The 60,948-nt window shown below is 47.6% G+C and overlaps 1 protein-coding gene across 2 annotated transcripts; it reads right to left on the bottom strand.

The window, feature by feature from the left end:
- Window positions 1–234: 234 nt before the first annotated feature.
- Window positions 235–44,924, bottom strand: KCNJ15 (potassium inwardly rectifying channel subfamily J member 15; the record flags this gene model as incomplete). Of its 2 annotated transcripts, XM_081087717.1 has the most annotated exons (3): window positions 235–8,555; window positions 10,774–10,862; window positions 44,770–44,924. In XM_081087717.1, the coding sequence occupies 2 exons, from the start codon at window positions 10,844–10,846 to the stop codon at window positions 7,429–7,431; spliced, it is 1,200 nt and encodes a 399-aa protein (XP_080943843.1). In that variant the 3' UTR covers window positions 235–7,428. The 2 variants fall into 2 exon arrangements, with proteins under 2 accessions (XP_080943843.1, XP_080943842.1); XM_081087716.1 differs by lacking the exons at window positions 10,774–10,862; window positions 44,770–44,924 and adding an exon at window positions 9,558–9,633.
- Between the last annotated feature and the right edge of the window lie 16,024 nt (window positions 44,925–60,948).

Genomic DNA, 60,948 nt, shown 5'->3' with positions numbered 1-60,948 from the left:
GGGTATCTCACAAACTCAACAGAGACAGACCAAGAATGACAGCGAGGGCGGTCCTTGGGGCTGGAAAACACATTTGGGACATTCAACTATCCCACGTGCTGAGCAGTATCATGGACGTGTTACATTCAAATAAAGGGGTAGAAAACTTGAAAAATATTCAGTTTTGGGGAAGAAGAGGGACTTCTGCATGAAAATTTAACCATTAAGCTTGTTTGTTTGACATTTTTTATGACAGGTGAACAAAGTCAAGGACTTCTGAGAGGAGGGCCATGGCTGCCAGGATGCCGTGTTCCCAGCCCAGAACCCAATGCTGCTGTGACAATTCCCATAGTCATGGCCCCATCGCCATGGTGTGGTGAAGGCAAAGTTGTCTTATGTCTTGGACATGGAGGGTCAGTTCCCAGCCAAAGTCACCCCATAAGGCAAGCAGATGCTTGAGGCAAGAGTAGAAATAACATGTGTCTGGGAAATTCCTTGCAGATTAAAATGAATAAAGCGTGTCCTGCAGACGCGCTTCGTCGCTGTATTCCAGGTTACTACACACTTTCTGGAAAGCGTCTTAGTAATTTTTTCCCCCAAACAGCATCCACAAAGTTGACTTCCTGCTCTATGACCAGCCTTTCTTATTTCCAGCTGTCAACATGCTTACTCAAAAAACAGTCTTGCCACCACTGAGAATGGTGCAGCCAATGAGCCAACGTTCAAAGAGCAGGCTCCCAAAGAGACACTAGAAGCTTGGAGCTGTGGCAGCCACATGCCCATCTGTGCTCCTGTGGCAGCCACGTGCCTGCGGGTGCTCCTGTGGCAGCCACGTGTCTATGTGTAATCCTGTGGAAGCCACGTGCCTGCGGGTGCTCCTGTGACAGCCACGTGTCTATGTGTAATCCTGTGGCAGCCACGTGTCTGCGTGTGCTCCTGTGTGTTTCCCCAGGCAAGTGCTTCCAGGATGACAGCTGTCCCTGGGTGCTTATCTCTGCCATGTGGATGTTGAATAGCTGTGTTGCTTTACATTGTCACCCACACTGGTGTCTTTAAGGCTTATATAATTATGTTTTCTTTCTTTTAATCCATCAAAGTAAACGAGCTATGGGATGTAAGGGACTTTGGTAGGCAGTAAGGTGCTGAAAGGTTGCTGTGAAATAATGACTTGATCTTTAATCGTTTGCTAGAATGAAATGATCAATAGAGCGTCAAGGCCAAAATTTTTTAAAAAATAGAGGTGAGGCAGGGATTTCAGTTTTTTTCTTTGATGAGAAAGGAAGCAAAATGCAGACCTTTAGGCACTGATGGAAACTAACGTTGTAAGTTCTTAGGAGGGAGCCATCCACAAATGACTGTCGTTGCAACCATTGGAAACAGCTGTTTTGAGTGAGTTTACCTCTGAGCCCTCTCAGGAAATATTAGCTTCGTCTCCGCAGGGCACCACAACAGCACCGGCACCACTCGGATGAAATAAACAGATTCGAGACTATGGAATTGGCTTTATTACATTTGTATTTCCTATTGTTTCACAGATTAGAGTGATTCCACGTATTAACAAAGAAAGGTGATGGAGATCGTATGCAAACAAGAAATGGTTTGACAAATAGAGGTATGGATTTGTAGACCATGAGAGCACATCATTAAAGCTGATGCGGGATGCTTCGGCTCAGCGGTGACAGGGTGTACATATCGGTTAGTGTGAGATTTCCAACTCACACCCCATAGCAGCTCAACCGTGAGGAACATGAGTCACTGTTCTGCTAAAGGCAAATCCAAGTTTAAGACCATGTTAAGATCAGAGGAAAGCAAAGACACTTGCGTGTCACGGTATAGCGATCAGACATAGAGCGATATATGGCAGGAGACCGAGGCATGATCCAGACGCTGGTTAGAGCACACCGCCAGGCTTTGCCAGGTGTGGGACTGTTCGCTTGCAAAATCCACGTGTGACTTGGGATTTTAATCTTCCTAACAGTCCCTTGAATTCCAGTAAGTGGTATTTTGGAGTGGGTCCTTTTGGAATCCAGCAGTCTGTTTACCAAAACGTTCTTTTTTGTAACTTACAATTCCATGACACCCTACAGAAATAATTCTTCAAAAATAGATCCAAGTTGGCCGTTACCCTGCCTTCCTCTCCTGGCTGCTATTTTACACTCTGGCGGCGCACAAACACAGCTTCCTCTTGTGATCTGGAAGTTTGTTTTTGTAAAAAGTCCCTGGTACAGTCATACTTCCTGCAGCGATTTGTTTTAATACAACATCCTTACTCTTAAGATTTGATTGCAGATGAAAAATATAGTTAAATTACAGTGAATGAAAAACAAAAGCATTTCTTTGAACTCCTCTCCAAACACCTTCTTGGAAGCTCTTTACTTTGTAAACAATATGAAGGACATTTGCAATAGTGGCAATAGTAGTTACAATAAGCCAAAGAGATCACATTTCTTAGCTCAGAGTCAACAACTTCTGACTTTTTTTAGGAAATAGGTACTCTATAATCAATTGTAATAGCTCCATTGGAGTCTAATTTTGAGGGGCTTCTACCCTTAACTTGAGTATTTTTGGATATCTTAAGGGAGTGGGAAGGCATGATACTAGATAAGATTTGACCTCAGATAAAGATCACAGTGAAGCACTACATCATGAAATGAGAGTTGCTAAGCAACAACCTTGGTGATGGACTTTCAGGGTGATTCCTTCATCTTTGACTTTGCCCATCCACTGCTGGTCAGGACCACAAAACCCTTGGCTTGGCCTGATTCTCCAGCAGGGGGTTGGGAATGAGGGCTCCGTTATACCACGTGGAGGAGGGCTCTGAGCCCAACACTAGAGGCTTCTCCTTGATGGACGGGCTCAAATAGCGGCCTGCTCTATGCTGCACAGACTGTATCAAAGGCCCCCAGTGATTGGTTGACATTTATTTTACTAATTGAGCAAGCCAAGAAAATTTTCTTTTGGAATAGCTGTATGAAAACTAGCTTCTAAAGGAAGGGACATTTCTTCTTTGCTCTTCTAGAGAAGGGCATAGTTTGGGATTCTGTCAATACTTTCTGTAAGGTTGGCAGCATTAGCAAATAAGTATACAAGACATCCAGTTACATGTGAAGGTTTATTTTCTAACTACCTATGCAATTTTGTAATTTATTGATAAAAATGAAGATAGGACATTTAGAACATGTCAATAAAGTCCATCAGAATGCAGTACAGGACGTGCCCTGCATACACAGCAAGCCTGGCATTCCTAATTCTGGGATTATAGTCAGAGTTATATGGCATTTACATACATATATGACATCTTTGGCTTCTATAAGCATGTATCAAAAATGATGTCCTGCCCGGCTAGTGTGGCTCAGTGGTTGAATGTCGACCTATGAACCAGAAGATCACGGTTCAATTCCCAGTCAGGGCACAGGCCCAGGTTATGGGCTCAATCCCTAGTGTGGGGCGTGCAGGAGGCAACTGATCAATGATTCTCTCTTATCATTGATGTTTCTACCTCTCCGTCCCTCCCACTTCCTCTCTGAGATCAATAAAAATATATTTTAAAAAATGACGTCCTTATCTTACACAATCAATTCTTGTAATTTTATTAGGAATTACCCATCACTTCTAATCAAGAGCTTTTTCTTGGTCTTCTATGTTTATACACCAGCAACATAGCAATTGGAAAAGAAAAATTCCTATCTCCAGTTTTTGGGCATCTACCGTAATCGTCCAAGGATTATGATTTTGGATTGATTATTTTGAACCCACAGGATTATCTGACTTGATGGAATGGACAGCCAGGATGGAACAGCCAACCCCCACAGATCAAGCTGAGGGGACACCAAGTCCCCAGGAGACGGACAGAGGATGAGAACAAAGGGAAAGGGCTGAAGCTTTATTTCTGCCTCGTGCCAGTCAGCATTTAGTGGAAAAACTTTGGGGGGGAATTGGACTTAATCCGTCAGTGTTTCTGAAAGACTGGGAAAACTGGTCCTCCTGGGAAGCCAGAGGCATAATGACAGTCAGTTGTAATGTAAGATGAGGCCTAGCTTTGCCTGCAAAGAAGTTCTTGTCCGCTGGGAGAAGGGCTTACGTGAGAGGTGCTCAGTCAACCCCTAGCTTTCAATTTTTATACTGTTCTCAGTGCCTTCCTTACTGGAAAAGCGAAGATTTTGTTTTAGGTTCTTTAAAAAAATCAGAACAACATGACAAGAAAAACAGTTTACTGACAAATACCAATGCCTCAAGAAGTTAACTCTTTTGTTCTTTAAAATCTCAATTAGGTTCTCACATATCATTTCATTGCACATTCTAACTGTGCAGAGTCTCGGCTCTGCTCCTAGACCCTTCAGGCTGAGAACCAACACCCACCACTCACTGTGGCCCACAGGCCAGAGGTTTGGTTGATTGGCCGGTCATTCTGATTAAAGATAAACTGAAACTCACAAAGGGCAACATGTGCGCAGTTAATCCATTAGAAGTGAAATGTTAAGCTTTGGACCTTCAAGTGTACATCTTCCCAGGGGAAGAACATCAATTGTGCCTAGGATCTACCCAGGGTCAAGTGCGGGAAGTTGGGTGCTCACTCAGAGCTTGGAAACCAAGACTGCAAATGTTGATGCCTCTCACTAAAGAGTCCCGTCCCACGGAGCTATGATGAGATAACCTGGATTCAAAACTAGTTGTTTCAAAGAGCGGAGATTGAGAGACTGGAAGTCTTCCTCATGTCACGTGATCAAATGTCTTAGACCATAGTGACAAGGTAGTGAATGAAGGCCGAGGATGAGATGATCTTTACTGAGCTACCAGTGCAAAGGCCCTGCGCCTTCTTTGCCTTGCTTTTCTATTTCCTCCTTCCTCCAGGTGATATAAGAGGACTGAGGACCTAAGCAAGGGAGAAAGGACCATCCTGTAATAGAAGCGTCACATGTCTCTACACCTTACTTTACATTTCAGTGATAGCGAAATCACAGTCAATTAAAAATTGAAAATTTAACTCAATGTGTTGTGTAAATGCCTCTAAACATCTGGTCCGCTCACTGATGGCATCTCCCCACTTTGAACCAGCTATTTCAATTTCTGGTCTCCTCTCTGAGCGGTAACATCCCCATGAGTGGCGAAGGGCACCCCTGGATGCCTCCACCCCCATCCCAACGGCAGCCCACTGTGAGTGCCAATGAATGAAACGTTGCTATGCTTCTGGGACCACTGGGTACCATGTAAGTATAACTAACATCTTATTTCTGAAATAAGACATGGATTTGTGGTTTCTCTGATGGAACATGGCATTTTTGAATGGTCTCACTGAGAAGGCCTGGTGCATTGGAAATCCTTCAAAACACAAAAGCCTTTTTGGGTCAAAAACACTCCATTAGTTTGACTTCTTCTTAGTTGGAGGGTCAAGCATGCATCTCTTTCAGTCAGAAGACTGTTCACATAGAATCAGTTGGCCATCCGAATCCTTTTTTGTTAGCATGTCAACATTAGAGTGTTTTGTAGAAAGTAATAATAAACATTACTGGAAAATGCTAAGTTTCAAACCAGCCACGACTTTAGACCTACGTATGAAAAACTACACTGTAATATCACTTATTGACTTCCACGAGTATTGGCTTTTAAGACACTGCATGTTTATTCTGCGTTTAGTGCGAAAGATCACGTGATCACGTCTTGCACATTTGGCTGAAGTAGATTGCTAAGTGAACATAAAAGAGATTTTTCAATCTTGTGCTACATCATTGTACCATATACAATATAAGCAGGTAAGACCCCTAACCTTGATCGCATTCCAAGTGACATTGATGGCAATACTGTGAGAAGAATTTACTTGTGCAACGGAAAATCTGTAAACATGCCCCTGGGATTATTCTTCTGCCAATTAGACCACAATATACAATAAAAAAATCACACATCACAATAAAAGGGGTCATATCTAACTACATGTAATGTTTTTAAGATCGAAGACAATCTGCCATAAAATTATAACAGAAACAGAAGAAAACTTCCTGAATAATAAGACAAAAGCTCTTGTGCATTGAGATTGTTCTTTGAACCTTTACGACTTTAGCCCCATTATCCTGGCCCTGCGTTCGCTGGGCTGCTCCAGGTCAGTGGCGTCAGCCACATTTTCTGTTAAAGGACATTTGAAATCTGGGAACATCAAGAGACGACCACACTTGCCATTGGTGACATCCACATCACCATTTCACCGACAATCTGAATCCCACCACTTTCCCCATTTCCTCCAAGTCCCAGTGCTCCCCATCTTAGAGAACAAAATTTTAACTGCAAATGTCTTTCATTGATAATTTCCACCATCATGCTTCAAGAGCTAGGGTGTGCGTCCCTGTGTGTGTGTGTGTGTGTGTGTGCTTGCGTGTGCGTACACGTGCGCACGTGTGTGGCGTATCGTGTGCGTGTGTGTACTTAGTGTGAATGAGGCGACCATTACTTGCAAGAGTTTGATTTGGCTCTCGGACTGTCAGTGACGCTTCCCCTGTGGACAAGGTGTTTCACTAGATCAGGAAAGAAGTGGCTGAAAGGAAGCTTGGTGCAGTGAAGAACCGAAGGAAGGACAGATCTGGAGGCCACGTGGACAGGGGACCCTCACTGTCCCGCAGCTTCCGAGGTTACTCTGAATGCACTGCCCAGAGAGGAGCTTTTCAAACTCAAGTGTGCGTGAGTCCCATGGGGGTGCGGAGACATACAGACTCTGGTTCTCTAAGTGGGGCAGGGCCTGGGCCTCTATGTGGCTAATAAGTTCTCAAGGGGCTGATGCTGCCGGCCAGGGAGCCACATGTTGAATAGGAAGAGGCTAGTACATTCCAGCAAAAATTAGTGTTGACAACAGCCTCAGTTCCATCCGTACATGTTTTCACAACTGTTAATTCCTGATGGACCAATTTCACGCTGCACAATTAAATCCACTGGGAAAGGGCAGAAATGGAATTATTATATTTTGTGAGTACAGACTCCCCCTGCTCCATTTGTTGTATTAACAGATAGCCTCCAGAACATATACCATTTTCTCTGCTCGAAAAGAGTTTAAACCATGGTGTGAGTGAACACTGAACCACATTTCAAGGCCACAATGCCTTTGATATTGGATTGCATAAATACCTTATATTACAGCTGATAGCCTTATAGAGAAATGCCTTCCCTTCACTCTCAGCATGCTGACTGTCTGTCCATCCTGCAGGACATGTTTGCAATCGCCCTACCAAGTCCTGCCAAATGTAGCCCCATCTTAGAAAATCTGAACTTTGGGAGTTTGCTTCAGACAAAGCATTTAAACAAGGAACCGTCTCGAAGGTGGAGATTCTTGTTGAGCCACCAGATCAAAGGAGAAGATGGATTTAGCACATCTGTGCAGTGATTTTAGAAATGCATCCACACGTTTTTGTTCGAAGGAACTCGGATGTGGAAATGGCCGCAGAGTCAACTGAGGCCAGGGCACCGCCATCAGACATTGCTCTGTTGTAACAGGAGAGTCCGAAGTTCTCTCTCCCGCTGGTCCTCCTGCCTGTACTTCTCCTCCAGCTTCTGCTTCTCGGAATCCGCGCAGTAAAACGTGCAATCGGAGCTCTTCCGGATCTGCTCGAACTGACTGAAGTCAGCCACGTACTTGCCGTTCTTGGAGAGAGAAACCACGGGCACGAACTCAAAGCCCCAGTAGATCTCCTCTGGGATGTAAGACGTGCGGCTCTGGCAGACGGCGCTGGTGGACTCCACGGTGGCATTGAGGAGCACCACGAGCTCAAAGTCCTTCTCCTTCAGGTTCTGGGGGGTGAGATCTCTCAGGGGGCTGGTCTCATCCAGCACGTGGTAGAAGGTCAAGGGCAAAATGAGGAAGGGGCTCTCGGAAGAGGAGTCCACGTGGAATTTGACGGAGGCCTGGTTGAGGAGGATCCGCTCGCCCTCCTTGGTGACGTGGGTCTGCAGGAGCTTGCCGGAGAGCTGGCACTGGATCAGGAGGCTCTTGCGCATGTTGGCCACCTGGATCACCAGGCACAGCTTCCCGTTCTGTTTGGTGATGACCGCGCAGTGGCTGAACTTGATGGTCTCCGCCCGCTTCTTGGGTCTGGCGATTTTGGCCAGGAAGGTGCCCGTGATGAAGATCTCAATCAAGGTGGTGATGACCAGCTGAGCGACCAGCAGGAAGATGGCGTGAGGGCACTCCTCCGTGATGGAGCGGACGCCGTAGCCGATGGTGGTCTGGGACTCCAGGGAGAAGAGGAACGCCCCCGTGAGGGAGTCCACCTTCATGATGCAGGGGGTGTGGTTAGAAATGGGCTCGCCGGGTTCTAGGTCCCCGTGAATGAACGCGATGGCATAGTAGATCACCCCGAAAAGGAACCAGGTCATGACGAACGTGGCCGCGAACAGGGTGAGTTTGTATCTCCACTTCATGTCGATCACGGTCGTCCACAGGTCTTGAAGGTAGAGTAAGTATATGCCATCCACCTTGTCGATTCTCACGTTGCTGTGCCCGCTCTTGGACATGACGCGGGGCCTGTCCGAGTGCCTCACCAGGGGTGCACTGGACATGCTGAGGTGCACTGGGTCCATGCTCAGCCTCTTGGGACCACCTGAGGAAGCGACAAAGAGACACTTTATCACTGTCACAGTGGCAGACTGCCCAGAAGATGGAACCAGGGTAAACATGTGACATGAGTATGAAAGCATGTGGATGGGCAGAAGGAAGGAAACTTCTGCAGGCAAGACTAACCCACTTGGACTTGAGGAAGGCAGTGGGGTGAGGTGAGGAGCCCTGGAGACAAGCAAACCTGGGTTAAATGCGGACTCTCCCAGTTATCCGCTGTGTGAGCCGGGATAAGTTACTAACCTCTCTGGACCTCAGCTCTCTGATCTGTAAAATGAGAATAAAGCCTAGTCTTTAGGGTTTTGTGATGGTTAAATGAGATAGTGCTATAAAGAACCAAAACCGAGCCCTTCTCCAAGCCCCCCCGCCCCGCCCCGCCGTTTAAAATACGATGCTAATCGTCCCTTTGCAATACCATACGTGCATGCATCTACCCCACAGAGTGTTAGGAATGCTTATGTATATCCAGCTACCATAATATCCAATTGTAGAGAATTTAAAAATAAGTTGACTAAGCATAGGGTCAGTATAGATATAACTAAAATCTACCATCCACAGATAGTTCTTGATAAGCGATGGAGAATACGAATACACATTTTTAAAACTTGTAATAAAAATATTTAAAATTTACCCTTTTGCATGATATTTCCTATAATAGCCATTTATTCCCCCCCCCCCGCCGCAATCTAATGAATACTTTAGAATCCATGACCTCCCCTAGTCTTGATTACATGAGAAAAGACTAAGTTATCACCAACCCCAAACAAACACATAGTGAATAATTAAGCTTGACGAATAGCTTAATCGATATGCTGGTTAATCTTAGCAGTGCTATCAATATCCCATATCAGGTATGGCATTCCGGGGTGGCACGCACATTCTGCCTTACTTCTTTAGAACTAAGCGGAACCAGCGCAGGCATGCACTTTAAAGAGTTAAAGAACAAGTAAACACGCGCAGGATGGAACAGTGGGGCCAGCAGACCTGCCAGGAAGAAAGCTGGGCTCCCACGCTGCGTGCTGGTTCACAGACAGGGACACGCTGGGTGTGAGGCCACCCAGCATCTTATAGTACCTGCCTGGTGACTGAGATGAGTCACCCCTACATTCCTTGAAAAGATAATGGGAGTGATTAGGGGGAACTCTACCTGGTTGGCATGTTTATTTTTCCCACCCCAAATGGCATTTTTTAAAAAATTCTAAAAATCCCCGTGATAAAAAGGAACTGGTATGCAGCGGTCTGTGATTCATGCAATAATCTTGCTTTAGAGCAGCAGGACCTCAATAGGGGGTTTGAAAATAATCCTCCACAAATCCCTCCAAGGAAAGTGAAACTGTACCCATCCCAGGCAGACACGTGGGGATGCAGGGGACTGTGGGCTCTTAATGTTCCTGTTCCTTTAGCAAGAGGGTGTCATTTACTGAATGTCCCCTGGAATGATCTTTCTTTTTTCTTGGAAAGGAAAGTCATTTTCTCTTTTTTCCATTGCAAAGAAGGGCCTTGAGCTACTCAGAAGTTATTTTACCCACCGAAGCCTATTCCACTTATTGGGGATCCATTTAAAAGAAACGCACGAGGTCTAATGGATGAGCCTGGGTCTAGGGGGCCCGCCAGCCACACGTCTCCGTGGCCACCGGGAACGGGACCAGGGGGAATGTTTGGAAGTGAGGCCATGCTGGGTGCCCAAGTGCACAGTCAAGCTCAGAACTCCCGCTTCGCAGAGACAAGTAACTGCATGCACTTAAAAAAAACAAAAAACAAACAAAAAAAAACCTGCCCGGGAAAGTGCATGCCATCCCAGCACTGCAATCAAAACGGAGGCTGCAGTTTTGGAGCATGAGTGATACACAGGGTCCTGCGGGCACAAGCAGCTACTGGAAAAGTTGGCTGGGTGTGTGAAGGCTGTGCCACGAAACTCCTGCCTTAACCTCTCCCACAGGGGCCGCGGGCCAGCCTGGGAAGAGCTGCATCCGCTTCCTCTGCCCTGTTCCTGCAGGCCTGGGTCAGCGCTCATGACCCCAGCAGCGCCTCCTAGCAGAGCCGGGGAGCATGGCCTGGGGAGGAAGACCCAGAGCCTCTGGGTCTTGGCTTTAGCATCTCTCCGTGGAAAAGAGCAGCTGGTGGACAGTACTCAAAGGGAGGCGCTTTCTGCCTCCCTCGCTGCACCCCGTGCCCCCAGAGCTGCTTGCTGCCTGGTCACTTACTCAGCAGGTCAGAAGCCGTCTTCTTCAAGGCGGGCGCACCGTCCTGGCTCCCCTTCGCCCACCTGGCTACCATGGGGTGCTGCTCCTGCCTGGAAGAGAGAGGGACACGTGGGGTTCACAGGTGTTTACAAAGAAACTGACCCTTAACAACCCCCCTCCCCGCTCCTCCCTCCCCAAGGGCTGGGGCCTAGGATTCATCTCCAACCCCTGGCCGTCTGGCATGGTGCCAGGGCACAGGCTCAGGAGTGTTTAAGGATTAAATTGCAGCCCCAAGCCCAGCCCTCAGGAGGGAATTCTCACCCTCCGGAGGGAGTTTCACCGTAAAGCCCCCTGGAAAGAGGGTGAACTGGCCCCCATTGAGGCCCACTGTCCACTGGCCCGCGGGCAGGAGGCAGGAAGGGGAAGTGCGGAGGAAGTAAACACTGCGGACTGAAGGGAAGAGTCTAGAATATTTTTACCGCCTGTGGAAACGCATTCTTATTGTTGAGTCACAGGCCATCAGAGTTGAAAGGACTGTCAAAACCTAGGCATCTGACACCCATTTTGCAAGCGAGGCGGCTGAGACCTGGGAGGTGGGACACACCCGCCTTCCTCACACGGACGGTTCACGGTTCACGGTTCACGGCAGGAAGAATGAGGCCGGAGTTCTTAAGCCTCAGCTGCCAGCGTTGAACGTGATCAGTTTCAATTCAACAGGTTCTGTTACCTCCTGCTTTTCTGAAATGCCTCTTCCTGAGCCACGCACACACACACACACACACACACACACACACACACACTCGCACACACTTCTTATCCGTCTTACACAAAGAAAGGTACATACACTTCATGCTTCCTTTCTAATCCACCCTGATTGTAAATAATTGCAATCGTTGCTCTTTTAGCATTAAGAGGTCCCAGCTACCAGCCTGTGTAGCCTCTTCTACCCGCAGCTCTCCCGGGTGTTTTCTCCGTCATCCCTCTGTGGGGATCCAGCAGCAACCTCACTCACATGCCTGCTTTATCACTTACACTTTATCAGATGCGTTTTTAAAAAGAAAAATAGATTTTCATTGATTTCAGAGAGGAAGGAAGAGGGAGAGATAGAAACGGCTGCCTCCTGCACGCCCCCTGCTGGGAATCGAGCCTGCAACTCAGGCATGTGTCTTGACGGGGAATCAAGCCTTGACCTCCTGGTTCAAAGGCCAACGCTCAACCACTGAGCCATGCCAGCGGGCATCATATGCTCTTAATTTACAGTATTTTATTCCTTCTCCGGAGGAGGGAACTGAGGCACAAGCAGGCTAAGTGAATCACCCAAATTCTCCGCAGCTGTCCGGCGACAGCCCATGCTGGCCACTACCTGACACAGGTGCTCAAGCTTAGCGGCCTCAGAACCGCCTGCAAGGCTTGGAGTTTCTGATTCAGTAAGTCTGGGTGGAGCCCAAGAATTTGCATGTCTGACACATGGCTCCGGGAACACAGGTGGAGAACCTCCAGGCCGTGACATACAGGTTAAGTGCTACCCTCCGCTCCCCCCACCCCCACCGCCTCTTGGCATTCTCAGGTAAGACTATCGCACACAGGCAAGGCACGCACCTGTTGATTAGTTTCCAGAATGTCCAATCTATACCATCTTTCTAGGTGAATGCCAGCTACTCAGTGGACCAGTGCTAGGTATTAACTTTTTAGAGGATTAATGTGTTTTTTTGTCCTAGTTGGTGCAACACTGAGACCTTCTAAAAACCTAGAGCCCTGTTGAGTCCAAGTTTGGAAGTTTTCCACTTGCCCGTGCTGGGAAAACTTCTGTGTTCTGGTGGGGGGCCAACTAGGCCTTTGATCCTGCAGAAACATGACCAAATGAAAGTTGGGGAGGCAGCAGGTTCCCAAATCTGGACTTTCTCCTGCCTCAGAGAGTCCTTCTCTGTCCCTTCAGTGAGGTGGTGGGTACAGCTCGAACTGTAACTTTGGCTTTAAGCAAAATTTGTAAGAAAAGTTGCTCAAAAACTCAAAAAACTTTCTTGGATGTTAAATATTATTGACAAAACAATTTTTTGGTGATCTCTTTCTTTTTCCTTTTTTTTTTTTGCTATGAATCCAAAATACCTGGATTAAATTTCGCTTTAAAGGCACACAGGTTTAAATATTCAGTAGGCAAAGAAATGCTTGACAGGGGGCTCACTGGACTCAGAAGGTTTAAAAGTAATTGACAATAAAATCAGTGAGGCTTAGCTATCCTCCCTTTGGATCCTGGGACCGTGGCCGCACGGCACACGGGACCTCTGGCACTGGCCTCCTGCCGTGGTCCCCTGCTCCTCCCCGCCGCCCAGGACACGCTTCAGTGGCTGGTCTGACTGTTCTGAGTCCACTTCTCGATTCCGCCCATCTCCGCCGAGGACACGGATGGCTGTGCCCAGGTGGCCTTGGAAATGAACATACTCAGTAAGAAAGGATGAGGTGGCCCCAAGTTGACTCTCAGCGAATTCCCAAGGGCGGCCTCTGGTCCTTGTCTGCAGGGAAATGACTCTCTCCTCCTGGAGCCCCATTCCCTCCCTCGGGGCCCGGCGGACTGAGGGTGGCCGGCCGGAAGGGTGGCAGCTCCTGGGCGGCTGGGGAATCGGCCATGGTTCCTCAGAGAATCACACTGCCACTGGGGGAAGAACTAGCTGAGATTGTGGCACATTCACAGCCCCATTTCCTCTGCCCTAATGACCTTGGCCTTGAAGATATGAACTGGGATCTAACCCCAGAGCTGCGTTCATTGCTGTCATTGCTCTTTGTTTGTTGCTGCCAGTTATTGGCCACCAGCATTTGTCCACAGAATCCCTCCCTGGGCTTGTCCCTGCAGGGAGTGTGTTTTTACCCCTGTGTCCCATGTGGGAAGGTGACCACTTTGGTCAATGGAGTGTGAGGCGGGGTGACTGGGGCCACACCTGGACAGAGGGACGTAGCACGGTCTTAGATGAGGCTCGAGTTGGGCTGTACCTTCTATGGGGACCAGGAGGAGGGGACACTTGGAGCCAAGCTATAGCTGAACCAAAGCTGACTCATAAGATGGTGAGAAAAACTTCTGTTGCCACGAGCCATTGAATTCTTGGAATTGTCATTGAGACAAAACCCAGTGACTGCCTGGTTACAGACACCCTTTCTACAGATTTTGTGCTGTAGGGTGATGGGCTTGACCTACAAGGTGCTGTGCTTAAAGAAACATGTAAAGCCTTCGGCTATCCTTAATGTAAACTCTAAATCTCGGTCTGTGACAAAACATGAAATAGAAAAAATCCAAATGAACAAGATTCCAACTGGAAGAAGGAGAACAGAGGAAAGGAATGAAAAGTTGAATACCTTTTCTCATTAAATACTTCTCAATCAATATTTAAATGTATCTGTATCTTGACCAGACAACTTTTCAGGGCAAGGAATAGGGCCTTAGATACCATGACTCGAATGTTCTGTGGAGCAGGAAGCCCTTGGTTGGGGACGTGGTGGCCTGGCAGTCTGTAAGGACAGACACACTGGGCAGTGAGGGGGCCATCATCATTAGGTCGCTGCTGGCTTTTGCTGAGAAGGGGGCAACAGATACTTCTCAAAGCAGCTTCAGCCGAAACCGGTTTGGCTCAGTGGATAGAGCGTCGGCCTGGGGACTGAAGGGTCCTGGGTTCGATTCCGGTCAAGGGCATGTACCTGGGTTGCGGGCACATCCCCAGTGGGAGATGTGCAGGAGGCAGCTGATCGATGTTTCTCTCTCATCGATGTTTCTAACTCTCTATCTCTCTCCCTTCCTCTCTGTGAAGAATCAATAAAATATATTTAAAAAAAAAAAAAAAAAAAAAAGCAGCTTCGGGCAGTGTTCTAGCTAACCCTCCTCTCTACCTGGAAACAAAGTATTTTCTCAATGTTCTAAATGAGGACGCTAAGCTTAGATTAAATAATTCGATCTCGTTCATAAAGTTAATCCATGGAGGGCCATGTTGGCCTACCAGATCTGTCTGTCTCCGCAGCTGTGCTCCCATCTACCCACTGTCCTCAGATTCACTCACAGAGGGCACCTCTTCGCACATGCACTGCAACACAGTGTACCTTCATTTCTGCTCATTCTGAGTATCTGTTCTAGATAAAGAGCTGTGATTGATTGGTTGTTCATCCTGTGCCCGTTCTTACAAAGGCGCCATGTAGTAATTGAGTTCTCATGCACTTCTGAAAGACAGACTGCGATCATTCCTGTATTCCAGGTGAGGCAACTGGTGTAGAGCACAGGGTCTGGGCCTGAGTCCATGCTCCTCACCTCTGCACCCCTGGTTCTCCAAGTTCAGAAGCATTCGGATGACCTGGAGGTCTTGACCCACACTTGGCTGGGCACCACCATGAGTTTGTGACCCAGCAGGTCTAGAGAGGGGCCTGGGATCTGCATTTCTAATAAGTCCCTGGAGCTCCCCAGTTCTGAGACTGAACTGTGAGAGTGGGCGCTACACTTTTCGCCGCTCAATGAATTATGTAGATGGCATGGAAAATTCACAAGCACATACACTGGGTTGTCTGCAAGTTCAGACTCACTATCTTGAAACAAAGGAGTAGAAACAGAAAGTCCATGGGATGAAATAAACAAATATGGTAGCTGCTGGGCAAGTCTCGGGGGATCCAGGAGAAATGCCCCAGGGGACAGAAGTTCAGGCACACTGGCTTATTCTAGGATGGTGGGTACCATTCCAGAGAACATGGGAGGCCTGAGGAGGGAACCTGGATTCTGGGGCCATGAGAGCTGTAGCCAGAAGGACCTTAGCCGGCCTCCTGCTCAGCCTCCTCCTGTGCGTGGTGATTACAGGTGTTCCCAAAGAAAGTGAGGTGGTCAGATGACCGGGACGCTTTACCTACCAAACCTCTAAACACCCCACTGTCTGCACCCATTGGAGAATCATACCACGTGTTTGTACAGTAGAGGCTCTGAGAAGTCCTGCAGCAAAGACACCTGCCTAACTGGCATTTATCTGACATTTCCAGGACTTTGAAGAGTTCCAATCTGGTCTAAACTGTACTTTATGTCTGGGGGGAAGGGGGAGAGAATAAAAAAGAGAGTGATTTGTTCCAGGTCACTGAGCCAATGGCAAGGCTAATCCATTCTATAGGCAGACACCTCTCTTGGTTGTCATGAAATATCCTAAGATCCGTGGTCAGCAAACTGCGGCTCGCGAGCCACATCCGGCTTTTTGGCCCCTTGAGTGTGGCTCTTCCTAAGCCTTAGGAGTACCCTAATTAAGTTAATAACAGTGTACCTACCTATATAGTTTAAGTTTAAAAAATTTGGCTCTCAAAAGAACTTTCAATCGTTGTACTGTTGATATTTGGCTCTGTTGACTAATGAGTTTGCCGACCACTGCCTAAAATGAGTGGTCCATCTCACTGGACACTGAAGGTAGGTCAGCATAGAGTAGGGGGACTCCCAAGGGCAGCATGGCATCACTTGGGGTTCATTAGAAATGCCAGTTCTCGGCCCATACTTGACCTTCTGAATCACAATCTCTCAGTGCTGCCCAGGAACATGTCTTACAAGGAACACAGCCCCCCAGAGGCTCCCATGGCTGGTTTGCCTGTGATGATGGCCTGTGACTTGGCCAGCTCTTTCTTTTGTCCTATTATCCACTGGAAAATCAACAAGTGCGCCTTTCAAAACAAACCCCACATTTTGCATTGCATGGGAGCGTCTAATGATCCAATTTGCCTCTGTGGTCAAATATTTAGCCTTTTCCCTGTGTTTCCATTCCATTATTATTGTTTTGAATTCCATAAGTCCTAAAAAGTCCCTTTCCATCTCTAAATGCGGTTTGCATAGTTATACCCTTTCCTCCTCAACGCAGAGTCTTTTTTTAGTTGTGTCTTTTTTTTTTTTTCATTCCATAGAACATCAACCTTTCTCCACTCGGCAAAGACAAGTTTCAACAGATACTGGGTTCAACGGGAGGCGCATTTTCCATTTTCCATAATCCAAGCACCGGAATCAGTCAGAGGTATCGTTTGCCGAAAGTGTTTGTAAAGACAGTTTAATTTCAGGCCCTTTATTTGCGAGAGAGCTGGCTAACCCAAATAAAACATTATCCATCTGTCTGCTGTTACGAGTGACCAACTTCAGCTGCACGTTATTACTTAATAGCAGCTAACTTTCCTATATAGAGCAAGCCTGCGCAGCAGCCGAAGGGAGAATGGAAATTTCCTTTGGTCTACCACCCTGGCCTCGCCATGCTCTGACATGTGAAGAGCTTGGTAATCAGCAGTCTCCCTGTAATCACAGCAGGGCTCGGATGTGCATTGTTGTGAGATGACTGGGGAAACAGGGAAAAGTGTGTCTGAGGGTGGGGAGGAAGCCCAAGGCGGACCGACGGTGTTAGCCTTCCGGAGCCGCTGCCCCCACCTTCTCAGCAGAGAAGAGGCTCCTGGGATCTTGTCTGCGTTAGTTCAAAGGCAGCACAGAGAAGACAGCCCCGTTCCCATAAGGAGCACGTTGAGCGTTCCGCAGAGCTTTGGAGTCCTTCTGGTGCGACCTGAAGTAAGTGAGAGTGGAAGGCATCTGCTTTGGCAGACAGCACTGGTGGAAAAAGATTTTTTTTTAAATATATTTTTATTGATATCAGAGAGGAAGGGAGAGGGAGAGAGAGAAACATCAATGATGAGAGAGAATCATGGATCGGCTGCCTGCTGCACGCCCCACACTGGGGATGGAGCCCACAACCCAGACATGTGCCCCAACTGGGTATGGAACCATGACCTCCTGGTTCATAGGTCGACGCTCACCACTGAGCCACACCGGCCGGGCCTGGTAGAGAAGGATTTCATTCAGTGTATTCCACTTCAGGAAACCTCCAACTGGTCTCAGTGGGAGCATGAGAAAAGGGAGAAAAGAGCGGGGAGCAGGCACAGGTGCCGCTTCCTCTCACCCTCATGGTTGTCCTGGGAAGTGGCTCAGGACAGATTCCGGAGTGTTTATGAGGCGTCCTTGCAGAACTTGCAATGTCTCAAGGTGATTTTCCCCTAAGCGAACCTCTCACTCACTACGGCAGTGAATGCACCACCTTCAGCCACTCAGGTCTGTCTCTGTCTCGCATTTATAATATTTTCACGACGTGAAGGCATGGAGATATAGAAAGAGAATCACATTATGAATGCACACACTGACTTCAGGCCGGCTTGGTTTCCTGGCTGCATTCTGACCGCTTTTCCTTCTGTTTAACATGACTTTGGAACTGCTGGTCTCTGGCGGATGATTAGTGGACGTGGGTGTGACTCACCTGCGTACGAGGGTGGAATTCTTCTCCGTGGTGATTTCTATGCTCATTACTATCGTGATTAGAATCTCGTCCCGGAAAAAGGCAAGTGTGACTTTTGCTTGATTTGGAACCGAGTTACTTAACAAAGGGAGGAGTGTTCTGGAGGTTCTGAAATTCACTCACTGTCAGTCTAATCGTTGACCGCGTTGCTCTGATATGGAAACTGGATAGCACAGTGTCTCCCGGGAACACAGCTAACACCAACATTCTTGGATTGCGGTCCATTTACTTTAGGAACTGGCAGTATTTCCGAATCATCTGCTTGTCCCAAAGTTGAAAACATAGACGCTGTGAGCAGTGAGTGATAATAAGGAAATTTCACATGTCAACATACTTCCCTTCACATTCCGTCAGAGTCTGAGCCCTCTAAGTAAAGCAATACCCATCTGTCAACAGTGTGAGAAAACATGTTCTAACCATCGGTGGTTAATCAGCTTGAGTACTGTTGGTTCAATTTTGGTGTTTTTAGGGTCATCAGGTAAAATACAAGATGTCCAGTTAAAACTAAATTTCAGATGGACAACAACTAATTGTTTAGTACCAGTAAGCCCTGTGCAATAGGGGATATAAACGTATACTAAACATTATGCATTGTCTGTCTGAAATCCATCCATAGGTTCTCTCTAGATACAGTACAAAGGAGCTTAGGCCAGAGCCATGCCGGGAAGGGCTCAGTGAGCTCCCTGAGGACCACTGATCCTAGGAAAAGAAGCATCTCAGGGTTTCAATCACAGAAGAGAGAGGCTCAGACTTGCTTTTATTGTTTGTTTTGTTCATTCTCACCTGAGGGTATTTTCCATTGATTTTTAGAGAGTGGAAGAGAGAGGGAAAGAGAGAGAGAAACATTGATGTGAAAGAGACACATCGATTGATTTAGCCTCCTGCATGTACCCCAACCAAGGTCAGGGATCGAGCCTGCAACCAAGGTATATGCCCTTGATTGGAATCAAACCCAGGACCCATCAGTCCACAGGCAGTGCTCTATCCACTGGGCAACACAGGCCAGGCCAGACTTGCTTTTTAAAGTCATCACTTTGACCCAGCATGGGGAGTGGGTTGGAAAGACACAAGCATGGATGCTGAGAGTCTGGTGAACTGGTGCTTTCAGGAACCCAAGCCTAAAATGCTGCTGCCTGGACAAGGGGGTGCCAGCAGATCGAGAGAAGTGAGGACCCCATTCCAGGTGGACTCACAGGGCAACTCTATCAGGTGGGGGTTGCGGTGAGGGTGGACAGGCAGACGAGGTCCCAAAGCTGAGTCCTGACATCCCTGCCTGGAAATAAGGTGACCAGGGTGGTGGGAGTTTACTGGCTCCAGTGACGCTGGACCTTCCTCTGTAATTCAAAAAGCATTCCTAGGTTGTCAGGTAGCCGGTCGTCCCAATGGTTTGCTATCCTATGGGATTGGAGCTCCCTCGGTACTTTCCTTTTAAAAAAATATTTTTATTGATTTCAGAGAGGAAGGGAGAGGGAGAGAGATAGAACCATCAGTGATGAGAGAGAACCATCATCGGCTGCCCCCTGCACACCCCACACTGGGGATGGAGCCCGCAACCCAGGCATGTGCCCTAACTGGAATCGAATTGTGACTTCCTGGTTCATAGGTCAATGCTCAACCATTCAGCCACACCAGCCGGGTCTCACTCAGTACTTAATGTCACTACAGGAGGATCAGCCTGGGGTGAGGTTTGAGGGGGTGCACGGGGTTGCCTGGGACACCTAAGCAGAGATGAGATCCGGGTCTATGTGTCTGATGTTCAAGGAAGGGCCGGCCAACAAGACTGCCTTTCACGTCTAAGTCTACAAATGGAGTTTGAGACATGTAAACAGATGAATTCTCCTAGACAGAGAGTGTGGGAGAAGCAGTCCACACTGAGCAGGCAGCTCCGGGGCCGGTGAAGCAGGGCCATGGGTCCAAGAAACACAGCTAGTCACTGATCACAGGTTTTAAAAACCATGTCAGCATTCCTCACGGACAAGCCTATGGAGATGAATGGCTCTGTACATGGCTTCCAATGGAGTGATTTGGCGTCGCTTTTCCTGGCGGCGATTTGACAAGGTTTACTCAAAGTTCACAATGATTTCTACTCTTTGACCCAGTAAATGTATGTCTAAGAATGAATAAGAAATGTCAGGATTATATGTAAGCATGTTCTCTGCATTAGTTATACTATTAAAATATTCAAGCCCACCTGGGTCGCCCATAATATAGGATAGGTTTTACATTTATAAATATTGATACACTGAAATATTAGGTAGTCTTTAAAAATCATGGCAAAGCTAGGCAGGTGAAGTTAGAGAGAGGCGTAGGTAAAGCTGAGTGCACGGTGCGATCGCTCTCATGGTCGCTCTAAGCGGGATTAAAACGCAATGCCTCTAAAATGTTCACCGTGGTTATCTCTTCAAAGGAAAACAAAATTAGGAACGTTTTTCGATTGGATTTTCCATTTTAATGAAGTTAATCTGAAAAGTCAATTTCCCCAGCACAGACCATCCCCAAACGTCCCGGATCTTATAGTCAATGGGCAGCAGTGACTGCGCTCCTCCTGAGAAACTTCCCACCCGCTGTCGTGGCCAAACTGTAAGGAAGAAGTGACTCTCAGACACACTGCGACTGTGCAGATCCAAGGACCGGCGTCCAGTGAGTGAGGGGGTGACTGTTCATGTGAACACAGGCTCCTTCTCACTGACTCGGTTAGAAGAGTTTGCGCTTCACCGAAGAGGAACGCTGGCAAAGCCGCTTCCTGCCCAGGGCCTTTGCTCAGACAGGTCCTTCACCCTAAATTCCTGCTCTGTGCCCTGGGCCTGGAAAACTCCTATTCACCCCTGAATGTCCCCTCCTCCTGCTCCCAGGAAGACAGTTTCTCTTGTTCCTCTCTTCTGCCTTTTGCAAACTGTCCACACCTCACGACCAAACTCAAGGTGTTGATGTAATGATCTGTTTAGAAACTTCTCTTTCTCTTTAAACGAAGCTCTGGTGGGTATTTAATTAGTCTTTCAACCCTAATGCCAGTGCGAGGCCTGCCGAATGATAGGGACTTATTGTTGGAGGGAGAAGTACGGGCAGAGAGGCCGTCCCAGCAAACTCAGAGCTGTCCAGGTTTAGTAACTGGTGGGGCTCATATGAAGATATGGGATATGATGTTCTGGGTCAGAGGGGAACCAGCTCAGAACTAAGTAGGGTTGGGGGGTGGGGGTTGTGGAGGGGCACATATATGTCACTGACTTGAATGACCGAGCTAGAAATACAGACTTAGACTCGATTTGGATTCAGAGTATACAGACTATCCTTCAACGTTCTGGCTTGAAGAGAAAATGGGTTTTACATTTCTCAAGCTGACCAAGTTGATAAGCACTTGGGGTGTCATATATCCCATTTGGTCCAACACATCACTCTCCATGTGTGTTTCCTATCCCACGTGGCCTCGGGTAACCCTTGGTTTTATTTGCTTCCTTAGAGCAGGCATCTCTGATGTGTTGAGCCACGGGGATCCAAGAGCGGTCAGCAAGGAGGTAATAGCAATAGAATCGTTCAAATGTAGACTCTACTGCATCCTTTGAAATGTTTATATTTTGTGCATATTTAAAAATGTTCATCCTATGTTAGTACGGCACAAAAAATGTATGTATCGTTCGTGTATGTCTCCGTGTGTGTGTGTGTGTGTGTGTGTGTGTGTGTGTAGGGGGATTGTGAAATTTCGAAGCCATTGCTTTAGGCTAGTGGTTATTAAACTTTAATGTGCAGATTCCATGGGGATCCTATTAGAATGAAAATTCGGATTCAGAGGGTCTGGGCTGAGTTCTGAGAATGTCACTTCCAACAGGCTCCCAGGTGATGGGAGGCTGAGGCTGGAGGAGGCTGCCCTATGAGTGGCATCAGCCTTTTGCAACCAGGGCTGCTCATCTGAACTGTAGCACAGAACACAGAAGACAGTGTCCGTGACAGTCCTCATCTCTCCCACAGTGGCCATGGGAAAGCACCACTGCAGATGCTGGGAGAAGGCACCTCATTCAGGTGGAGGCCAGGAAGGCTGGTTTCTCTCATAGAACTTGGCCGAGAAGGGGCCTCTCAGAAGGTTGCTGGGTATAAGGCTTTAATTATGGTAGAAAGTTCAAGGTCACTAGCGGACTTTATGATGTTTTTTAAAGGACTGTTTATAAATCACCGTACAGTATTACAAACAGTCCTGTAGTCAGCAGTTCTTTTCCAGTGTTTGGCTTCTATCTGGAAAGTTCCTTTATGAGAAGCATAGCTGGAAACCAAGGTCTTGGCCACTCCCGATTGTCAAAGGTCCTGTGATGCTAATGTTAAGGGGAAGGGGGCTAAATCGGGAGTTTCTGACTAATAAGAGCTACCTCCACACACTCTCACCCTGATGGGCCACTGAGGTTGGAAGTCAATGGTTTTCAAATGCTCTTTGACCAAAGAAGAGGAGAAAAATGAAACACACATACACATAGTCCTCAATAAATGTGAGTGAACACACATATACACACATGCACTCATTATTGACAAAATTCTCTTAATTCACAAAGTCTACCCACTGAGTCAAGTTTGTGTGTCCTAGTACAACTTCCCAAAGACTACCTTGGTCTAGGTGGAACCATATGCCTCAGCCTAATTTCGGAGCCAGTATGTGCTATACAATAGTGGTTGCAAATGCATTTTCAAATATCTACATCATCTATGCTGTGTAACTGTTGTCAGTGAATAGTGACATATGACAGAATTATAAAGATGCTTCCCCTGAATCTAGGTCCACAACCACACACACATAATGCAGCCAAGCAGGACTTGGTCTCTAACCAACTTGACATCCAAGCAAGACCACACATTCCTGTTTAACACACACAATGGAGAGGTTGGGGACCCAGAGTCTAGGCTTCCTGAAGGTGGCATCTCAAGCTGTGGGAGTGGGGAAGAAGTGTGTCTAGTGAGGAGAATAATTTGGAATATAGGGATTTGGAAAAGTGCCATGTAAAGGAGAAGGAGAAGAAGAAGAAGAAGAAGAAGGAGGAGGAGGAGGAGGAGGAGGAGGAGGAGGAGGAGGAGGAGGAGGAGGAGAAAGAGAAGGAGAAGGAGTGGTGTCTGAATTGGTGCTGAGAAGGAGCCAGAAAAGTCATCACGAGGAGACCATAGCAATAGTATGAAATACTATGAAGTGTTGAATAAGATGAGGAACACAATGTGCCCACCGGCTGAGCTGCTAGTGATTCTGGTGGAATGTGTGAAGACATACTCCTGTGGGCTGAAGAGTCATCACACAGCCAATGAGGAAATGGAGGAAAGTGGCGTTTCTTTCCTCCTTAAAGGTCTTGTCCACACCCATTGATTCTGTTCCCCCAGGTGCGAAGTCAGTGTTCCCTGACAGGGAGTCAGCATTGTGCCACACCGCTTGCAACCCTTGACCATGGCCACATATCTTCAATAATATCACCTAGAGAATTCTCATTTCCATCCCCTGCTCCCCTGCCCTTTCATAGCTTCACCCTGCTCATCTCCGGCTTTTTCTTGACCTCCTTCCCAACTAACTTCCTTTTAAAGCCAATATCTCTAAATGCAAATATAACCTTTCAAAAGTCTGTGTTTCTTCCCACAGCAATCTCTTCCCACTGCAGGATCTTTTAGTGCCCCCCCCCCCACAACTCTCCTTTACCACTAATATGTAGCATCACCACACTTAGAGCAGAATTATGATTTTCTCTCAATGTACCTGTTTTTCCCTCCACGTGGCAAGTTCTTTGAGGGCAGGGTTGGGGCCATGTTCATCTCTATACCCACAGTAACACTGTTCCTGACATTCAATAGGTACCCCCCAAAAAGTTGTAATGACTCATACTCATCACTCTAAAATGAGTCAACAGAATAATACAAAATGGACTAATAATCAATCCATAAATTAAAATATGTGAGTGGTTTCAACACATTTATCAGTACATGTGAAGTTTTCTAAATTGCTTCTTTGGAGTGATTTATAATATTTACACATTGTTCTATCTCTGTGGGAAAGGAGTTTCCATAGTGTTGAAATCCCCTGGGCTAAGAAACACTTCTGTTATCTGTCCTGATGCAGGCACTCCCAGAAGCTGGACTAACCCTGTCACACAGTCAATGACGTCTGCTGTGGTTCACAAGTGTCCTCCCAGAGTACATGTCCAGATCTGGCTTTCCCCCACTGAGGACAGTGTATTTCTTATGGGGTGATGAATCAGACCTGGAGTTGCGGGGAGGATTGAAGATTTCCAATGGAGAAGCACAGATACTTTCACAGGTACACTGGCTCCTTGGTCCTGTGGATATCCATTCATTTGGGTGCCATTTTAGCAGCTTTCTTGACCACATCTTTAAGAGGCCCAAGGGCTTAATTTGAAGATCATGGCACAGTCATGAGGGAAAGAGGGAAGCCATGGATCTGTTGGGTGTACAGATGTTTCTCCTTATCCTCCCCCAGCCCCCTAGTTCTTCCCATTAGACAGCAAACCAGCCCATTGATCTCTAGGATTTGTTTATTAAAATCAAAGGGGCTAAGTTTATTTACCACCTTCTCCATCAGGAGGAAGTGGACCTAGTTCCTAATATGCTATTCTTTCACCATTTAAAAAAATGGAACAATGTTAGAGGGTAATTTTAAAACTCACACACAGCTTAGAACTGTAAATGATGACATGGGTCTTTGAACTTCCTAGAGACAGGCACCTCAATGCAAGGATACCCCTCTGCCCTGGCCAGACACTGAACTATGGCGCTATTTTCTTGGAGGTGCCACTCTACTCCAATGACCACTAGTCTCCAACATACCATTCACAGACTCAATTATTCAGCAAACATGTAATACTATTATATGAAAGATGTGGTCTTTGAAATACATAAAAGTGAGTGAATGATGCATGGTTCTGGCCCTCAAAAATATACCATCCAATAGAAGAGATGACATATACACAAATTGTTATTACACCAAGCAGAATAGAATCCTTCATGTCTAAGCCCTGTCTCATGAACACTTCTATACTTTTACCATAAAACTTACATTATTCATTGGTTCATATTTTTCTCTCATTCTAAATACTATAGGAGTACTAAGGCAGGGACCTTGTCTTATTCTACTCTATATTGCTGTATATAACAGTCTTCTCGACTCACATGCATGAATGAGATATATAGAAACATACTAAGGATTTCCAGAAGCGGGTATTCTTTCCAACTCAAAGAATCACAGAAGCTTTCAAGTATTCTGTTGGGAAGAAGAAGCAGGGGGAGGAGGATTGATTGCATGGGGAATTTCCCACAAAGAAGTATGGGGTGGTGGTAAAGTACTTTCCTGAGTACTCATTTGATGCATAGAGTACACCAATGATTCTCAACCATCTATACCAGCAGTTCTCAACCTGTGGGTCACGACCCCTTTGGGGGTCGAACGACCCTTTCACAGGGGTCGCCTAAGACCTTTGGAAAACAAATATATAATTACATATTGTTTTTGTGATTAATCACTATGCTTTAATTATGTTCAATTTTTAATAATGAAAATACATCCTGCATATCAGATATTTACATTATGATTCATAACAGTAGCAAAATTACAGCTATGAAGTAGCAACGAAAATAATTTTATGGTTGGGGGTCACCGCGACCTGAGAAACTGTATTAAAGGGTTGCGGCATTAGGAAGGTTGAGAACCATTGAAATAAAAGCCTATGTGGTCATGACGCCCTCACACTGTGACGCCCTCACAGCGCAACAAGCAGTCACCAGGAGGCTGCGTGCACAGCAGGCGCACGTGGTTGGGCAGGGCTGCATGCCCGCACGGGTGGATGGGGGCTTGACGCTGCATGTGCAGTGCAGAGATGGGTCCCATGGCTCCAAGCGGCAAGGCCTGAGGGCCGGTGGCTCCTGTGGCATGGAAGCGGGACCCCTGGCTCCAGCCTACCTCTTTGGGGCAATCAATCATAGGGTTCCTGCACTGTGAGAGGGCACAGGCCAGGCTGGGGGACACCCCCCTCCCCAAGTGCATGAATTTCATGCACTGAGCCTCTAGTGGCTACATAATAGAAACACCTAGGGAGATTTTCAAATGCCCAAATTCTATGGCTCCACCATAGGTCAATTGAATCAGAATCTCTCGTGGAGGCAAGGAGAAGGATATATGAGTAGGAGCCTGAGTTTTCTACTTTTTAAAGCTCCCCATTTTTTTCTAATGTGTATCCATGGTTGAAAATCACTATGGTACCTCAAGAAAGTTAGTATGAGGCCAGATTGGAAGCTACACTGGCGATAGATTTTAAAAGACCATGGAGGTTAAACTGAAAAGTTTGATCTCCCAACAGTTCAAAAGCAACCAGGTCCAGCTAGCCAGGTAGGTTGAGACAGTAGCTATAGAGAGATGACTTAGGAGGCTTCTGCATTCGTCCAAGCAATGCATGAACTTGGGAGCATCACTGCTTTGGGTTACCACCGGGTGGAATTCATGCCCCTATGAGAGGTGAAGTGGTGATGAGGGAACTGGAGCTGGGAGAACTATGGGATTTGGTGCCTGGATGAAGAGGAAACCTTGAATGATAAGGAGAAGGCGTTGAAGGCATCATGATGATGTTGACTCTGAGCTTGCTTGCATTGAGGTGCCCATCTCTAGGAAGTAAATCTGGGGCTAGTAGTGAAGATTTGGGAGTCATTGCACAAGAAGTAGAAGTTGACTAAATAAGAGTCAATGAGATTTGCAAAAAAGAAAAATATGAAGAGCAGAAGGCAGCTGAGAGCAGATTCTTGGAGACTGCCTGGATTGAAGAGGAGAGAAAGAAGCTGGAGAAAGAGCAGCGCGTGGCTGAACAGCTATGTCAGTTCCTCAGAGGGGCAACTAGGGAGGCAATATTTCAAAAAAGGGGACGTGACCTAGAGGTCCAAGATTTGAGAGTGGACAAGGAGGCACTGGTTTTCCAGGGGTGGGGTAAATCTTAGAAAGGAAGGGGACACCTATTTCCCTAAGACAGGAGGGAAAGAGAAGTGATATGTCCATTGCTTAGGTATGTATTGAACACATGTGTATATTGAACACCATTGCACATGTATGTATTGAACACAGACTGCTCTAGACACTGGGGATACAATCAAGATTCTTGCTCTCAGGCAGCTTAGGTTCCAGTTGTGGAGAAGGAGAAGAAAAGGTACAGAAAAAATGAGCAGTAGAGGGTGAAAATGGAGGAACTGAGCTCTTAGTCCAGGGAATGATGGTCCTTGGTGTAAGAGGAACAGGCTAAAGGATGGGAAGCAAAGGTGGGTTAGCTCTGGAGTAGCATGTAGGGATGGTAATAAGAGATGAAGAAAAGAATTCAGCCAACTGCAAGGGCCCCTAACGGCTCCCAGGCAGGAACTGGTATCTTCCGTTACACCTATGGTGTCCTTGCCATGGCCGGGCAGCCTGGAAACACTGCTGGGGTATGGAAGAGGTGGGCTGCCCAGAGCTGAGGATTGGCAAGGCCCCTGTGGTAATAGGTTACCGGGACTGGGGCTTACAAATACCACATTAGAAACATAAACATTTGAAAAACCACAGAATGTAAACGCTCAAGGTCGCAGCACACTCATCAGCTCATGGAGTCCGTATAGTGATTGAGCACATTAAGAAGCCTACTAGCTCTGCTATCTAGTTTTAGAAGAGCTATAATTTAGTATCACTAGGTATCCATTAGTCCTGTTTTCCTCATCTGTAAAATGAGAGGGTTGGGCAGAATGACCTCAAATTTCTCTTCCAGGATGGCCCATGGCGAATATTTGAGTGCACGTGAGAGTCTGAGAGTTAATTTACTTGTTTCACATTCTCATCGAATGTTTAACTATCAGTGTCCAGCCTTCAGCTGCAGAGCTAATGCTGCTCTGTGAGGTTAGTGCACACAAAGCCCTTTGTTCTATGAGCCATCCTGGATTTCAAATGAATTGCCCTGTGAAAATACACAACCTAAATTTTGGTGGCAGAAATCTCAAGTGCTATGGGTAATTGAATAAGATAGTTGATACAACATTAAAACAGATTGGCTAAAGTGATTAGAGATGAATAGGTTCTTATATTTGCAAGCTGGGGAAATTGCTTTGTGAATATTGGGAGAAAAGGGAGAGATATTGGTTAAAGGATATTGGAGGAGGAGGAGGAGGAGGAGGAGGGGGGGGGAGGCATAAAGGAGCTTTTCAAATATTAGGGTGGCCACAGCTAGGGATATTAAAGAAATTTATACAAATGTGACTCACCTCACAGAGCTGGGATTAATTTAGAGTAATATAAGTGGAATCTCTCCTCACTCTCAACAATTGTGAAGAAGAGCTAACCAGGCCTTGGGTAGATCCCGAAAACCTAAGGTAAAATGTGGTGGACTGGACAGAGTGTAGAGGTAACTGGCCAGCTGCTATTGTTTAACAATTTAAGAATGGTGTCACTTCTCACATGCAATGAGACTCGTGAATAGCACAAAATCTTGAGAGAAATACACCTAAGTAGCTGTGCCTTTTCAGACAGCTGGACTTGTTAGACATCTTCTCATTGGAATCCGGGTCTTTAAGACCAAAAGCTCCGCACTCACTCTGCCAGTTACTTATTTGTAAATGTAATCTGAACGAATAGCTAATTGCTACTTTTAGAAGCGTGTTTGAGGCTTTATTATTAGCTTCACACCCAAAGGCGTTGTTTATGGTACAGTGTTAATCACTTGTTTTCCTTACACAGTTAATGCCTTATTGGCAATCTCATGTGGTACTACTTGATCATTTTTTTTTTTTAACAGTTTCACAAGTCGCAGCTTCAAATCTGTAAGATAGACACTGGTCGAAATTAAAGAGTGGAGAGTAGGAAAAATGTTACGCCTGAGGTCAAGATGCCTCACTTTGGTCGAACCTTCCAGAAAGCCCGGTCCTCTGAGGTTTAAGTGCTTTATTTTCCCTTTCCTAGTTGATAAGTGGGCAGCGCTCCACTCAAGGGGTCTTACCTTGAGTCCAGGTGTTGGGGACCAGCTCAGCTGAAGATCCCAGAGACCTGGGGAAGTGAGGAAGGGCCCGGCTCTCTAGGGAGGAAGCTGGGAGGACCTGTGTGCAAACCAGACCTATGGGCTACTGCTTAGGTGACAGCTGAGGGAATGGGTGGAACACCCCTCCACCCCAGGAGGCGGGAGCTGGGCTGTGAGCAGCCTCACCCACCTCCAGGGCAGAGGTCCTGGGCACCGGGCTCCCAGCACGGGCCTTTGGTCTTAATGGGTGAAAGGCAGCTCCCTTGCATCGAAAGGGGTTTATATCCGATATAACTCCAGTTTTTTGTAAATTTATTTGACAACCAAACCTGCTAGCAGAGCCACCACCCAGGCCTGGAAGGGAGCGGTGTTCTGTCCCTTTTCAGACGTTCCTGGAGACACGAGGAATTCTCCCCCGCCCCCATTCTCTCTGGAGGGAAGGAGGGCGTCGAGCCTCACATGTTAGCATTCTCAGAAAGCCCTTAAGCTTTAACTTTCTATAAAGTAAAATTTCAAGTAAAAGCTCAGAGAGACTGGACTACAAACTTGAGCTCATAGAAGCAGGTAGGGAAGTTTTATAAAAACACCTGTCCTGGGCGTTGCCCCGGCTAGTTGTGCCACTAAGAGGAGATGGAAAGGTAAGAGCTCACTCAGCTCAGACCCCACTGCTTTGAGGGTTTTCTGGTGCCCATATGGAGGCAGCTCCATGGATGAGAGCAGGGATGCCCCTCAGGAATGTCCTTGACTATTGGAGAAATGGAGCTGTAAACATGCCTACTACATTTAAAATTTTTATGAGGCATGTGGCATGTATGGAATTATATGTGACCCAGATGACAATAGCACGAACGTGCTTATAAATCTTTCGAGCCTGTTACTATAAATCAAAGAAGAGGAAAGGTCAAGTGTTGCCTTGGTCCCATCATAACTACCCGGGGACAGCGAGCCACAGGCGTGGAAAGACATGGAGGAAGCATCAATGCCGATCAGTAAGTAAAACAAGCCGATCTGAGAGGACTACTGCATGACCCCAGCCATGTGACACCCTGGGAAAGACAAAACTGGGGCGATAGGAAAACACTAGTGGTTGCCAGGAATTGAGGCGGGGAGGGATGAGTAAGGGAAGCCCAGAGGATTTTAGGGCAGGAAAACCACCCTATGTGATACCATATTGGTGGATGCATGTCATTATACCCATAGAATGTACACCAGCAAGAGTGATCCCGATTGTCAACCAAGACTCTGGGTGATGACAATGTGTCCATGCAGGTTCACCCTTGGTCTGAAAGGTACCACTCTGGTGAGTGATGGTGATAATGGGGGAGGCAGTGCCTGTGGGGGGCGGGGGGATTTGGAAATCCCTGTCTCTTCCTATGAATTTAGTTGTAAACCCAAAATTGCTCTAAAAATAAAGTATTGAGAAGTAACGCATATGCATATCTAGGATTTTTATATATATTAGGACTGTGTGCGGCTCTGGTCAGATTTGCAGCTTGTTATCCTATTCCCTTGGTTCTGACAAAATGGGACGAATCATCACATATTCATCTAATATTGCCCCATGCTCAACTTCGTCATGAGCATATTGTTGATAGGGAAGCAACGCGATATAGTGGAAGTAAAGGTTGGAGCCAGATACGCAGACTTGGGTTCAATTCTCTGGTCTTCTGGCTGCAACAGTGGGGCAAGGTACTTAACGTCAGAGTGCTGTGTCCGGGCCGACGCAGGGAACGGGGCCGGTGACTTTGGACAGGTGATATCATCGCCCTGATTTTCAGTTTCCTCCTTTGGGAAAAGGGAGATGATGACGCTTGCCTGGTGTTAGACTGAGGTTACAAATAGTGAGCCGTGCCCCCAATTCAAGGTGCAAGGCAGGACTCAGCGAGGAGTGGCTGGTTCTTGCTCAGCCCCGTGCCCTGTGCCCTCGGCTGTCCAGGGCCCTGTAACCTGATTGGGGAAAGAGGTGGGGCCTGCACTGCTCACGTCAGGACATGGTAGATACATGCTTCATGGCACAGACACGGGCTGGGTTTGGTTCAGCCTAGAGAGATGAAATTCAGGGAGGACGTGGTCTGGCTCCGTGGGGAAGGGAAAGCCGAGCTTAATGGGCCTGAAAGGGTCTGAAGGGGAGAATGAGACTCTGAGAGGGAAAGGAAAGAAATGATGGCTTCCAGGAACGAGACCACACAGGCAAAGGCAACAAGGTGGGGACGAATCCAGACCAAGTGACTGGGCGGGGCTGATAGGGAAGAGAGGATGGCGGTGGGGAATTGAGGTCCAGTGATGGAGAACCTTGGCGGTCCGCAGATCTAACACAGCTCCAGGAGACCTGTTGGATGCACATGCTACTGAGGGTGCTCCGACCCAGAGAAGCCTGCTACTAATTGCAAACGTCCCCAGGTCCCAGGACACCTGGTGCTCTCTTGCTGCCAAACTTACTCCCTGATTTCAGAGAGCGTGTGGTTTCTTTCCATACCAGCCTGTGCAGTATGTACTCAATTTCTAGTTTACAGGGATTTCTCACACACCCATATGTGTTTTCCACTGGAGTCTGTACTTTTTCCTAGACCCACCCGAATTCCAGAGCATGGTTCACTTGGATGCCAAGTTCCTAGTCTTTCTCTCGGTCAATCTCCTCTCCTTATAAAGCTGAGGAGAAAGTTACCATTGTAATGCTGCTACGGGTTTTTAACAGAAGAGAATGGACCTCAAAAAGATAATTACGAGGGTGGTTTCTGCTTCAGTTTCCGTGGAGAACGGCAGTCATGTCTAGAGGCAAAGCCAGAGAATGAGTTTGTCCAGATCTCAACTTTTGTTCATGAAAGTTTGAGTAGCTATCAGGGCATGATCCCTTTTATAAGTTAAAAAGAATTAAAACAATGCTTTAAGGTTTTTGTAAGGGTGGTGACTTAGATTCTGAATTCTGAGTTTCTTTATAGTAAAATTAAAACAACAACAACAACAAAACAATAAAAACACAACCACACACACGAAACTGTAAAAGGGAAAGTAGGATCATTTGGGGTGATTTTGAGAATTCTTGTTGCCTGTTGATTCATAGAAGACAGAAGTAGCTTCCCAACACTTTCCCTGAAATCATCTCATTTGACTCCTCTGTTGTCCCCGGGGGTGGAGTTGCTCCAAGTTTACAGAAGAGAAACTGAGAAGTTAGGTGACCTGGGGGAGTATCACAAGCCAGGGCTTTCACTTCTAAGTGTAGCTTTTCTATTTTATTTTTTCACCAGCTGCATTGAGGAAAGCCTGTGTTGAGCTGGGGTGGGGGAGATGGTGAGGACTCAGAGCAGGAGGGTGGAGGCCTGCGGTGGGAAAGAAGGAGCCGACCTCTGCTGATCTTTCCCCACTTGCCCTGCAGAGCGCTACGACCCTGAGGCTCAGCTCCCCACCCAAGGGTGCTACGGCCAGGAGTTCACACACCTGGACTTCACCCCCAGGAATGTCAGGGCTTTTGCTCACTGCCTTCTCATCTTTTTATTTAAAAATATATTTCTATTGATTTCAGAGAGGAAGGGAGAGGGAGAGATAGATAGAAATATCAATGATGAGAATCATTGACCTGCTGCCTTCTGCACACCCCACACTGGGGACCGAGCCCACAACCCAGGCATGTGCCATTGATTGGAATCAAACCCAGGACCCTTCAGTCCACAGGCCAACGCTCTATCCACTGAGCCAAACCAGCTCGGGCATCTTTTTCTTTTCTTTTCTTTTTTCTGTAGGACTTCAAGAACTCTTATCAGGTATTTATATTCTCCTCTCCAGAAGTTTTCAAAATATTATTTGACATTTTGCTAAGAGAATTAAGGCTGCAAATCTTTTAACCCTACTCCAGGGTTTTCCAAACGACTAGACCAGCTATGGGCAAACTACGGCCCTCGGGCCGGATCCGGCCCGTTTGAAATGAATAAAACTATTGAAAAAAAAGACCGTACCCTTTTATGTAATGATGTTTACTTTGAATTTATATTAGTTCACACAAACACTCCTTCCATGCTTTTGTTCCGGCCCTCCGGTCCAGTTTAAGAACCCATTGTGGCCCTCGAGTCAAAAAGTTTGCCCACCCCTGGACTAGACCATAGCACTTTGGCTTTGCTGAAGTTTAACTTAGTTCCAGGACGGCACTGGGAAACCAGACGAAGGTCTCAGCACAGCACACTCCCCACCCCCCACCCCCGTGGGGACAAGGCCAGCAGCCATGCACTGTCCCGAGGGAACTGGCATTGTTCCCTCATTTGTGCGCCACAGTATGACTACCTTTGTCAGATCCTGTTTGTGTTCAAAAGGTCTCCAAGTTTGTGAAAGGCTGCACTTGAAAGTCTTGCTTTAATCATCACAGTAATTATCAAATTTGGACACTGCATTATCTTCCCCCTTTTATTGGAAACACGTTCAAGAACGGGCTTGTAGTTAATCCAGAGCGACTCAGAACACCCAAGCACGTAATTTGTCAAATCCAGGTGTTTGCCCAGTTCTAAGTTGCTGGAATCTTCCTCAGGAACACATGTAACCGTCCCTCCATGCTAAGCACACACTTTCAAAATCATGATAAATGTTAATCTATTGAATAGCTTGATTGCCTTCAAGGAGGGAAGGAATGTACTAGCCATACTTAGAACAGGAAATAGAGGAAAAGACATTCACCACTACCAGGCGTAGAACGAGCCTTCCCCCAGTCATCTGGGGACTCTGGTCTACCAGCCAAACAATAATCTCTCAATCCCTCTGACTTTCCCCTGGGAGAGGGAGTTGGGAGGGGGCTACCATCTTCCCTGTTGGCACCTTCAGACTCTCCACGGCTGCGTTCCTTCACATCCCAAGCGTGCTTCTCCCCTTCTCCGATTCATGAGTCAAGGTGGTACTCGTGGTAACCAGGTTTTACTCAGAAAATGCCCACTCTCGGCTACGACTGGGTCAGAAGACTCTTCAGTCTCCTATCTGCTTCTCTGATGGTTCGTTTTCTCTCTGCTTGGTGGATGTTTCCTCTTCCTCCTTCCTGCCCCTCGCAGTTATGTGCCCCAAAGTCTACACTCTTCCTCCTAGTTCTCTTCGCATTCTCGCAGCATCCTACACCCCACCTGACCCTCTTGCCCATGCCTAGCCCATCACTTCATGGTAGCTCACCAGGCGCACCAGCTCTGAGATCCAATCTGTGTCTCCAACACCCGCTGGGACGCCTCTCCTGGACAACTGCCCAGAAGTGACTTGTCCAAACGGGCCTCGTACTGTTCTCCCTAAGTCCAGTCACTTCTCCGAAGTTTTGGTTCCAAATGCTGGCCTCCTGCAGGTCCCGCCTGCCTACCTTTAACTCCTGCTCTCCTGCCTAATCCAGTGCCAGCCCCGAGGTTTGCCTTCTCCATGCTGCTTGCATGGTGTCTCCCTTCTCTTCCCCCGGCCTCTGCTCTGCTCCAGGGCTCCAGTCCTTTGACCCAGCCTCTCAGATTGTCCTTCCCCCAGTCCCTTGGCCACCACAGCCAGACTGGTAGTCTACCGTGCACCTCAGAACCCCGAACACCTGCAACCTTCAATGAGCCCCAAACATCCTTCCCAGGCAGCCTGCCCTTGAGTCCCACATCCCAAGGCATAACACGTAAGGGTGTGGCATTTAGTGGCCAATGATCTCACTTCAAAGTCCAGCTTCACCCCTCCTGAAGCCCATGACCCAAGCGAGTTACTTTGCCTCTGTTCCCTGCTTCCCTCATCTCTAAGCCAAGGCCAATAGGAGTGCCTACAGGATGGGTGGCTACTGTGTGGATCAAGGCGTACCTGGAACGATGCAGCCTTTAGTGAGCACTCAGCAGTGTGGCCATCAGTACCATCATGATCATTGCCATCTCTCTCCCTCTCCATCCCTGCAGCAGACAGCCCTCGGCACACATGGGCCTCCCTGTGTTTGTCCTCTGTGCACCCTGTGCCTGCGTTCCCCGGGCCTCTGACAGCTTCTCCTCCCGGGGTGACTGTGCAGTCATGCTCACTCTTCAAGGCACTCGCAAATGCCCTATGCCCTTCTTGACTGTCCCAAATGGATCTGGTCTTTCCTTCTTTTTAATTTTATTTATTTTTAAATCCTCGCCTGAGGATATGCTTTTAATGATTTTGAGAGAGAGAGAGAGAGAGAGAGAGAGAGAGAGAGAGAGAGAGAGAGACATTGATCCGCTTCATTGATCAGTTGCCTCTGTATGCGCCCCAAGCAGGTATCAAACCCAAAACCTGGGTATGTGCCCTGACCGGGAATTGGACCCAAAACCTTTTGGTGCATGGCTCCAACCTCCTGAGCCACTGGGCCAGGACTGGGCTTTCCTTCTTGACAGTCCCCAGCCCTTTGTGAGCCCTTGTGTCACGGTCCTCGCGTTTTTCTGCATCAGAGCCATTCCTGTGCTAGGGAAGTTTTTACTGTGTGTCCTGCCCCATTACCACCCCCTCCTCCCAGCAGCAGACGGAGGCTCCTGAGATCCAGGACTGGCCTTCTCCATGTGTGTCTCCTGGAAATTCCTGAGGGTTAGAATGCAGCTACCCAAATCCTGATGGGAGTTGATGAAAAACCTCATTAAATATACATTTCTACCAACTATGGGGCAAGTAAGTCATAAGCTGCTTTTTCAGATACTGAAAGCTAAGCAAAGCGCTGTACAAAAGCACAGTTTAGAGAACACTCCCAGGATATTGGGCTAGACATGTTAATATCCATCATTATGAGTTTTATGCTTAGATATACATACCCTCACGCAGCCCTCAGCTCTGAGACCCCATGTACTGGTGCAGGCTGCTCCCAGGCGGGATGAAATGCATGTGATTGTAATCACGGAAAAGTGGCTCTTGTAAGTGTTAGTCCTATAATATTTCATCTTTAAAATGGGCAAATCTTAGAACATTCTCTTCAACTTACAATTTAAAACACATTGAGAGCCAAATACCCTTATTGCCACAGGTATGCTAACATAGACCGTGTTTAAACATAGCATTCAAGGGAGACTGAAATCATGTGAATTCCCTTGTCTACTGGATGGACCACACCATGGATCAAATCACCTTTCCCACCCTGGACTGCAGCACATTCCTCCTTTCTTTTCTTCCCCAGGATCCAATGTTGAGAGCATGCTCGACACCAAACCCTGCCAGCTCGGCGCTTACTTCTGTTTTATTTCAATTTCCCTCTTTTCGGAGTACTCTGCATGTTTCCTATCTTCCCTCCATGGGCTTTACACAAGCACTATATTATAGGTACGTGGTGCCCTGTTTCTTGTCATTCATAAGCACGCGTCTCCCTCCTTAACCATCCTGTGGACGCCATTCCAGCAGCCAATCTATCCCTGTGTAATGTTCACCAAGAGAGGAAAGGCACTGGCCAGGAGTTTTCAGATCTAAGTAACTTACAAAACACTTCAGTTGAAAAGGTCTATGTTGTGTGTTTGCAGGATGGGATGGACATAGGTCATGACTCAATGGGAGAGGGAGTTATAAGAAAAATTGTGCCTCCACGTTGATGTATGCAGATTCAACAAACACCGTCTGAGGAATAACTCAGCCCAAGCTCTGGGAACACGGAAGAAGAATCAGGTAGAACCTCCATTGCCACTGAGCTTGCAACCCATAGGGGAGAGAGAGAAGTGGAGAGGCCATAGGAAGGAGGGCCAGGTGGGACGAACCAGCGGTGTCCGGGATTTGGAGGGAGGGCTAGAGAAGGTTCCTAGCTCAGGCCTGGCAAGTCACTGATGTTGTTCTGGCGGTGGTGCTAGAACAAGGCTAAGCCAAAGGAGAAAGTTTATAATCTCACTTATAGACAAATGCATTATACACATAGTAATGGAAAGAAAACAATAAGACACAGTCTTTCAAAAGAATTCTAAAATATGGTGCATGTAAAACTAGATTCAATGAGGGCCTAAAAGATCCCCAGGTTCAAACATGAAGCATCTTTAAACCCTACATTCAGTTCTGAAGTCGCAGATGAGAGGCGCTCTGTATGCATTTCATTCCTAGGTACCTTTAAAAATAGATAAAAATCATGTAAGTCCATTATCCTATCAAATTACCTCTTTGAGGCATACCCTAACTTTCTTTTCTCTTTTATACTAGTAGTTCTTTTAACTCGCATTACATTTGAGTGACAGTATTGGATGTGTCTTTGTAAACTCACCTACATCCTTTCCGGAATAAGATGGATTTAATGAAACTAAAGGTAAATCAATCTGGGGAGCTGCCTGCCCATGGCCATGTTGCAATCCCAAAGGCTGGCCAGTCACCTGCGGGGTAGCTAGGGTCCCCAAGGTACAGCTCACGGTCCAGTGGAGCATGGACTTTGTGACCTGCTCTTTCTTGGAGCACATGACACTTTGCACCCCACACCAACCACAGTCTGCAGAAGTGCCCCCAACGTGGTTGCACGAAATGCTAATCAGAGGAGTGACTGATGGTTGTAAGGAGGTAGGTGGCGGCGGAGACAGTCCTGTAGTCTGACGTGGTTGGACACCTTGGAATGCAAGGTTCAGGGTGCCTTTGGTGCAGCATTAATGTGGTAACGACAGCTGTGAAGTTCCAAGAGGGAACTACCCAGTATGACAACGAGACGGGCTCCCCCAACCTATCTGAGCACAGACCTTCTTCTTTCTTGTGGAGCAAGAATGACACAACACGCTCCTCAGGACTCTGCTTGCCAATAGAACCTCCCAGAATAGACGGTGCTTACTGTCAAACGTGATAGTGTTTCAGAACTCCCCTCCTGCCTTCCGGCCAGGGGAACCGCTGCTGCCCCCAAGCCCCTGAGACAGGAAACAGAAGCCCAGCATCTAAGGGGTCTCCCCACTTTTCCCAGGAAATTGAGTCATGAAGGCTGGAACCCTCCCTGCCCTCCTCTTCCTCAAGCAGCTTTGACCTGCCTGGGAGACGCCAGTCTTTCTCCTGCCCCTAAGGGACATGCAGGGGTTGGTGCCAGGAACTGGAACGCTGAGTGTGTCTCGGTCAGATTATCACAGCGTTCCTATTGCCCAGTCATGTCACCTGACACCCAGCTCCTTGGTTAAAGCGTGACGGTAAGATCAATGTCACTGTGACAGAACTTTTTTAAAAAACACTGTTTAGAGGAGAATTTTGGAGGACACTTAATTTTTAATAGGAATCTTAGGTGGAAACTGTAGATTTAAAATGTATTAAACAAAATGTTAAATGTATTAAACAAATAAAGCACCATTGTGTTGTGCCATTGTTGACACTGAGATAGTCTCACTACACACACACAGTCGGTTTCATGATGGTGAATACCCGCCCATGCCGCACTTGTAAATATGTGTCTGTTTATATACAAATTCTTTCCTGGACTTTTAAAAATGTGAAGCAGTCAGGGTGGGTCCTCATTCCTTGGTATTTAGAGAATTCGAGACAAAGGAGCAAGGTGTTCTCGAAATTTCCTTAACTCCCAGCAGGTGTGTGGGGATGGGGTTGTTAGGAAGACAATGGATGATGCCATATTCCATGGTGTTTCTAAGCAGAAGGTAAACTTCAAATGTGTCCTCAAGGGGCAGGAATAGACACAGAGGGCAACTGAGGAAGTGAGAAGCCAGAGGGGGGAGCCGGCTGTGCTCTTTGGCAAACAGGACGTGGAGGGAGCACGCTATCAGTCAGCAAATATTTGAAGACGTAAACATGACTGCGTGACAGCACGATGTGCACGGTAGGCACGAGGTTAGCAAACATTCTTCCCGGGAAAGGACACCCTCAGCGGCCATTGGGACTGGAAACAGCAGCGGCAGGAGCCGAGGAAGAAGGGGCTGTCTCTTGCCAGATACCAGATATTTCACTGGGGCTTGCCTCCAGTGACAGGAGAAGCCTGTGCTTCGTGCATTTGGAATCATTGTAAGTTCTAGGCTCATGGCTCGCCTGCTGTTCTTCGTGTTCTAACATGGCCTTTTCGCATGGAAACGGTGGGGCATTCATTTTAGAGCCCACACCCCCAGCTGCAGGAGACACAGAGCTTTCGTAGCATCTTACCCTTGGCCTGGTTATGACCCAAAAGGTCAGCCACGTGCAGGAAGGTCTACATCTCACCGCAATGTGCCAATGACACGGGAAACATTCTAGATGTTGCCCAGATCGATTTCCCACATAGCCTCACTGGTCACTAGGTATGTAGCACAGCATGATTATTTGGTATCTTTGCTGATCATTTCTCAGTTACTCAGAGGGCAGTGAGCAGCTAAAATTTATATCCATTAGTTCAACCATCGTTTCAAGAGACAAGTACGGGCCTTTACGATGTATGGCTCAGTGTGGGCTTGTCATGAGGTCCATGAAACTCATGCTGCACTTGCTTCCACCCTCTCCACAGCTTTGTACCTCATTTCATAGTCACAATTTTTCTTGAAGAGGGACCCCAAGCTGGATTGAAGCATCCATCTTATATAAAAACTGCTGTTTGAAATTTTAACGCTGCTATTTCTGGCTTCTGTAGATGCTTGCTGGCTTAAATAATAAGGAAAATAAGACTACTCCCGTTTCAGAGAGGCCATTAAACCTTCTCCAGATGAAGTTATCAGTGCTGGCATTAGGCCAAGCCTTTGGTTGAGTTCTCAAAGCCCCAGCACATAAGGCCCTTTAAGAACTTGCAAAGGGAACCGGAAAAACTCCATATTTGGGAGACAAAGAAGGTGGAATGGCATAAATACAGGAAACTTCCTATGTGATTTCACCCAGAATTTGAGACATTTTCCTCTGGGCCCGCGTGTAATAATAAATGTAACTCCATCTCTCTAAGCCAGTGGTTCTCAACCTTCTGGCCCTTTAAATATACTTCCTCATGTTGTGACCCAACCATAAAATTATTTTCGTTGCTACTTCATAACTGTAATGTTGCTACTGTTATGAATCGTAATGTAAATATCTGATATGCAGGATGGTCTTAGGCGACCCCTGTGAAAGGGTCGTTCAACCACCAAAGGGGTCGCGACCCACAGGTTGAGAACCACTGCTCTAAGCATTGCTTGGTTCTTCTCCGGTTTTTCTGTAACAGGATAACCTTCAAGCTCCATCAAATGTGTGTTGTGGTTTTTTAAATCCTCACCCAAGGCTATTTTTTTATTGATTTTTAGGAAGAGTGGAAGAGAGAGGGAAAGGCCGAGAGGAACATCGATGTGAGAGAAACACATCCATTGGTTGCCTCCTACACATGCCTCAACCAGGGCCCAGGCTGGGAAGGAGCCTGCAACTGAGGTAGGTGCCCTTGACCAGAATTGAACCCGGGACCCTTTGGACCACAGGCCGATGCTCTAACCACTGAGCCAAACCAGCTGGGCAAGCTTCATCAAACCTTGATCAGCCGCTGGTGCCGCTGGCACTGGAGAAGCACACGAGAATTTCAGCCAGAATCCTTCTTCTGAAACAGGATGTGGGTCGCAACCCAAACCCCACTCCTGGGTCCTCAGCAGCCCCTGGGAATTGTATCCTGACTGTGGTGTGTGCCCTCCGAGCCAGCTCCTTTGTACTTCAATGACCCCTTCTGACTCTGAGGACTAATGTGATCTGTCATCTCAGGGACATGGTCGGTTCCAGGATGTCATTTCCCTGAACTCGGAACCCTGGATGGGGGTGTGAGGGGCCAGGGCAGCTCTGTGGAGGAGCTGCTGGCCCAGTTCAGTGTGGACCATGCACCTGTGGATTGCTCTGAATTTGACCTGCAGGGAGAACTCAACAGAACTTACTCTGTGGCTAATTCATTCCCATGTTCCCTCTAGGCCCTCCGTCCGGAGGCAGCACAGACTCACTCTTCATTGCTTCCTACCACGCATGTTTTTGCACCAAAAAATCATGCACCGCGCTCTTCTTCCCGCTCACCTTCTGGTGCAGTGAGCATGAGCAGGCAACGCTGGTTCATCTCATCCCATGACAAAAATCCCTGGAGTTTTGTACTGGAGGCTTTTAGGTCTAGAAGCACAGACCGCATTCGGGACCTAGGCTGCATGCAAACGAGAGGCTCGCGGGACTGCAGCGACCTTGGGTTTCCCGACCCCCCAGGGGAGGCACAATGCTCGGGGAAGCGATGAGGCACAGAGTCCTCCGGAGCACGGAGCTTTCTTCATGAAATGAGCAGAGTCTGTTTTGGCTAAAAAGCCCTGGGATGTGGTGAGGGGTTCTGTGCGGACTCTGGCTGCATCACAGTGAGTGAGAGGACCACGCTGCCATCTGGGGGACCCCAAGCGCGCTTTGCAGAGCAGACAGCACCTCCTCCACAACTACTTCTTGCCTTGTCTTTATCAGGATGTCTGTCTGCTCTTTTTTTTCTCTTTCAACTCAACCAAATAACACTTAGCAAATAAAACTACCCCAGACCCTGATTTTTAAGATTATATACTAGCCCTGGCTGGTTTGGCTCAGTGGATAGAGTGTCAGCCTGTGGACTGAAGGGTCCCAGGTTCGATACCAGTCCAAGGGCACATGCCGGGGTTGCAGGCTTGATCCCCAGTGTGAGGCATGCAGGAGGCAGCCGATCAATGATTCTCTCTCATCATTGATGTTTTTTTCTCTCTCTCTCCCTCTCCTTTCCTCTCTGAAATCAATTAAAAAAAAATCTCTCTATATAAAAGCCCAGCAACCAGAATGGGGGAACAACCGGAATGACCCATGGCTATGATGTGCACTGCAGCAGCCAACCAGCCTGATCCGGGCCCCCATCAGCTCCCCACTCCCGGCCGGCCTCGGCCCCTCCTCCCAGCTGTCCCTTGCTCCTGAATGGCCCCCAAGACCCCGATTGGGGGCAGGGCTGGCCGGCCAACTGCCTGTGGCCCCTCCCCCCCATCAGCCATGCCAGATGGGCCCCTATTAGGGTGGGTCGGCCAACCCTTCCTGTGCATGAATTCGTGCACTGGGCCTCTAGCATATTTATAAAAAGATGATATGCTGTCTTCTCTCCCTCTACACCCTCTGTTCTCCCTTTCCAAGTAGGGGGCAGTCTTCCCTGTGCTCCTGTCCTTGGGGGAGGCCTGGCCCTTCAGGCCACAAGCCCCTCCAGGTCTGGATAACCTGCTCCAGGAAGCGGCCTGAGTGGCAGCAGAGAGCCGGGGTGCTGGGTCAGATCTGTGTCCTCCCACGGCACAGCATTCTTGAGGGGCACACACCCAGTGAACCCCCCTTGGCTCCCTGTGCTCCTTTGTTGTCCCGGTGCCCAGCCCTGCCACACAGCCCACCCTCCAAGGGCACCAGAAGCCCCACCCCAACGTGGCAGTCTGCCTGGAGGGGAAAGGCAGGCAGGAGGGAGGGGGGCGAAGAACCCCAGCCTGACCCTCATCCTGCACTTCCCTCCGTAAGCAGCACACTCCCCTCTGCACACACAGCAGCAATGCTAACCTGCCAGAGCTTCCTGACTCTCTCCAGAGCAGAGTTATCACCACTTCAAAGAAGAATTGAAACAGCGCGTTTGGAGACACCGATGTATCTGCTGGGATGTACTCGAGTTGTGGAGAAAAGACAGTAGCTGAGTTACTTCTAAACGAGCGGCTGAGGGAAGCGATTGGGGAGGTTGCAGTGCCTCGACCCAGGGTTCCCAGGGGCCGTCACAGCTGTGCGGGGCCCGGGGCTTGTTCTGCGGGGTCCTGAGACTCTGACGGGTTCACCGGGCAAGTCTACACCCAGCCCTGGCTTCTGAAGCCACGTGTGAGAGGAAGCCAGCTGCTCGGCCGAACAGAGGGGAGGGGGTCGGCAGGAAAGGAGATGTATGTCAACCGCTTGACATATACTGATTAGGTCCGAAACGCTGGCCTCTGCGCAGCGCCTAGAGCCACACCTCGGTGGTTTCCCTTGCACCAAGCATGTTGTTGTCATTTAGGTATATAATCACACACACACACACACACACACACACACACACAAATGCACACACGCACACATGCACCGAGACGAGACTGCGCACCCTTTCCAGCCTCCTCCTCACAGGCAAGTGCTGAGCCCCATGCAATGCAGCCAGCGACCTGCTTTTGTTGGCTCTCCGGGACAGTGAAGTGGGAAGGCTGGGGTCTCGCTCGCCCTCCCCCCCCCCACTCCCCTCCCCCCTCAAGCAGGGCTGTCCACACTGGTTAGAAGTGTGAAAGGCGGAAATTGGGGAAATAGCCCTTTCTCTAAGATGACCACAAGTGTTGGAGGGAGGCAGGAGCGGTAAGAGGGTGGGAGGACTTTTTAAAAATGTGTTTTCCTTAAGCAACCAGAATCACAGAATTCAACGGGGTCTATGTCTATAAAATCCCCAACGGTGTATGCGTTTATTTAACTCGGAGAAGAAACGTCAGCTCCGTTATCCCGTGAACACGTCTGAGATGTGGCTACTGGCAATTTGGTGAAACTCCTCCACCGCCTAACCTTTTGTGAAGACTGGCCACATGACCTCTGGGTCGCCTCTCTCTCGGGTAATTTATTATATTCGCAGCGAGGAGGGAGGAAGTCTGCTAAAATAAAGCCCAGGAAAGCACCGCCGGGAGCTGAGGGCGAGGTAAGTGCTTTGTTGTTCACATGGAAGTCTCCTGGTGTCTCGTTTTCATAAAGGGATGACATTGCAAAGGCATTGTCGTTGAATGTGACTCTTTTCTTTGGATTCCTAGGACAATTTTCAATGGAGAGAGGTTTCCACCCAAGGCTAGTGTTGATCATTACATATTTGCTTAAACATTTACCAGAGTAGACAGCCTGGGACAGGACCTGGGGTAGCAGCTGGTTCTGTGTGTGTGTGATTTTCAGTTTTCAAAAAAAAGAACTTTAAGCATCACTTGTAATGTTTTTCAAAGTCCTTCCTTTAGGTCAAGAGAAAAAAAAAAGGTTAAGGTATTTTCCGATCAGAAGAAATAAATCTAAGTGTTTGAATGGAGTGGGACCAACTTGGGTCTTTCATTTTCCCAAGTGAAATACTGCGTGTGTTGTAAGTGCCTGAACCTGGGACTGAGAAGCAATTGTGAGGTCAAGAAACATCCATTGAACAACAAACTCTTATTTCCTCCAGGCAGCTAAACGCGGAAGTGCAGGGAGGAGATTAAAACAAACTAGTTTCTCGGGAGGAATGTGGAAATTTCACCCCGTGTTACACTGATTAGCCGAGCAGGGTCGGGAGGCACTCGAAATCATACCCAGACGATAAAGCGCATTATGTAGGGGTCGGTCGTGGGCAAGGCTCTGAAAGTTTGCAAAGTCAGAACTGTTTACATTCCTTATACCTACCACGGAAAACTTACATAACTCTTTCTCGTAAGGATAGGTAGCAGACTTTTAACTAGTCCAGCGAGGTTTCGTCTTACGGCAACCTCAACTGATTTCTCTACCGACCAAGGAGAAATCAGAGCCGGGGAACGACCCCAAGAGCTCTCTAATCTCTGAGAATCAGTAACACACTCGCCCTGACCTGACAGACAGCAGGAGAGACCCACACGGACAGAGAAGTCGGAGCAGTTCTTCCCCCTCATCTAGCTCACTTACACCCGCAAAAAACAAGACAACATCTGGATACTGTTTCACAGGCAAGAATGAAGCACTTTTTTTGCCCCATCGTTAAGTAAGAACCCGTTTTCCACATGCAAACAGCACTTGTAAATTCCCGCAGATAAGCTTGGCCGTCTTGAATGATTCCAGGGAGTTTGAAAAGAATCCCACTCTTCCATTACCTTGAGAAGGGCCGTGTTCCCGAGCTCGCTCCCACAGGCTGCGGGCTCTGGGTCTGACCCCCGCCTGCCCCTTACCTGCAAGGGCTGCGAGGCACCCTCCTGGCGGGAGGTGAGCTGCTGTCTGGGCAGGTCGCCTTGGGAGCATAGGTGTTCGGGTTCCCTCGGAATGAAGACAGCTCTCCTTGCTCCCTGTCAGTCAAAAAACAAGTTGGTACAAGCTTGAGTAGGGTTTACCTGGAGGAGCTGAAGAGAGAAAGAAAGAGATTGGAAGAGACTGGGCGGAGGGAGGGAGGGCCAAGGAGGGAGGGAGGAAGGGAAGGAAAAAAAGTGAGGGGGAGAGAGAGAGAGAGAGAGAGAGAGAGAGAGAGAGAGAGAGAGAGACCATGATGTCAGCAGTGTGTCTTAAGGAAATCTACAGACCAGGAGAGAATGCTAATGGACACCCTGCTTCAGCTTTGCAGACACCTGTGTAAAAACACTATGCCCTTTTAAAGAACGCCAGTTACTCTTTGAAGAAGTTTCAGCCACTCTTCTCAAAGGCTGTTTAAGGTCCCTTTGCCTAAATAAACTATAAGTAAATAAGCAGATTATTTTTTCTAACTAACCCTCCTTTACCCCAAGTTCTCGCTCCCTTCCTGCTCTCCCCACTCCAAATGAAGAGTGGCAGTGAACCCTGCCCCCAGGAAAAGTCAAGACAAGCCCATGCAGATAATACACACACCAAATATGAATCTACACAATGGCACAGGGGGAAACTCGGTGTTTCTTAGCGCAATCCTCCATGGCCATGTTGATTTTTCCTATAGGCTGTTCTCCTTGATGGAAAAGTGTCAAGAAGTTGGATAGATGTGGGTCAAGGTGGGTTCTTCTGGAGCTTAGAAACTGGGTTTGGGCACCCGGGTTGGAATCTCGTGTCCAGCATCTATGCACAGAGTCTGGCACTTTTGTGAGAAATGGGCAGAAGTCCACTCTCAAGCAGGAGGCTGAGGGGGGGTCTCCCCGTCTCTGGGAGCGGAGGCAGGGAGCTTCCTCCTTGGACGAAGATGTGTCTTCTTCCTGCCGAGGGAGGGAGGCCAGGCCCATGCGGGCAACCACTTCCCAAGGCCAGAGCACGTGGAGAACCTGGTAGATTCTGAAAGAGGATGACTTTCCGCGGGCGCGTTCGCCACAGGATTCCTGCCCTGGTGCAAGGTCAACTCCGAGTAGACGCTCACATGTCCCCTACACAGGCACCTGGGCCAGGTGGACAAGGCTGCTTTAAGTTGGAGAGAACAGTGGGTGACATGCTTTATTGGAATCAGAGGAGAGATCGCCTCCCCTGAGTTCTGGGGCCTGGGGGGCAAGGTGTGAGGCCTCCTCATTTCTCCTCCCCTCTCCCTTGACTCAAAGCCCTGACCGAGGTCATTCCTTTTCCCCGCTTCCCCGGTGGGAACGCGAGCCAGTGTCCTTCCTTTTGGTTCTTCTCTTTCCCATGAAGCAAGGGTTTCTTCTTCAGCCGGAGAGAAAACGGTGACTCACCAGCAATGTCAGGGCTGGAGAGACTGAAGAAGCCACGCAAAATGAAAAGGGAAAACCCAGAACTCAAGACTCTAAGCATGTCCCACCTCAGAGGATTTGCACAGGCTGTTCCCTCTGCCTGGAATATCCTCAGGTCTTCATTCATCCGCCTGGTCCGTTATTACTGCTCAGGTCTTAGCCCAAATGGTAACTGCCCCCCCCAGGACATCATTCTTAAGGTCCTCCCTTCATATCATCCCAATCCAACTCTGTCTCAACACTCCCTTCTACTCTGGATGTCGCTTAGCGCTGTCTAAATTGTGCCGACTTGACTCTGTGTTTCACTTCAGAGCACCACCACACCTCACTCTGTGACCCTTGAGGGACATCTGACAGTGCACAGTCCCCCCAAAAATACACTTGTCAAGTAGATTGATAAAAGGTTATCAATGGAGGGTATAATTTGTTATTGGGGTTGAATCTTCATACTTATCTTCTTAGTTTTAATTCGTATTTGCAGTCCCTCCTTTAATTAGTAAACTAACACGTGAGTACTCTCTCTCCATCTATAAAGCTCTTTCAATCATGTTTTTAATTTTATGCTCAGGCCCAAAAGGCATGATTAGCTGCATTTTAAGGGAATGAAAGTGAAAACCAGAGAGGGCAAGTGATTTGCTCAAAGTTACAGAGCTGGAAAGAGGTGGATGGAGGCTCCACACAGCTTTTCTCACTCGCAGGCCATGCACTTTTCATTAGGCCACATTTTTCTCAAATTAGTCTATTGCGGGCATACATATGCATGTGTAGATTCCTTTGAGTATCAAGGAATGCACGACATGAATTATAATCATGCTCTAATATGCTGGAAAGTTTTATTTCTTGCAGGACCGTGCATGGTAGAGCTCGCATCCATTCATAACAGTCTTAAAAGTGATGAAAGAAGAAAATGAGTCCAAAGGAATATGAATCCATGAAATAATTTAAATGTTAAGCCAGTATTCTTCAGTTTGGTGATGTGTGCCTGTTTTCATTCTTTTTCATTTGGAGATATTAAAAAATTAGACATTGAGGTTGCCGAGCTGACAGAATTCACAAAAGGAGAGGCATATAAATGTGTGATTAAAGTGTGGAGAGGTGAGTGGGAAAGTTCTAGAATAAGCATCTACACATCTATGAGATTTCAGTCACTGAAGACAGAATTTATTTTACATGTTTTAATAATTGAATGATCTAAGTATTTCTGGAAATTTCAGGGCTAATAAGGGAAATAAGACAATAAGCAATCTTAACAAAAAATATTGTGTTTCTCAATCTTGAACTCATTTACTTCACAACCTGAGTCTAAGGAGTAGGGTCTGGGATCCACCATACAATAATTACTTCAAAAACACAGTTAATCATTTTGTAACTGAAGATGGTCAATGTTATTGGTCTTGTGGGCTAAAATAAAAAACAAACATGAATGGCTATTCAGTAAATCACCTTTCTTCCTTTTCTTTCTTTCTTTTGTACTTTCTTTCTTTCTTTCTTTCTTCCTTTCTTTCTTTCTTCCCTTCCTTTTTTCTTTCCTCCCAATTAATTGCAAGCAAAGTTCTTGCACGTGTCCAATCTAAATAGAACATACATCCAAAGTCTGGATTTTTACCCAAAGTTCTAAAAAGATGTCTAAAAACTGGGCAGAGAAGATGACAAGAACTAGCTTTTTCAAGGGAGCCATTTCCCAAGAACCATTTCCAAAAAAGAAAATGCTGTAGCGCGTCCAATCTCATTTTGGCTTCACTCGAGACATGAAAAGCTTTGAAGTGTGATGAGAGGGAATAAAAATACATTTTTACCTTTGAATAGATCTACTTAGGTTGGGTTAGAGATAGAACTATTGGGTGGGTGTGTGGGGGGGAGGGTATGTCAGTTTTTAAAATGTCATCAAAGCTTCCTATGATCCACACCAGCTTAAAGAGTCCTCCACAGGCCAGGCTGGATTTGGTCATTTGCCTTCAGTTTGCTCCCACCATCCCTGTCCTGGAGGTGTATAAATGTCACCCTGGAAGATAGGTGAACCATGAGAATGAAGGTTATCCATTTGAGGCAGGGACCTGCCTGCCTCTGGCCTGTCCAGAGAGAACCTTATGTTAGGAAGCCATGGAGTTGAAATCTCCTCCAGGAGTAGATATTCTAGAAGCAGATGTTGAGACAAACATTCATGTGCAATTAATAAAAGAAGTGCTCCTGGAGGAATTGGAAGTAAGGGAAGCAAGTCAGGGGAGGGAGGAAGTCAAGTAGGCCAAGGCCATTCACTGCCTGACTCTGGAGGGAGTTCTGGAGTGAAAACAACATCTTGGGCAAGGGAGCTGGGCTTCCGTGCCCTTGGCCCATTCAGCTTTGCTAAGAGTAGAAGGGGTGATGGGCATATCAGGATGATTCTCTCACCAGCTGAGCTACCTGGCCAGGGCCCATAACAAGAGGCTTTCTGTTAGCCAAACAGGAGGAACTGGACTTGTCACAAGGTCTAGGAAACTTTGAAAAGCCAGCTCACCCACAAGGCCAGCTTTCCCATTAGGTTTCTGGGAAGACCTTTTCTTGGCCTTGTTTGTTCACTGCTACCCCTGTGACTAGAGTAGCTGGCTTCTTAAGCTCTTCTTCAAAATTTGTTATTGTTGTTGATAATTTCAAAATGGCTCAGGTCTTCTGCCTTATTCAGGTGGGACTTGGTGGTTTGTACAACAACCTCACACCGTATGTTAAACACATGCAGATCCACTTTTACTAAATGGGCTGTTTTGTGGAAATTCCCATCAGTGACAGGGAGATGACAGCCTGGGACAGTGAGTAGAAAAGCAACATCTAAAGGGGAGAGGTGCCACTGCCAGGCCACAGCAAACAGAAGGATCCCACTCTCTGTTCTGAGCCCAACCATCTCAATGATGTGGCAATAGTTCAGTCTTACTGCTGTCAACTCTGAATGAGCTTTATGGGTAACACCTGTGGCCAGGGACCCTGTCCCCACCACATGGCCAAACTGACTATTTCACACACAGTAGGTTGAGCTGGAGTCCAAACTCCAAAAGCCACGTTTATTTGATTTATTTTTAAGCACCTCTGCAATTATTTTATTTATGTAATTATTTTTGTACTTCATATTGTATATGTAATCATTTTTATGTTTCTAGTTTTATTGAGGAATGATTGACAAACACCATTGTATCAGTTTAAGGTGCACAGCGTGATGGGTTGATTTACATGTACTGTGAGATGATTACCACAGTATCAGCCATCTTCTTGTATAGATACAAGAAAAAGAAAAGGAAAAAAAAAAGAAAAAACATCTGTTTGTGATGAGAACTCTCAGGATTCACTTTCTCAACAATTTCCCTGCATATCATACAAAAGCCACATTTAGAATATTTGAAATGGAATAGTATGGAAAATGCTGTTATCACCCTGAATAATTCCAATGATCTATGGGGAAGACAAGCGTAGTGAATTATTCTGCAATATGCCCTGTTTTCGTACTTTAGCGATTGGGTCTTAGTGGTGAAGCACATATTTCAGCTTTAAAAAAATCAGAGTCCATGGGGCATCTTCCTTCTTGGGTTAGTGATCTCAATGGACAGGCAACACGTCTGATTCTATCTGCGGGTGCAGCTCCCCCCTCCATCACCCAGTTCCCCCTAAGTGTCCCCACCCACAGCCTCACTTGTCCTGACCTTTTTTGTGGTGAGAATTTGGTCTCTGAGCACAGGTACAGTCTCTGTCCCACTTTTCCCAGGTTCAAAACCTGGCCTTGGGCACAACCCATTGAACGCACATTGCATGTTTTCCTGCCCTTTATTTGTTTTAGTGTTTAATGGCATTATTACGCTGGGACTTCCTTCTTTGTAATGATCTCAATAACTTCTTTGTGAATCCATGTCATTTCACCTCAGAACCACAAAGAAAAATGTCATCAAAACCCCGATTCTGCATTAGCACCCCATTTCTACACAGAAGGAGAGCCTTGGAGACTTCTCAGGACTCGTTATTAGCAGAACTGGGTAAACAACTAGGTTTTTTACTTTGGGATCATTTCCATTGCAAAGTTGTACCTTTTGCCAAATATCCTAGTTAGTGTGGAAAAACTGAGCAATTCAAAATTGGCTAAATTATGTGAAGTGAAAGAGCTTGGCTGAGTCGTGATAAATTCTCAAGGCCTTCACGCTGAATGCAGTGTAACCATAGAAAGAGGGTGCTGGGCCCTAGCTGGTTTGTCTCAGTGGATAGAGTGTTAGCCTACAGACTGAAGGGTCCCAGATTCCATTCCAGTCAGGGGCACATGCCTGGGTTGCTGGCTCGATCCCCAGTAGGGGGTATGCAGGAGGCAGCTGATCAATGATTCTCTCTCATCATTGATGTTTCCATCTCTCTCTCCCTCTACCGTCCTCTCTGAAATCAGTAATAAATTTAAAATATATATATTTAAAAAATCTATTTTAAAAAAAGAAAGAAATATATAAAATATATATTTTTTTAAAAAGAAAGAGGGTGCTAGGCACTCAAAACCTCAGCTATACACCCATCTACTGTACTCGTTACTAGTAATACCTTAGCAAAGGGGAGGGGCTAATTGGCAGCCCTGTCCGGAGAAGTTGCAAAAGTGGTCATCTGTGAACCCAAAGCGACACAAATTTATTACAAAAGAGGGAAAGCTGCCCTAACTGGTTTGGCTCGGTGGATAGAGCGTCGGCCTGCAGACTGAAGGGTCCCAGGTTCGATTCCAGTCAAGGGCATGTACCTTGGTTGCGGGCATATCCCCAGTAAGGGGTGTAGAAGAGGCAGCTGATCAATGTTTCTCTTTCATCGATGTTTCTCTCTTTCTATCCCTCTCTCTTCCTCTCTGTAAAAAACCAATAAAATATTTTTTTTTAAAAAAGGGAAAGCTGTGCACAGTCAGCCTTGGCCTGTCATCGCCCATCACCTTGCCAAGTACAGCGGTCCAGGCTACTGGGCCTCGAGCAGAGCTAAGAAGGTAAAGAATGCCAGCGGGAGGGCACATTTTTTGTTGTTCTCCTCCTTGATGGTCCAGCCTGAAGAACCAAAGCTAGAGGGTTGATTAGGAGGCAAGTCTGGGCTCCTGCAACCAAAGCCATACCACCCTTGACGGCCCTGCCTGATCTTGACGCCACCTGGAAGGCTGGGGATGGAGCCACCGGATGTTCCTTCTCCCCCTTGAGAGCAGCCCTGGGCCATGTCACCCGGTGCATGTGCGTTTTTTCTCCACTACATGCTGGAGAACATTCCTGTCTCTGGACCCTGCTCTGTCCCACTAGCTTTGGCTTGCCATTGCAGTCACCCTGACCCGGAGTGAGTGTGGACTTCGGACTTGCTCTTCTCCAAACTGCTTGCACCGGGGAACTTCTGGCAATCATTGACAACCGCCTTCATGCGCCTCCCTTCGGAAATCTGTGCGGACTCAGGCAGCCGTGATTCCGAAGAGGCAGCAGTGCGGTTGGTCAGTTAGTAGTGAACAGCGGTCACCAGGCGAGCATGCGCCCCCGCTGAGTGCCATGATGATGGGTTCAGATCCATGCCGATCTCCTGGGCAAACGTTGTTTTGCTTTCCGAGTTGCTGAATGGTTTATCTTAGTGAGTCAACTCCCACTTCACAGTGTGCAGACCCTGAAGCATGACCCTGAAAGGGAACCCTTATCTCAAAACAATGGAGCATTTCCTTATTTCTTTCTGGTGAGGGGGACAGTATAAGGGGCGGGGGGTGTGCATGTTTCATCCCGGATAGGTGTGGCTTCACTTCCAGACTGGCCGTGTACCGGCTGCACAACCTGGCCAATCCCTGTCTTCTCTGAACTGGTGTTTGCACGGGTGGACGAGGAGAACTCTACCTCTTGGGGCTCCTGTGCAGTGTGGCTGAGGAAGGGTGTGGGAGGTGGCCGGCCCCACGAGGTTAAGGGGGCATTCGGAGTGGAGTTCCACAGTGCAGGTGGCCAGCGTCAGGACACTCTTCCTGCCCATCCTGCTTGCCCACTGTGACGGGATTCTTCCTGGTTTTGCCTAAACCCACAGCCAGGAATGGTCACGGTCATGTGCTGATCTCTGTCCTAATACCCAGGTTCCCCCTTCTCCCTCTGCGTTTGAATTGTGGGAGGGGCTGGCGGGGTCCTGGGTCCCTCCAGGTCTGCTGGGCTCGCACTGGTTCTTGTAGGGAGACCTGAGCTGCCTTAAAATGCTCCAAATGGCTTGCAGACACCAGCAGTCCCACGGCTCCTCCCAAGGGCAGAAGGGTAGGTCTAGGCTGCTGTGGGTCTCCCTCTATTGCTTTTATCATGAACCACTTGAGTAGTCAAACAGTTTAGGTTCCGTGAATAAACAGAACGTAATTGATTGCTCCTGGGAAGCCAAGCAGTGCCTGGGGTCGCAGCGATAAGCTGCAAGGTTATGCCATTGAGGGGAGCTTGTTTCTTTGACTTTTATGGGACTCTGTATTCCCAGCAATCGAGAAGGAGAATCTACCTCCATCTTGGTTACAGAACCTAAACAAACAGTCGGCATTGCTCAGACACCCTCCTGCTCTTCATTTGCAGTGCCCGGCCTTGAATCAGGTACATTCATAACTAATTGCTGGTGTGTGCAGTGCAAAGACAGGGTGGGAGTGTGTGCTGTTTGCCATGTTTTGCCAGGGGATGGGCTCTCGCTGGCCACAGTACCCAGTGAAAACTCGCCCTGAATTGTGGCAGCCATTTGGGCTGTGTCAACCTGGGCCCAGCATGGAAACGATGACACTTGTCAGTTCACTGAGCCCAAGAGATGAAATCTTAGTTAAGAGGGAAGCCTGCGTCAGCAAGGTTCTTTCTAGTGTTTGTTAGGTGTTGGGTTTCTTCCAGCGAGGGGGTGGCAGGTGAGGGGAAGCGTCTTCCCACAGTTATGCATGCTGAAGCGTGTATGTGTCTGAGGGACACAGGATAACATGGGACCCAGCACAAGCTGGGACAAAAGTGACCACGGCCACACCAGCCTCCAGCCAGAAGGCTAGCTTTGCAGTTGGCCACCAAGAACGCAACTCTATGGAATAACCATTTTCTTTTCTCGCCTGTGTTTTATTAAATCAATCTACCCATGCACTCACCCACCCATGCATCCTTCAGTTTCTGATTTTATTCTGTAACTTTGCCTTTTTCTTAAAACTCAGGCCTAGGGTGACTTCCAACTTTAAAAGTCTCCTGTCAGGAGGGCTAAGTTCATGTCTGGCTCTCAAACACACTGCTTGTGAACAGCAAACCCCAGATGTTAAATTTGCAGAGTGGGCCTGGTACTGCTGTCTGGTAGATAACTGGGTAAACACATGTCCCTTTAACATAGACACACACACACACACACACACACACACACACACACGCACGTACAGGCTCGCCAGGGAGCAAGTACTGTAGCCATAATGCAGGGCAGCTTCAAACATAATATACCTCCTAAGATTAGGTTGGAATTCTGCTTGTTTGTAGTACATTCCCTCTTAAAAAACAAATTGAAATAGAGCATCAGAGAAATTCACACTTTGCCTAAATGGTTAACCTTGATTTCAACCAAGATTTCAGAAACACTCCCTCTGGGTCAGCAGAGGTCATCTGGTGACCCCAGCAGATAGCGGGGACCATGGAAATATCCGCATCCCTCACAGGAGCTGCTGGGAACCCAACACAAATCGAAGGCAGCCCTGGAATGTTTTGTGTTGGCCCGGGTTCTGCCGAGAGGTGCCTCCAAATGTCTGTCTTCATCGTCCGTCGGCAGTAACCAATACTCCTGGGTCTGATTGAACTTGGCAACACAAGAAAACTAGTGAGCTCACTGCTCCGAGAAAAATCAGGACTTCATTAGTGGGCTTGATTCTTCGTCTTGAGCCTACAACAAGGAGTCGGAGCTCTGGGCCAGACACACCACTTACTAGTACTGCAGTTCTATTAGTAACGGCTGCCCTTTGCTGAAGGCTCACAGTGGACTGGGGACTTGATTTAGGTGTTCTCTGCCCACTGCCTGGTTTAGTGATTGTGAAGCATTAAATTCACGATGGTGCTAACACATCAACGTCTATGAGATAAGGCTGGTTTTTACTACTTCATAGGTGAGAAAACCAGGCTTTTTGATGAAGTCCAAGTTCAAATAGTGAGTGATTGGAAGCACAGAGGTTCAACTCTTGGTCTCACCTCAAAGTCCACACAGAGAATCACTGTGTGTTACAGCCACCCATGACTTCACAGCCCGTGTGGGTCATCTCAGGGTTCATGGAGGAGCCTTCATGGACCACGCCATGAAGAAGGCTGAAATGGCCAAAATGACCACATGCATCAAAACTGAGTCCTGTTGGATCTCCAACCATAGATACCTTTCATCGTCTTTAAAAACATGAAGGGAATTATTTAGAAGGTGCAGCCTTCTGAGGAGGGTCCCCGTGAAGGAGTCAGAGATCACTGGTAGCCTTACTGCTTCCCGGGAGGATGTTTTAGCCTCGTGACAATAATAAAGTAGAGCTGTGTGTACCCCAAACCCAGCCACAAAATCACCCAGAGAGACTTTGTAAATGATCAAGTGATTCTGATGTATTTCGTTTGGGTGAGGCTTGGACATCAACACTGTGTTTAAGTCCTGAGATAATTTGTTTTTTGGTTTGTTGGTCTTGTTTTTATTAAATATATTGGGCTGACATTGGTTAATTAAGTTATACAGGTTTCAAGTGTACAACTCTACATCATCTGTATATTGCATTGTGTGCCCACCACCCAAAGTCAAATCTTCTGTCCCCAGACTCGAACCCCTCTTTTCCTCTGGTAGCTACCATACTGTTGTCTGTGTCTATGAGTTTTTGCTTATTTGTCTTATTTGTTTTCCTCCCAAAACTTGAAAACATTTTTCACAAAGATATGTGTACCCCTGTATTCATTGCAGCATTATTCGTGGCGGCCAAAGACATGGAATCAACCAAAGTGTTCTTTAATAGGTGAATGGATAAAGAAGATGGGGTGAACATAAACAATAGAATACTACTCAGCCACAAGAAAGGATGAAATATTGCCAGTGTGACAACATGAATGGGTCTTGAGAATATCATGCCAAGCAAAATAGGTCAGTGAGAAATGTCCCGAGATGGTTGGAATGAAGGCAAGGCTGAGAATCACAGAGGTGGACATGGAGAGAGGATGTTAGGAACAAAATCAGGATGAGGGAAACTTGGATTCCAAACCAGGTATCCAGCCCCCACCTCTACCCACTGAGCCTCCCCTCTTAACTCCTGTTTCCAGACCCTGTAATGACGGCGCCAATAGGAACCTGTGGTCACAGAAGGGCCGTGCCTTTCTCTGCACATCACCCATGAGTCACCAACCCCAAAAGGAGCATCTTAGACCCACAACGTCCATGTGGTCGTCCGCCTCAGGATGTGTCCAATTCTCTTAGCTGGCCCTTTGGTCTGCTCACAAATGATCTCAGGACTTACACACAGTCCACAACGCTGGCTGCTCTGATGACCTCTTATTAAGAAGAAAAGAGGCTGTTCTTAGTCCCAAGTACCTACTGCTTCCCATTAGTTCTGCAGAAAAAATACCTTAAATGTTCCCACAAGACGGATCCCCACTGTCTCATTAGCTGCAGTGCTTTGCCCCCAGGGCCTGGGACGAGACACAGTTTTCCAGGAGTCCAAGGAAAATATTCTCCTTTTCCCCACTTCCCTCTGTCACAGTGAACCTCAGAGTGAGCAGGGCCTGGGGAAGGACCAGTGATGGAGATCTTTCTGGTTGGGACTTAGTGGAGACAGCAGAAGACCGGAGCGTGATGGGTGGCTCCTGCCAGGGAGTCACCCGTTCTCCTAGACGCAATCTCCGGCCGCCTCCAGGTCAGACACAGGCGGTAGGCAGGGCGTGGGTAAACGGAAGGCACGCCCATGCAGAGGTTGGTTTGGTGACCTCCAAGAGAGGAAGGACAGTGGCTCTACACTCAGGCTCCCCTAAGGCCCTGTGCAGGTCGGGTTTCTGTGCCTACCCTGAAATGTGAGGTCCTCTCTGTTTGCTGGGTAATTTTAGACCCTCAACTAAGGGACCAAAGTCCATCCCTTTGTCCTCCCTTGTAGACAACTTGGATCCAAGGATTACTTGGGATTAGGCCTGGGGAGAACCAGGGAAGTACAGTCTGGTTTATATTACATATTGATCCCTCCTCCAAACACACCTCATCTGGTCCGGGTCCTTTCTTTCCCTCTCCTGATCTAGTGGGTAAGAAACTAGTTTAACCACAAAGAGCTTAGGGAGCCAGCGCTAGAAGCTTTGTCTCAGGTTCAGTTTACGTAAACAAGATGGTCACGAAGAGGGGATATCATGTTTTAAAAAAGGAAGACAAAAGGCAGTGTCTCAGTACATGCCAAAGTGGGTCAAGCTTTCGATGATCTAAAAATGAAGTGAGGACTCAAGCTTGGGAGTCGCTGAACAAAGTCTTTATTCAGGCAACAAATGGACAACAATAGAAACAAAATGAAAACTCCTTTAATGCCCAAACGTCTACTTCTGAAATGCAATAGAACCAAACAGTTTGCTTCTAGGAATGGTCACGGTATGTCAATCACGGTCTAGCAAACTGCACGGGGCCAGCAAACTACAGCCCACAGGCCATAGCCCCCTAGCACCTGTGTTCGTAAATTAAAGTTCCTTGCAACACAGCCATGCCCACTTGTTTATAAGGTGTTTATGTCTGTTTTCGTGCTGAGATGACAGAGCTGTAGAGCTGGAAATATTTACTATCTGGCCTTTGTCAGATAAAGCCTCCCAGCCCTTGACTCAGAGATCAGATTCTGTAAAATGGAGCATTTGAAACAAACTTCCTAAGCTCAGGGAGAAGAGGAGCTCTCTGGGGAGTGCGGGTTGTGGCGGGGGGGGGGGGGGGGGGAGTTCTTTTCAAGAAGCAGTTATTGAGCACTGAGTGCAAGGCTTGCCCTGTGACTGTCGGAGAATAAAAGATGCATATTCTATATAATCCTTCCCTTTAGAAAATTACAGTCTAGTAGGAAAAAGTCAGAAAGAAGATAAATAATTCTAAAAAGTTAGCTTGTAAAACCCTCCTAAAATCCTAACTTTTAACAGTTTTAGCCCAAATCTCAATAACTCAATAAGAGTGCAGACACTCTACTACAGGCTATGAAGGCAGCCATGAACACAACAGACCCCCCCCACCCCCGCCAATCCCCGCCCAGTCGAACTTCTAGCTAGACTAGCTTCTTCTCCCTTTGCCTTGAACTTCAAAGTCAGCATATGGACGTGCAATTCATCAGGTGAGAATGATGCTGGAGAAAGAGAGCAGGTGAGGGTGAGGGGACTTAATGATGTGGATGGGAGGTCAGAAAGGTGTCACCGGTGAGGCGAATTTTGGACAGAGACCTGTAGGGATGGAGGAGTTAGCCAAGGAGATAGAAAGAGCTTAGGAGGGGAAGGTGTGGAGAAGAGAAGGTGCTGGGTGGTAGGAAAGGTGTGGGGGTGAAGGCTTGGGGGAATGAGTCTTGTAAGAACTTGAAAGGAGGCGACTTAGGACATTTAAGATGGTTCCAATGTTGGATGAGGCACTCTCTCTTCAAACTTCTTGCCCTGGGTTTCTGTTTGGCTTGACCTAAAGGGTATGAGTGTGGGTAGTGTGGGAGGGGATCTTTTCCCCACCCAGCCCCATGTGACCTCCTGGTGCTCAGGTAATCACAGGTAACCAACACTGTGTTAGCAGCGAGTATGAGAGCAGCAGCGGGAGCAACGTGCAGTAGGAACAACTCTGAGTCCACCTGGGAAGCTACTCCCTCATTACATTGTCTTCTTGGGTAAACGACCCAGAGAGAGTGTGAGGAACACACCATCCTAGTCATGCCTCATAAAACAAGTGGCTGTGGCTAGAGGTGACAAGAGCCCAGAAGGACAGACTTGGCTCAGGGAACTCATGCTCTTATTTTTTTTTTAAATATGTTTTTATTGATTTTAGAGAGAGGAAGGGAGAGGGAGAGAGAGATAGAAACATCAGTGATAAGAGAGAATCATTGATCGGCTGCCTGCTGCCTACCCCACACTGGGGATAAAGCCTGTAATCCGAGCATATGCCCTGACCAGGAATCGACCTTGACCTCCTGGTTCATAGGTCAATGCTCAATCACTGAGCCACAGAAGCTGGGCCTCATGCTCTTATTAAGCACAATCCCTCTCTGGACAGCAGAAAGGGGCCTTACCACAGGCCAACCCCGGGTCTGTGTGGACCAAAGGACATAAGAGAGTCAGTCACTCTTGAAAAGTTTAGACTGAAAAGTGAGGACATTCAGGACAGGTGGAAAGCCCATCTTGTACCAATAGTACATGTTGCCAAAATAGACTTAGGCAGTTGCCTCAACTCTGTGCTCTGTGACCAGAGAGCCTGGATCAGGAAGCCCCTGCTTGTTTGTCCAAGATGTGAATTCCCCTGAGCAGCCAGTTCCCCTCATTGACCAGGCGAGAAGGGTGTCCCTCGGCCCTCACCACACAAGCTGCAGGCTCACGCATGCTGCCCACTGGCATTTGGAACCCCAGAACCCCGACCTCCGACGGGACGTCGGGAACCAAAGCCGTGCCTCACTGCACGGGAAGGTGACCTGGCTGCCGTGCACTTGGGGAAACTGCAAACCTGAAAAGGCTCAGCAAGAAAAACATGTCTCACCAAAGCGCAAACCAGACACTTGGCGCCCACGCTCCGTGACGCAGGGCTCCCCGACGGGCAGGAAAACCGCAGTAAAGAATTGATTACGCTGCTAGGACACATTCCACGGGCTGGCCAAGGCTATTTTTATTTTACAACAAGGTACACGCTGTTCCGTGATGCTCTCTGGCCTGGACTTTTTAAAAATTACATTTGCATCTTCATTCATCCCAGGAAATCCCGGAGAATTTGTCACTCAGGTGAACAGATGAACCTAATGGGGGAAGGGGGGCGGTCGTGGAATTCAATAGCAATGACACACATTCCTGTGTCGTTTTTATTACCATACTGATGGCTGGTCCCACCTGTGGGCCCTGGAAACCTTTCATGGGCGATGGGCACTTTGAGAAACTGAGTCCCAGGAGGACAGCTTTGCAGGCCAAATGCCGACATTTGGTCTTCTTTCTTTTCTCTTTGCAGAAAAGTCACTTGTGACAGTAGTGTTTGGTCAAGTGTTGTTTGGTCAAGAAATATACGAAACCCTTGTAATTTGACATTCCCAGAACCTTAGCCCTAGATGGTTTGGTTCAGTGGATAAAGCCTTAGCCTGTGGACTAAAGGGTCCTGGGTTCGATTCCTGTCAAGAGCATGTACCTGGGTTGCAAGCTCCAAGGGCTCGATCAGGAGGCAACTAATCACCGTGTTTCTCTCACATCGACGTTTCTCTCTCTTTTCCTCTCTCTTCCACTCTCTCTAAAATCAGCGGGAAAATATCCTCAGGTAAGGATTAACAAAACAACAAAACAAGAACTTTATGCATAAGAAAGTAAAGGTCCCCTGTTTTAACTAAGACGCCATAAAAATTGCAATTGTTTTGGAAGAAGGAATGGCTCCCCTGAAACATAATGGATATTCAACAGCTAAGATGCGTTTTCAGAGGACTTTCCATTCCCCTTGAGCGGAAAACCGGCGGGCGCTGTGTAAGACGCTCCTGAAACCCAGGCACACGGAGACGCACACTCAGGAGCAACTTCCCTGCTAATGCTTAACTTGTTATCATGACCGCTCTTGCTTTTTCAGAACTTCCTAGCTACTTTTTAACCAGTTTCAGCCGGGAAAAGTGGACAGAGGCCATGCAATGTGGCCATGAGGCCCTGGAGGAAGGTCTAGCCTTGATAAACTTTGAGAATTCCCCATTGTTTGTATTGTTTGCGGACCTTGAAAAACCTGAGGTCAGGAGAGGGTGAGCCATCTGCAGTGCCACGGTGGGAGCGGACTTTCCTTGATGGCCGTTACGTAAAGGGGGGGACAGTACCCCAGTGTGCTTTATTACGTGGTCCTGGGAGACGGGAGGGTGCTGCGAGGGTGGAAATAACCTCCCCCGGCCAATGTGAGTAATAAATCTCACTATTCCTAACAAAGGGCAGGAGTAGGGAGTGCATCCCACAACCAGGGCCGGGTTGGGACTGCAGTAAAAATAACGCTCACATATGCAAATTTACACCTCATAAGAAAACATAAATAAACCAAGATTCTCGTTCTCATTTTTTTTACCATCAATTTTGCTGACAAGATCAGGAGACTGGAGCCAAACATCTGTATCAAATGATAAAGTCACGGCAAAAATGTCCTTTTTCCACTGTGGGGCAGCCCCAGTGAGGAGAGGCAGACACCGGCGAAGCCGTCTGCTTTCACTTACAGCCGGGAGGAGAGTCCCCGCGTCCCCATGGGAGCCGGAGCGGGAGCGGGAGCAGCGTGTTTCCCTGGTCACCCCCCTGCTGCTGGCAGCCGGGGCTGGAGGAGCTGACCGGGGCCATCACTTCGGTTTGCTCCTTGGCCTGCAAAGACCTCGCATCTACGCTGTGCCCATTCATTGTCTAACTATTATTTTATTTAGCTTTTATGGGGTACCAAAAATGTGGTTGGCGTGCTGTCCCTTTTCTGCCTTTCCAGCTAGGATGGAAATTATTATTTTAAGCTCTTCAACAGCAAAAAAAAGAGGGGAAGGGAAAAAAGTAAAAATAAGTCGGGACCCCAGGAGAGGTTTTTCCAAAAGCGTGTTCAGATTCTTGCCAGCGAAGCCCGGTGGGTCCC

The sequence above is a fragment of the Myotis nattereri genome (genome assembly GCF_964212035.1).
Source record: "Myotis nattereri genome assembly, chromosome: 3".
Taxonomy (NCBI): Eukaryota; Metazoa; Chordata; class Mammalia; order Chiroptera; family Vespertilionidae; genus Myotis; species Myotis nattereri.
Note: the sequence above shows the minus strand (reverse complement) of the source record. Positions and strands in the feature narration are given on the sequence as shown.